Source organism: Rhipicephalus microplus, chromosome 3, assembly GCF_043290135.1.
Source record: "Rhipicephalus microplus isolate Deutch F79 chromosome 3, USDA_Rmic, whole genome shotgun sequence".
Taxonomy (NCBI): Eukaryota; Metazoa; Arthropoda; class Arachnida; order Ixodida; family Ixodidae; genus Rhipicephalus; species Rhipicephalus microplus.
In genome coordinates this window covers 66,973,318-67,045,406 of record NC_134702.1, presented here as the reverse complement: position 1 = coordinate 67,045,406, position 72,089 = coordinate 66,973,318, and the positions used below count along the sequence as shown (strand labels likewise).

Below are 72,089 nucleotides of genomic sequence, written 5' to 3'. Positions count from 1 at the left end.
TTATGTTATTTTTATTTATATTCTAGAGATGCCTCTTTTCTTTATGTATGTGCGCGTCGTGTGCTTTATCGACCCCAAAAGCCTCAGTTGGCTTTTTTTTAATTAGTGACGTGAGTGTGTTAAAAGTCCGTTACAAGAACCAACTGCATCCATCAAAACATCTCTAATCCTAGTTTGTGCGCATAATTCACTAAAAAAATCAGAAATAGTCCTATTTATCATTTGTGTGAAGCGCAAACAGCGCGATTCTCACCGTTTCTCTTTATGATCCGTACATTGGGGCTGTGCTCCTGCCTAAAATATTGATGAAAAAGATGCCTAGACTGCTAACGTGCCACACTTCATTTTGTACAATCGGCGAAATCTTGAGCTATTGTGCATGAGTGGCAGTTTTTTTTTTTCTTTATTTGTCGTTGCCATATGATTGAATCAAGTTTCAAAAAAGGTGACGACATGTGTATGCACACAAAGCACATGTCCACGAAGCAATTATTTGTTACTTCGTTCTAATATATATATATATATATATATATATATATATATATATATATATATATATATATATAGAGAGAGAGAGAGAGAGAGAGAGAGAGAGTGGGAGTAGTAATTCAATGGGCCAGTTAGTATTCGCGAAGTTCGCGAAGGTATATATATATATATATATTATTTATATACAAACAATGGCCACTGCGCACAATAGTTAAATTTGTTGAAGATTTCATAGTGTTGTAGATTTTATAAGAAAGGCACAGATTAATTTTCAGAGTTTATTTATATGACATCAACACAGGTACCACAACAAGCGTGTCATTTTAGCCGTACCTCGGCTTATCAACGGTTTCGTTGACCAGCGTCACACACGACTCAAAAAACTCATCAAACGCAAGAAAACTTTACAAAATCTCAAAATAGCTTCTCAAGGTACCCTTCTACAGAGAGATCAAATTAACTTGCCTCGATGCGATAAACTGCTTTTCCAACAGCGTGAATGACTACAGAACGTTTGATCATGCACGACGATGATGAAGTCTGCACGTTTATTCAAATTACAACAGCTACCATATGTCTCCTTGGCCTATCCCCCAGAGAGGGTATGTGCCTCGGTTACCAGGCTACAAATCATTACCTCATTTATATAAACAAACAGTGTCGTTTGCCTCACCTTTTTTCTGAGGTCAACAATATTGTCTACTTACCAAATAAACTTGTCAAATGCCGATGGTTTATCTAGCAATTAATAAGATAGCAGCCGCAGCCGTAATTTCTTGGTGGGCAGGGTTCACTCTTGAACAATAACTTCAACTCCATCAATTCTTATAACCCTCTTGTATTTCATCAGCTTTATCGGGTCAGCATTAAAAATCGCAACCACTGGGTCACTGCAGCAGCCGGATATATGAGTTAGTGTCAGAAATTACTGAATATTCATGCTTACATAACCACAATGCGGCATTTTTTATGAGAATATTATTTATGGACGTCTGATATATCTTCTCATGCTAAACGCATAGCTAAAGTTGACGGACGGAAATGCTCTCGATCTGCACTTTTCACTTGGATATGTTTTTGCGAAAAAAAAAACGCGCTCAGTTTCACCGTAAAAGTAATCTGCTTTCTTTTATCACGAATGCTTGCGTTTTTTTAGAGTTCTTTGTAACCTAACTAAAAGACGATTTCTGCAACCAAAAAGAGTGATCATTAAGGACGTATTTTCTCCGATATCTGCTCAAACCTAGTTTCATTTGAATAGAGGTTTCCTTTTAAGCTGCCCTATTTTGTAGAGTAGTTCTAACCATACTCATAAACCAACTAAATGGGGAACAAGCTCTATAGTTTCAACGGTTGTTTTGTTCCGAAATCGTGCCGTTATTGCATATTTATCTCTAGAGGATTTTTGCGAACAGGGCTGCATCAAGCGTGAGGCTCACGGAATGGCTTTGAGCTCTCCCATAGTGAAGTACCAAGTACTCCCAATAGTAGGTCACTTTTTATAAACACAATGTAGCAGTTCAGGGGTGTCCTTCACTGCTTCGTGGACGATAACGCTTGTGTCTGGGCCTATATACGGTTTCAATACTGCAAACGATGTACCCAAAAAACTTCCGGTCGCCTAATTTACTAGTTCCTAACATCGAACTAAAAGTGCGTTTTCAGGTTTCATTCAAAGATATCAGAAGTCTGTCTTCAGTTTTTCAGATAAAAAAAAACGTGCGTAGTGTTGCAAGGACTCTCTTATAATTTTTATGTAGCTCAAAGTAACATTTACGTTAATATATTTTGCCAAATAAGGAAAAAAAGTGTAGAAAGTCGGCAGGCTATTTAATAAAGCTCTTCTTGTCCACCGATGCTATCATGGCACATCAGCAGACGAAACTGGATGTAATCAAGTGTTTGTGTTTGTAAACAATACCCCACGCCTTGAACTCGTTCACGGCGCTATTTTAGTCAACCAGACCCCATTAAGTAAGCGGCCCATGGGAAGGCTCCACGCTCTTTCATAGAAGAGCACTCATAGTACTTTAAACCGTTGCCCTCTTTTTCTAAACGATCACCGAACTCAAGTGCTGGCAAAACTATACTCCTTTAGAGCATTTATGCTGACCGTTGGGACAGCTCACCGCCCTCCCAGGATAAAGTACATCGCACTCCAAATCATCGAAAATTTCTCCTAAACACACTATAGTGAACCATTAGTACCAACTTCCATTACCTCTAGTGTCGAGAACAAAGCACGAGGTTATGCATTTCTCGCCGACGTGCGAACGCCACGGCGTAAGCGTTCTTAACCGGCCTCATAAAGTGTAGTCGAGTACCACGCACTCTAAGTTGTTCCACACTTTTTTATAAAAGCACAATATTTAATTTGCTCTACTGTGAATTCAAGATGACTAGGGGGTGAAACTTTGTGTTATTCTTAACAAAAATATGTGATTTTGTTAGAGCTTAGTGATTTTTTTTGTGTTCCCGTTTCCCTTTGTTTCCTTCAGTAATCCGTGATCTGGGATAGTATCGCAAGGTTGTAAGTTACATCGCCTCTATGATCTCTTTTTTTGTACGTCCCAACGAAGTCATTTTCTTTTGAACTGTTTTTACCAGTATGCGTTTCTCTTTCAACACTGTGACGTGTGGCTGTTTCGGTATACAGCGACGACTTTCCACTCTCTCGTTGTCAGAGTACGCAGTGCTTTGAATAGTTCTTATTTATTCCAAGCACAGTGAATACCGACAAAAGCGAGGTTCTGTCTTGCGGAGCCTTCGACGATGATCTTCTAGGTGTAGCTGAATTCATGGACGCTGTCAGAGTTCTTCGACTGTTATTTGAAGAAACTGGCATTGAAATTGAACATGGGTGGTAGGAGGAGAAGAATAAGTGAGAGGGTTAACATGACTGGAATTCAAGCTATCACTCGCTGTCAAAGTGGGTGTGGCGAAGACGTGCGTGTGTGCGTATACGCTAACTACACCACGCACTGCATTGTTGCCACGCAGTTTCGAGCAGAAGAAAAGACTAAAAATAAGACCATTGCCTTTCAGCTTTTGCAGCGTATTGCTTAGAAAGCCCAGCATATTCAATAAACTTTCCGACGCTGAACACTTCAAATACATCATGCTTATATTCATTTGTGCACATACCTTCGTGTGGCTTCAATATACGGGCACGATATCAGCTGTTTTGGTCGGCGCAGATATGCTACCTCCTGCGTTCTTTTCATGGAACAAAGCTATAAAGCGTTGTTGGCTCAAGGAAGCTATTGATCCCGCGTTTTTCATTTTAGACGGCTCGCACAGAGCACTTCGCAAGGGTGTATTGCAATGGTGGGGCTCGGGAGATTGCCTATAGATTGCCAATGATGCGCGCAACAGTGGGTATACATCAGCTGGTGAGGGCAGAAATATTTTGATATTTCGGCACTAATCACATTCGCATATTAGAATACCTTCTGCAATTTTTATTTTCTAATAGTTATTCGTTGCTAACTCAGTATAAATGTTCCTAGTTCGGTGCGTTGAACACGGTGTTTGATTATCTTACGTAAAAATATTGATTTTCTTTCATAACCCCCAACGACGCCCATCGAGTTAGGATTGTATCATTGTCGTTTCCTACTCGCAACTATATACAAGAAGTCAGGTAGATCCTATACTGAAGTTTCTCTTATACTGAACAGCACTTTGAGGTTTTTCATTTCATTATTTCGCATAACCAGAAAACTAAGATGTACCTAGCGCTTGCAACGCATTAACTTGGCAGCCGGCGCGTATACTCGCTGCGTATTCTTCATCTGGTTTTGACTATTAATACAGGCTGTAAATAAAACTTGCTCTAGGCGGCATACAGTTGAGAAATTACGATACTTACTGTATGTTGTTCAGTGTTGCCTAGTAATCTGGCGGATAATAAAGTCTGTGACGAGCACACCCATTTAGGTTGACACGATGGGTGTTGAAGCTTTTTAATGCGTGCGCTTTCTGAAGAAAACAAAGGAGCAGCACAGGAACGCTAAATAATGAAGAGAAACAGTACTTAGCTTTGACTAATCCCCCAGAGTGAGCATGTGCCATATTCTATTAGGCTCAAACAAACGAAGAAAGGGCCCCGCCGCGGTGGTCAAGTGGCTAAGGTACTCGGCTGCTGACCCGCAGGTCGCGGGCTCAAATCACGGCTGTTGTAGGCCCGTGTGCTCAGATTTGGGCGCACGTTACAGAACCCCAGGTGGTCGAAATTTCCGGAGCCCTCCACTACGGCGTCTCTCATAATCATATGGTGGTTTTGGGACGTTAAACCCCACATATCAAACGAACAAAGGCACTGCAGCTAAGACCATGCCAATGGGACTTTTTCAGGATACTAGCCTGCGCATTCGAAGTGGCAGTGACGTCACGCACACCTTGTTCTTTGGGGGGGGGGGGGGGGGGGTCCCTGGGAAGAGGGGCGACATTTGCAGGTCATCACAAAAATACCTGGCCCCCGAGATTTTCACTAACAACTTCGGATGCCACTGACCCTAGTTTGGATTTTGGTGATCTCGGGAGATCGCTGCGTAATCTCCACGTAAATGACCTGTCTTACTATCCCAACGTTGTAAACCCCCTTGATCCCAACCCCTCTCTGTCCAGGAACAGCATACTAGCGCTTCCACTCTGCTCCGTAGTGGGGCAGAACACCTGCTTCGAATGGAACAGACGAAAATGTAATCAAATCGCGCTGGCGTTTGCCCGAGCTTCCCTTGTTGGTACTATGATTTCGGTACTCCAGGAAAAATAATTCTTAGCGTCGATCAGATATAGAAAATCGGCTATTTGTGCAGGTTTGATGAAGAGTTTTACTAAATAGACAAACTATCAGCACCACTTGGCTACTGAACAGCAGGTCACGGAGTCGAATCCCGGCTGCGGCGGCTGCATTTTCGATGGAGGTGAAAATACTGTGGGCCCGTGTGCTCAGATTTGGGTTCACGTTAAAGAACCACAGATGATCGAAAGTTCTGGGGCGCCCCACTGCGGCGTCTCATAATCATATGGTGGTTTTGAGATGTTAAATCTCAGATATCAATCAGTTATTCAATCAATCAATCAATCAGGCTATCAGTACCTCAGATAACCTTGGAAACCACAGTGGAGTCATTATAGAAAGTTGGTAGTTAATTTGACCAAGTTTTGATACCGTGTCGCCCAATTAAACTTTATTTACACCGTGCTGGTCTGGCGACGTCTCCACTGTGCGCATTATGCGAAAAAAAAACATACACCATCGAGAATTATATCATGTCGGAACTATTCATTATTTAGGAAAAGACTTCTGGGTATTGCGTTTTCTATGGTAGGTTTATGTCCAAGTTTCAGCCTAAGTTTATGGTGTAAGTTTTGGTGCCTCTGTCGCCAGACTTTGCCAGAAAAATGTATTTGATGCAGTATGTAATCTTATTGAAGAATAATAACGAATGCTAATATAACGTCTGCTTCATTATATACTCGACAAACACTAGCGATATAATTGGTAAAGTAAATAAATTAGGACATACATTCAATGTTGATCGGCTGAGGTTAGCTCATAATTACTGTCTTTCGATATAGCACTACCTCTCGTTTTCATTGATTGATTTATTTTTACTTTGTTATTATTTTATATAATTCTGAAAGATAATTTGCCATTTCTTTTTTTTTTCTTTTTTTGCACAATTTAGCCAAGGAGGATTAAAAAATTGCTGGAGGGACAGCTCTCACAATGCCTTGCCAACAGAAGTGAAGCCAGCTTTTGCCCCTGCCAGGATGGCGGAAACAGTATTTCTGGTAGTGCCCACTTAAAGATTAAGTGGATTTCATATTTTGATGTAAATGCTACGCTAGTTCTAATATAAAAGATAGTTATTCCCGAAGAAATAACACACAGAAACGAGTATGGGCGACTGAATCCCCAAAGAACTTTGCCTGCAGTCTGAGGCTTACTAAGGAGTATTAGTAACACTAAACATCACTTAGAGCACCATGTTACTCGAAAAAGCTTTCATATTCAACCCATCTGACGTGCGAGGCAAACGCTCCGTAAAGGGCAGGTATCAGACGTGAGTTGCTTGGGCAGGCTGCCTGGCCATTGACTTCTGCTCCTTGCGGGACGGCTTTACGCTCTCCCATAGTAGAGTGTCTAGTACTCTAAATCGTTACCCACGTTTTCTCAACACACATTCCTTCAAAGCATCGCTCTTCTGGTGTGAGGTCAACGGGACGGCTTGTTGCTCTCCCATGGCAGAGTACGTAGTACTCTAAATTGTTAACCACTTTTTTCTGAAGACATTCTGCTCCTCACGGGATGGCTTTGCGCTCTCCCATAGTAGAGTACCTAGCACTCTGAATCGTTACACCCAATTTTTCTAAACACAGGTAATGTAAATCTGTTCAAAGGTACCTCGTTGGCTTTAGCGGGACGGCTCAGTGCTTTCCCATAGAAGAGTACAAAGTACTCGAAATCGTTAAACATTTTTCCAAACAGTTAGTGCCCTTTGTGTTTCCTTTTCTCTTCATTTTCTTGAGTAATTTGTCTTCTGTGAGAATACTGAAGTCTTGTGTGTTACATCGTGTCTATGTTCTCTTGTTTGTACACGCCACTGAAGTGATTTTGTGACACCAGACAGTTGTACTGAACTGAAATGTTGTTACCAGTTTGCAATAAACTTCCCTCTCTTAATAGCTGAACGGTGATACTTTATTATGCCTCTAGTAAGATGGCCACCGCAGCCGCCATCTTGCCAGAGGCTCGGATTCGCTCCTGGGCAATCATTTCCACTCCAGCAATTTTTATTTCTCCTTGTTTTAGTAATAGGCTGACAATCATTGAATAGTGTTCACATTCAGGCTGCTACAAGCTCTTTTGGCCAATCCCCTCGACTGGCTAGTGGGGCAGTATTCACAGGCAACAAACAAACAAACAAGCTGACATGAGAACGAAGCAGAAGAAGTTAGAGCGTGCTTGCGTTTGAGCCTCGCTCGCCGTACAGCTCCTCAAAAATTCGTAAATTACCACTTCCACTGCAAGTAGAAGCCTCGTTAGCTTGCCTTGTGCACCGAACAACGGTCATCGGGAATGAGGCACTCCGAAAAACCGCTCGACGACGACGGTTCGAAGAGCAGTTTGGTGACTGAGAGCTCGGAGTTGCTGACTGAGGAGACGACACTGAAAGATGACGGAGGGAAGGCTTCTCCGAAAAGCACTTCTCGTGAGTTGGCGGCTGTTCAGGATGTCGCCCCTCCAGCCAGCACTCGTAATTCTGGCAAGCGATTGTCACGCCGCTTCAAGGTGGGTAGACGCGCTTTGGCAGGGTCACTTCGGGGGTACGAAAAAGCTAATGAAGTGGAATGTTACTGAAGGACAACTACCGAAGATATGCGTACCATTGTAAAGGGGTGATGCGTCCACGAAACTGTTATGCGTGCTGATTGTTGCTATCTATAGTTGGATAGCCAGCTGCACTGTGCAAAAAGAATGGCACAACAGCTGATGAGGGAACAGAGACCAGGGTTAAGAACAGCACTTAAAGCGAGAAAACTGTGTAGACAAAATAGATAGATAGATAGGTAGATAGATAGATAGATAGATAGATAGATAGATTAGATAGATAGATAGATAGATAGATAGATAGATAGATAGATAGATAGATAGATAGATAGATAGATAGATAGATAGATAGATAGATAGATAGATAGATAGATAGATAGATAGATAGATAGATAGATAGATAGATAGATAGATAGATAGATAGATAGATAGATAGATAGATAGATAGATAGATAGATAGATAGATAGATAGATAGATAGATAGATAGATAGATAGATAGATAGATAGATAGATAGATAGATAGATAGATAGATAGATAGATAGATAGATATTATTGTAGTCATGTGCTTATCGCCAGAAAATGCATACAGTGCTCTTAGCGGGCAGTTAGCGTCAAGCTAGAAATCCACTTGATCGACATGTTTCGGTTGTCTTTTTTGAGTGTTGCATACTTCTTTAAGCACTGCACGAAGCTCGAAACTTTTTCATCCTTCATGAAACGCTGCTCGGCTGCTTTTCTGTCATGTACTCTTGAAATTTCAGTAACTACATATGTACATTACAAGACTTCACTATAGACTCAAGCTGCGATGAACGCCTGTTCTGCAGGGTATGGCACTGCAGGAATACCACGGACAAGCGTGGCCGAGCAGTGTCATGGACCGATCGAGCAAGGCTCGTCGGCAACAGGAGCAACCACGACAAGACTACGAGAGCAAACACAGCGGTCGCGCTCAGGCATCCGCAGCACTCGTGGAACGCGACACTGAACAACGTGTACAGGTGAGGGCTACTGTTCCCCCTACGAATACAGGCTTGAGCGAGTTTCTATGCGTCCATCTTGGTTTATACAGCTCGCACGACACGTTGACGAAAAATGGGGTACACAGGACAAACGCTCGCTTGCAACTAACATGCATTGCGAAAAAACAAGCATACAAAGTGCTGTACAACATAACGAATCGACAAAAACATAGCACAAAAAAAACTTACTGACGTCGTTCGTAGACTGACATTAATTAGGTTTGAGAGTTTTATTGAGTAGCAATGTGAGAATGTGCCAAAGGGTGAGGGTGGAAAGATATAAACGCTGAGAAAACCATCTTATGCATCGTTTATACTTTACTGGCATAATCCTAATTTCATAATGGAGTGTTATTTGGTTACAATGTTTCGCTCAAGGAGCGCATGGCCTCCAACGACGCCGAAGAGTGGAAGACGGGGCGGAGCCGGGGCGCGCTATCGACGTCCTGCACAACGCTGGTACCGAGGGGCGCGTCCACACCCACGGAGGTTCCTGAGCGGCAACATTCATCTGCAACGGTGTCCGAGGCAAACACCGAATACAACGTGGGAGACAATCCGGATTCGCTGGGCATGCAGGACCGTCGCAAACCGAACATCTTGCTGTTCGACTCTTTGGTCAACCACGACAAAAGCTCAAGGAGCAACACACCAGTTCCGTGGAAATTTAGAGACATTGGCACTAGCCCCTTCTTACCCCACTCCAGAGGCTACATGGAATTCAGCAGAAGACCGAGTAGGTACCTCGTAAATCAGTATGTTTGTAAGCAAGAGAACTAATACATTTTTATCTGTTTACTCGTTAAGAGGATACTAAAAAAAACAGCGACTTTGTTTTGATCAACAAATTGCACTCTGAAAACTAGCGTTATATTTTTCCCTGCGATATCCAAATTAGTGAAAGAAATTTAGGTCGGAGTTTAATTTTTAAATTTCATACTCAAATGCACATGCGGAACGTCTAAAATATCTAAATGTTCTTTCAGTATTTTGCCTACATGGGCTCTACCAAATTTTTCGAAACTTAGTATTTCGTTTTTGTTGATTAGATACCACTTAGGGCCCAGTGGATGCCTTCGAAATCTATAACGTTTCAATGTTTGTTGCGAGAATCTCAAGGTCGCGTATCCACTCGTATTTTCTTTTCGTGTGTTTTCTCGCTTAGCAAGCGTCGTATTGTAGTAAGCATGATGTTTCCGGGATTGGGAAATTGTGCCTTGCTCTTAAGCAATAAGTTGTTTCGCTCTTTAGTGTCCCATGAAGACAGCCTTTCATGCCTCAGCAGATGAATAAATGGTTGATCCCTTCACCATAGGAACAGTGGACATTCTTTACACTCTTCGAAGGGTCAAAATTTCTGCTGAAGAAATGGAGATGCCACACATTGCGTGAGAGTTTTGTCGCGATTAAGTCTCTTCTGGTAAAGGTTGCAACAAAAACGAACAGGGCAATTTTATTGTTTGATAAAATTTCGCCAACCACATCGCGAATAGAATAAGTGAGTTTCGCCAGATTTGTCAATTCCTCATCTCTCTCAGCAGATCGAATGCGTGCACCTTAATATGGTCGAAAAGCTCATTTGTTCATCATGCCAGGAAACGGTGCAAAAGAACGGGGCATGAAGCTAAAATATTACACTGCACCAAGTACTGACTGAATTTTTGTCCTCTTTGCCTGAGCGGTTTCCTAATATGAAGTCGTGGCAAGAAGCTGAAGTTTGCGATGTTTTAAACTTATTGGTCGTGCTTTAAAGAGCCATCATTGCTTTTCAGCTGTTAGCTATCCGGAAAGTCTGATGGACGTCGCTTCTTCACCGAGATCCACAGAACTTGATGCCTCCATCATCATTTGCGTGATCATCGCCGTCCTGCTGGTGACGCTCCTTGCAATAGCACTCTTCGCTTGGAATAAGTTACGTTACGACGACTACTCGGCCGTAACAGACTCGGTAAATGAAGATACCTGCTTCAACGCGGCCTGCGAAATGGTCGTCACCCTTCTCGGCAAATCTCAAGATCCCAGTGTTCCACCATGTAAGGACTTTTACCGACACACCTGCGGCCGATGGTATGCCAAAAGTTCTCGTAGGGCTAGTTATGCTATAGAGAATCGCAACGATTTCCATGCCCGCGTCCACCACAACCTGGAACGCCTGGCCAGTGCCACCGCATTCTCAAACTCGTCTACCTATCAAATGGCATTATTTTACTCAAGCTGTCACCGATTTAAACACGAGCAGCGAATAACCCCGGTAGAAGACGTTCTCAATGTCTTGAGAATTGACGTTCATCAATGGCTCACTGCGACTTCTTTCCCTGAACTATTGGCCACAATCGTGACCGAGTGTCTGCGCACCGGTCTTGTGTCTGTCATTAGCGTCAAGCGGGGTGAAGGGCAGCGAATTTACGTAGACAAGGGCGAGGATCTAGTGAGCATCCTGACAGGTTACAGTGAGCGAGTGGCATATTTCGTGAAAGATGCGCTCACTGCCCTAAGCTTGAATCGCAACTACACCTTGGCAACAGCGATCGTGGCTCTGGACTCCACAATACAGTCGTTCAACTCTACGGCACCGTCAGAGTACCACAGCGTGGTATTCCACGATCTACCTCCCCAGGGATTTGTCCGGGCCTGGGTGCTCGGCCTGAATCGTGGATTGCACAATCGCACCAAGGTGGATGGCCCCAAGCCTCTCTTCGCCCGGCGACTTCCCGAAATAACGAATGTGATGTGGACTCTCAGCTCAGTCGATCTGAACTTGGCTTCTGTCTACAGTTTGCTGTTGCCCTTAGCGCAGATTATGAGCTACGCTGCCCCTCTCGGTGCCCAAAAGGTGGTTGGGGAGAGTGATGAGATTGATGTCTGCCTTCGAGAGACCGCGGAACGCTTCCGTATGGACTTCCCCACCTGGGTTGCGCAGTCTATAGAGACTCCCGAGATCCATGGTTACGTTGGCGTCATGGTGAATGCTCTTGAAAGCGTGGCCACTGAGCATCCAGATATTCAGGAGGACCTTGTTCTTAACGCCACGGACTTTGCCGAAATGCAGATAAATACTACATGTAAGATTTTATCTTTACCTAAATAACACATATGGCTGAGCTAAAAGAACAATGAAAAACCCTTCTATCGACATAATCGGGAATGTGCTTTATAGATTAGCCTTTGAGCTCAAAATTGGCACCGCTTAGTTTAGTTTTTTTTTCAGGTAGACTAATGAATGGTGTACTCGTCTTGCGGACAAGTTTGTATGTGTCAACATATTGTTCCATTAACTTACTACAAAGTGCCATAAATTTGCTATCTCATGTAAAATAATTAAAAGCAGTAAGACTGTGTGACATGTAACTCTCACAAATAAGTGTGAGCAGAGAATGGCTGGACAATTTATTCGACAGAGGCATCCGCCGGGCTGTTATCATTGGAGAACATTCAACTTTAAGACATACATTAAGTCATGGAGCAACTCTACTTTGCTTTAGCGCTAAATTTTCGTTACTAATCATTATCGACAAGGCGGAATGCTTATCTTGCCCCAGTGCTGATGCAAGGGGGCACTACATTTCTATACTTATGTCACAAAGCATCTGTAGTCTCCACGAAATGTCGTTGTATCAAAACGTCAGCTCTCAGGACGTCCCATGTGTAATGATATTTCATCCATACTTATGGTGCAGATATATACGCCAGGAGAATGCCGCGAGCTGTGCCTCAAATGGACTCTGAGAACTTCTTGGGCAACGTTGTCACGCTGATTAGTGAAGATGTCATCGACAGCGACGAGACGTGGTACCATCTAACGTCTCAGCAGCTGAACGGTCACCTCAGTTATGACGGCAAGGTGTTAGTCGTGCCGACAATGTTCATCGTCACCGACATGCTTCACGCCGAAGCCTCCGATCCCATACTCGATTACTCCACAGTCGGCGTCAGGGTCCTGGCCGCGTGGGCAAGCATCTTAGTGAAGCGGGTGAGTGACGCATTCACGCTGGCAGTTAAGAGAGGCTGCTGTGAGAGAGGAACAGGAGACGCAGGAGTCGCACTTCAGAATAGATGTCTACAACTACATATGCAACCTGTCCGTCGCAATAGTGTGATAATTAGCGCCGTCATATCTACTATGAGAAAGTTGGTACATAAGTGCATTGAAACGTTGAAAGCAGTGGTTGTTAAATGAAGGTCCGCTAAGCTACTTCAGGGGTCCAAAACACCACGCTCGGGAGGAAATAAAGCTTGTTTTTTTTTTAAACTGCACTACAGGGACATTACAAAAGCTATTCAATTCTTTTGTTTTTTATTGCTTAACCACATGGGATAGCATTTTTTCAGTGTGGCATAACTGAATTCTGTTTGTCCTTCTTGTTATGATGGCTGTAAAGCTTTTGTTAGATATTTCTACGACAGATGCATAGCGCGTTTCTTCAAGGTGAGAGTGTTTCTTGGGAAACTTGAGCTCAGAATTTTCGTTCTGTATTTTTGTATGTCTGTCACACAATTCAGCCGCCTGGCCCAAGTTTAGGTGCTTGCTGAACGCCCAGCCATATTGAACTGGTGGCTGCATTCGTACTTGTGAACATTGCCTATAAAAAAGCAAATATTATGCATATTTGAGGCACTAAATCAATACTTAAATATCAGGTGGTGTGTTACATCACGAAAAAATACATACATGGGTAATTGTAAAGACCCTAGTGTTTTTGGGTTGCCCTAAAATGCCACGCTATGCACGAAAAAGCCGGTGTTTTTTACGATACGTTGAAAATGAGACGCTATGCACAAAAACGTGCTCTGCCGACGATATGGTGCTGCCACCTGGCAGAGGCCTTGGATGCACAAGCTTATGTTTTCCGGCGTCACTGACAGATGGCGTCCGTATTTCACCCAGTGTCTCCTCTTTTTACGATACCAGCAAGGTGGGGCTGATTCAAAATAGAGCAGGTGCTGCCTGAGGTAGCAAAACATAAATGGCCGCCTGGCCACCTGGCAAATCACTATCATCTTTCGATGACATTTGCAGGAAAGCGCGCATATTAGCGGCCATTTTTTCTACGCTTTTATACTTGAAAAACAGACGCAGCTACTGAAAAAGGTTGAATGTGACTGCACACCATGAAACAAATCGACAAACTTGTGAGATATAATGTCGTACTACCTCAGTTTGACCATTCTTTGCCGGGTAAGAATAAAAAGCACCTATTTCACGCTGCTTGTTAGTTCATTTATGACTCCCATTTTATCTCACTGCAAGAGGTTCCGCAATCACTTCTATTGATGCACAGCTAGGGCGTCTCAGAAACATCATTGGCAGAGAACCACTGGTTTAAAAGGACACTACAAGGATTTGGTTTAGATTAAGTAACTGCACTCTGAAAACACTCTTGATGTTTTACTACCGCATGTTTAATATTAGCGGAGGAAATAAAGGGTAAAGTTAGATTTTTTTATTTTGCACCATAATGTCCGTGCATGACGTAATAAAAGTTCAAAACGTATCTTTCTTACTTTCCTGACATTGGCTCGTAGAGATTTTTTCACGCTTCGTATTCGAGGAAAATGGCACCCACAGCTCAAAATTTAATTCATTTTCATCTGTTAGAAGTTATGTCTGACCCAGCAGACGCCTTCAAAATGGCTTACATGACGGTGTTTGGAGCGGGGATCTCAAAACTGCGTCTCCTACCACATTTTTTTTTCGCGCGTTTTCTTGCTTACCAAGCGTCGTGTGGCGGGGAGCGTGGTGTTTTCAAGATTATAAAATCGCACTTCACTGTTGAGCGAAAAATTGTTTTGCCATTGAGTGTCTTTTAGGCTCTTAACCCTCTGATCATCCACAGGTTCTCTGGTTTAGTAGCGTAGCAGAATTTAAATCGGTGACCGATTAACATTGAATTGATGCTTTCTGACCAACGTGTTGCGTTTGCACTACGATCAGCTTCGTATCACAACTGCTATGACTCATGGATACTGTTATTGTAGAGTCTATACTCTACAGAGAAGCTTCTAGGGCTGCCGTCAAGCTAATATCATGCCATGAAAAGTAAACTTCGCCGAACTTGAAAGGACATTGTCTCTATTTTCTCCAGCACCAAGTACATGCGCCTGACAACTTGGAATTCAATACGTGCTTTTGGCCTTTATCATTTTTTTTTGCCAAGATTTGCGAGATTATACTATGTTTTGTCAAATTTCGTTACGCTATTGTAGGGTTCGCTAAGTACAGCAACGTACTCTAGGTGTTGATGGGAATTGCTAAGTTTGTGCTTAGTCTTTTTCACCGTCGCTATGCCTCGCTGTGTGTGGCGAGGTTATGCTGTGTTGCAGTAATGTTTGTCAAGCTGCCAAGTATTTCAAGGCGATGCCGAAACGTGCCAGGACCCTTTCTGTCACCATAAGCCAGCAATAATTCTCGGCACCTGACTACTAAGCAGAAAAGATTTGAGTCTTGCCGGGTGGTGTCCAGTCGTTGCGTTTTTAGCAAAGCGCCACTAGTGAAGGCCACGCCCAGTTTTTAAATGCGAATCATTTCTTATCCAACCTTGGGGATTTTGACCGTATATATATATATATATATATATATATATATATATATATATATATATATATATATATATATATATATATATATGTATATATATATATATATATGTATATTTATATATATATATATATATATATATATATATATATATATATATATATATATATATATATATATATATATATATATATAGGCAGGCATGGTGGTTGAGTGAGTGTAGCGTTGCATATAGTCAAGTAGATCCTCCGTGAGCGGTCACAACGTGTTTTATTTCGACGTTTCGGCCTATAGTCTGGCCTACATCAGGATTGAAGGTAGAGTTTGTTGATGCTCACCTTTATACAATTTCAAATCAGAGGGGGGAGACAGAAAGAGAAAAAAACACAGAAAAAAGAAGAAAAGAAAGAAAAAAAAGGAGAAGAATATAAGCTGGACTTCCCCCGGGCGCTCCACTTCCACTCTTCCTTCCACTTCCGCCTCCATCTCTTTCCCTTTTTTCCTTTTCACCTTTCTGATGTCTGAGTTCTGTGTATGCTTCCTTTCACTAAAGCATTCTTCCCGACCAGACGGCGCCTCCTGGCTCTGGCGGTTCGGTGTGGGGCAAAAAGAGCCTTTTTAAGAAGTTTAAGCCTTTAACTACTCAGCGCCCCGTCGACATTTCATCGTAGAAAGAGGGGTGCCGCGTATTTCGGCAGAGGCTGGTAAGCGGGCGCAATGCGAATTCCTTGCCCGCTTCTGGATTACGCGTGCAGTAGGGGCCTCCCGACTGTGCACATGGTTGCTGTTGGGCATGTCATGCTTGGCACAATTGATTGGGTAATAAAGTAAAAACAGGCTCATTAAGCAGTAAAACAGATCTCAATAATATTGTGTCAAAACACGGAAAAGCGAGCCCTTAGGTATACACTTCTTTCCCTTATATATATTTGTATATATATATATAAACAAGCAACCAACGCCTTTCAGCTCTCCCGGACGTTTCGATAATGGGTAGTTACCAAAATTGGTATGACATAAGGTTGACTGTATAATGAGCATAAATTGGTAGAATGTCATGAATGTCATGATTTACATGTTATGACCTTGCTGCTCTTATGGTGGTTTCGTTCATATATAGTATATGGCAAAACTGGCTTGATATGATATGACTGCATGGTGAACCAAGTGGCAGGACCTAACGTGAAAATCATTACATTACATGTAAGTCATGAATTCACACCACGCTCATGGTGCGCTTGCGGTCGTTTCACCAACTTCACATATAACAAATTTGGTATTACATGACGGGAATGGACCGCGAAATAAATCCCACGTCCAAACACAATAATCATCATATGCGTGTCATGTAAAACATGACTACATGCTACGGTCATAGAGCACTAGCGGCCATTTCGCAAGCCTCACATGTACCAACTTCAGTATTGCATAACATGAATGAATGACGAAAGCAATTGCTCGGCTCAAACGTGATAAAAATGACATGAAGTCATGTACGGCATAATTTACATGTCATGCTCATGGCGCGATTGCGGCCGGTTCACTGTAGCATGATATTCAACTTATTGGCCAACAACTGCTGGTGCTGGTATTGCAAATGCTAGTGCTGCCATCGTTATGCGACTATAAACGACATACTTGCATCTTGTCTAGATACACGAGTGCGCATAACATTTATACTGGTGTTTGCTGTGTACTAATTGCGTTCGTCACGTAACATTTTTCTATTTTAAAGTGACATATCAACCTTCCTCATTCGTGCTTCGCATATCGTCAATTCGCACTGTACGTGAGATCTACCAATATGTTTTTAGCCTAGTAGCTGGCACTGGTACGCAATGCCAATATAGCGGCATATGAAGATGGCGAAGCGTGCGGGAATATATAAACGGCTGTGCTAGAGTATGCAAACTGATAGGTGACATCCTCGCAGTGAGAGATACTTCATCCTCTTTGTGTGATGCTCCATTTAAGAACCTCTGCTCTTGAATAATTCGATAGCAGTATTTGACGTGTAGGTGCCCGCGTGATGACAGATATTCTACAATAAGATGAACGCGCGTTGATTACGTGAATAAGATGGCGCGCCTTTTTTCAGAGCCCGACCCTCAGTTCTAAACTGGCAAAGGTGAAACGATGTGCGAAGGGCCGGATGAATGCTACCGAGAAATGGCCGGGTGGTAAAGGTGTTCCTGAGGGCACCCTGCGCTGGATGCTTCTCCTGCCTTGGGCGCTCGACGTGGCTCTTATCGCCGCCCGTCGGCGCCATCCCGGACACACGAACAAGGTCGTGGACACCATGTCCAGGGACCAGCTCTTCTTCCGCCGTTTTTGCCAGACAACGTGCGGAGATGCCCGAGGAGCGGCGCTGTGCGACTACGGCACGCGACATTCGGTGCTATTCGCCAACGCATTCGGATGCCAAGAGGTGTTGCCGCTCGCCTGCTAGTAAGCATCCACGTCTGCTTGGAGGAGTCCAGCGTATGGGGGTGGCACTGTACCGTGGCGGTGCAAGCAAGACATTTACTATTACGGCACATATGGTTCTGGTACTATTGTTTTCTGCATTGTCGGCGCGGCTCTTCCGGTGCATTTGATACATTTCATTTTTTTTATCTTCCTTCGCATCGAGTCACCTGCTAAGCCTCTACCATAGCGCTATGTTACATATGCTACTATGTCTTTCAAAACATACAAGTGCGTGTGTTCGCTTTGCTTCTACCGTTTTACTATGTTCACATAGTTGCTGCTCTCGCTTAAGTAAAATGTTGCATGTTTGCCACTACAAACTGACATTGCACCCAGGACTTGCGAGTAAATCCAAAACATTCCATTTCTTTATTGGTTGTTTTATTGAACGTTCAATTATTTGTGTATGATTTATTAATAATATTTTTACTCGAAATTCTGTGGGTTCATGTGGGCGTAGGTAAGAGGAGTAAACTAGTAAAACAACCAACAGTAAAACATTCATCGACGATACGAGCTAATTACTGTTTAGTAACGGTATATAGTGAAGCAAATATTAGCTTTGTTTAACTGAAAATTTTTGTTTAAGCTTAATTTTCAGGCTGTTTTACAAGCCCGTGATTATTGCAAGCATGTTTGAATTTCATGCATTGGTTTCTTGTTTAAGATTTGCTATACATGACACCTTTCCTTAGCCAACGTTTTACATAGTGATAGTCCATATTTATTTGTTTTTACAGCCCTGTCTACAGCTGATATTTTAATTATTCAAATTTGAGCCATTGATTCTCAATTGTGAATTTTTAGAGGCATGTGCAGCATCAAGAAAGCCTTGTCGAAAAACTTCACCAGATCCCGCGTACCTTGGCAATCCAGGTTATGGGAAGCATGCGGATCGGAGGTGACTGTGTTGCAAAATATTGTTAGTGCACGAAACCTGGCGAAGTGGCGCAAAAAATATGCCAAATGCACGCACAGACATACGTTAAACTACCAAATATGTTTTATATCACCAGTTGTTTACAAAAGCGTAGCGATGCCAACAGCAATATGGACATTAGCAACATCAGAAGCGGTAAGCTTATGCGAAGCTCTGGTACTAGCGAGAATGGTAGCCATGGACACTGCTACATGGAACACAACCAGTGGATGGCGCTTAACTACAATTGACGTTAACACATCGTGACGGGCGTATAATATAAGTATATATGTAATGTTTCTAAAATTGCTTATCTAGCACTGCAACCGCAATTAACGTGTCACGAACATTAGGGTCTATTTGAAAAGTAGTTCCGAGACCAAGGGTGGCTATATAGAAGAATACTTTAGTGCTATGGAGAATGCTAGGGTTTTAATTCTGCTGGGACCCTGACATTTATTCTTGCTGATTCATCGGGTCGACGCAGCTGATGTCAGCTTCTTTCTCAACGCTCATGCGTTAAAATAACGCATGTCTTTTGGCACCATTACTTGGTAGGCATAAACTATCAATCACCTGTGCCACATATCCGCATACCCGTGGCACATACCCCCATACCCGCAGCATATACCTGCCTGCGGGCAGGTGCTGCACGTCTGCTAGAAAGGGTTTCATGATGTACGTGACGAGATTGTATCATTTCTTGCCTCATGACCAGACAGTCATATTCGTCAAACCATCGTCAAACCAGATAGATAGATAGATAGATAGATAGATAGATAGATAGATAGATAGATAGATAGATAGATAGATAGATAGATAGATAGATAGATAGATAGATAGATAGATAGATAGATAGATAGATAGATAGATAGATAGATAAATAGATAGATAGATAGATAGATAGATAGATAGATAGATAGATAGATAGATAGATAGATAGATAGATAGATAGATAGATAGATAGATAGATAGATAGATAGATAGATAGATAGATAGATAGATAGATAGATAGATAGATAGATAGATAGATAGATAGATAGATAGATAGATAGATAGATAGATAGATAGAATGATTGACTTTGTATTTACTCTTGATAATTTCTATATTTCGCTCACTTTGATTTTCTTTCGCATGCAAGGCTATTAACCTGTGTTGCGGACATAAGCAGATGCATTTATAAATAGTACTAGCATATTTACCCTCGAACGCAAACGATTACATGAATATTTTGTATTATTTTGCATAAATACTTTTTTATATCAATTTGGAAATACTTCTGCAATATTTCATTGGTTGAAACTTGTATTCCTCCTCATTGCTCAATCTTTTTCTGTGACACTGTTTTCAATCTTCTAGTAGTTTAACAACGCATCTGCCAATGTTTACCCCTTTTTTAATCGCTTTATGTGTGTCTTTGAAAGGAACGTATCGTGTATCAACTACCGCATTCATTGTTGACTGCACTGTCAGTTTTCTGTCATGTAGTTGCTCATGTAGGGCCTCAGATGCACAGAAGCTGCACTTTTTAGCTATTGGTCCCTGGCTTTTTTAGGCACTTTCGTGATACGGGAAAAATCAGGCAGTTTTTCATTTCAATGAAACGCAATGTGGCACATGAAGGAAAAGGAGCATCACATGTAAGAATGATCAAAACCCCCAAATAAAGAGAGAGAGAGAGAGAGAGAGAGAGAGAGAAATTAGGAAGGAAATATTGACTTTTTTCCAACTTGATCTGACCTTTACATTGTAAGATCACATGGACTTTCACGTAGTTCGATTTATGTGATAGCAGCACATTTGCTTGATGATTATGAGAAAAACTGGAAGAACGATGAACCCTAACTCAACTCGCAGCAAATTGGCGCATTGGCAAGACTATAAATACATCTAATTGTTATCTCCCACTGTATGCCTTCTACTCACATAAATATGATTCAAAACAATCATTCGTGAATTTGAGATGTAGTGCACTTCACACGCGCAATAAATACGGTGGGCGGAAGAAAGTCTCGAGTCATGGGATGGCAGCGCCATCCTGCCAGCATCAAATCAGGCACTTTTGTTGCTTTCCTCCGGCTGCTTGAAGAGGGCGGCGCTGCATAACCAGCATTGACTTTCGGGTAGCTGGAAGCAGTAAGAGCTGTTCTATTGGGACGAAGTTGGACAGAGTATGTGCGGGTAATAAACAAATGTCCTCGGAGATCAAAACATGTGTGTTTCATTCAGACATAAAAATAGAAGAGAATCAATAGAAAGAACGGCTCTGCTCTATAGGTATACAAAGAATGCGAAAAAAGCAAGAGTGCTATACGCTGTCAGTGATAAAGTTTATGAGAAGTCCACTGTACAGGACATTTTCTACCTTTATTGAACCCTGTTTTATGTTCACATCTTCAGTAGGCATTTCTTGTGGTTAAGAATATGTATTATTGAATAAGAGCTATTTTAGCTACCTTGGGCTAGCTTGGCAATGGGTTGATGCTGTGATATGTTTTTAGGGTATAACGTATTATGGCATCGTGTTTGTGGAACAGTGAAACAGCAGTACCACTAAACTCGGGAAATAGACCAGTAGCTGCACACAATGCCATCAACTTAATGACCAAATGTACATGCCTCGCTGCTACACAAGTGTTACAACATCGTGTGCGATATTTTGTGCGCGGAATTTATGACACTTCCGCTACGACGACAGTGTTTTCTATCTAAGTTCCTGAAGCTTTTTATGTTTAACCCTTGGAGTGATAGTTATAGTGCCATCACTCACTGAATTTGTTTGCACTCCAATCAACTGCTTTAAAATGCGAAACATTTCTTAGCAGACACTTTGACAGCATCTATATCTATCTATCTGTCTGTTATAGTGCCATCACTCACTGAATTTGTTTGCACTCCAATCAACTGCTTTAAAATGCGAAACATTTCTTAGAAAACACTTTGACAGCATCTATCTATCTATCTATCTATCTATCTATCTATCTATCTATCTATCTATCTATCTATCTATCTATCTATCTATCTATCTATCTATCTATCTATGCCTGGGTGCTACACACACACACACACACACACAACACACACACACACACACACACACGCGCGCGCGCGCACACACACACACACACACACACACACACACACAAACTGCATTTTGTGGGAAAACCTCGGTGAACGTGTGATACATACCTGTCTACCACATCTTCATCAATATGGGTAAGATCCACAGGTTATTGACAGTTTGTATCAAACCGGCATCGATAGTAATAGGCTTTCATAGTTCTATATGCCAGACGTTATAAAGCTTGTATTGCATGCACGCAAGCGTTGGCAGCATTGACAACGACTTGATATCACGGCAACGTTAAATGTGGTTGCACTGTTCTCTATCGACTTTTGTTACATTGTTATATTATGTAATAACTCCTATGATTTAACCCTTGCCGAACCCGGTATACTATGTAAAGCATTTCTTAATACACTCACGTCATCGCAGGCAGAAGCGTGCTCGTTTAAAACTGACATCTGTGCCCTACCATGAATACCGACGATACGTCGTACAATAGGGATATACCCTTCGTGGTCACTCAAGTCAAGGTGCCTGGTAAAAAAAACGGTCAATACTGTAGCTAGAAGGATGGAGAGGGAGGGGTACTGTAGGCCGCATTCCCATCTATATTGTCGCTTCCTGAAAAAGAGCCATATTAAACCGTTGAAGTATACCGCAAGTGGTTCTTCCTAATTAGAAAAACGTTCCTCGCTACACTGCTCACGACACACACAACTCTACTCGAAATCTACAAAGAAGTCTGTCCAACTGGCAATGTTGGACTCAAAGAGCGAAAACTAGGCCACTATTTGCCTGCTCCCCATGACATCGACTCCCGCAAAGAATGTGATCTGCCGAATCTTTTTCTTATTTTGTTTCATTTTACTTCCAAACCTCTACTCAATGTTAGCATTAAAGCAACCCTACCTTTTCAGTAAAGGTTTGGTAAGATGAAACTAACTAAATATTGAATTTTTCCTTTTGACAGCAAGACGGAGAGGGAATTATTTGAGAGAAAGGCAGCGAGCTCAACCATTATTGTAGCATCCGGTTTGCCATTTTGATCTATGGGGAGAGGGAAGAAAATGACAAGGAAAACGCAGAGAACTGCAGGCGCGCTCTGAAGCACTAACATGCGGAAGCCCGCCGTCGAGGAACCGCTCTATAAACGGTGTAAATATTGCGCCAAAGTGCAGCCTGCGCCCTCTAAGGTAATCAGTACGCGCACATGAAACTTCATTTTTATCAAATTGCGTTTTTAAATAAAATTTTCAACTTCAATGTAACTTCTCTCAGAAAGTACTGAATTGATTCTGATGAAACATTGTATGCTTGACCTTCAACTATTTGAAAAAAAAAAGCTGTTTTCGTGAAACGATAAGCTGTTAAATATTACACTGCAATACGCACCCTCTGTGGTTTTGTGAACGCAGGTATTTTAAATTTTTAACATGTTTGTTTTATACCGGGGTGCACCACGGCACAACTAACGTACTTCCGTCACAGAAGTAACGTTTAAAAGTATACCAAGAGATTGCGAAAAAAAATTGGCCCCAAATCTGCATGTTACACTGCAAATGTCGTCGAAAGACGATAGTCTTGCCACTGAGAGTGAACAGAACTTTTATTTGATGATAGTTAAAGCGCGAGAACAAAACGACGACACAGAGACAAGAAAGACACGAAAGACGCGCTCGTGTCTTTCGTGTTCTTCTTGTCTCTGTGTCGTCGTTTTGTTCTCGCGCTATAACTATCGTCATGCCATACCAACTAGCCCAAGCTGCCACACTTTATTTGATGTTCCGCGCAAGAAAATTGGTAAATGCTATTCTGGAGGCGCTGCGTTAGGGTTCCTCGAGCGTGTAGCGGAGGCGAACGAGCGCATCGAGGCACGTTAGCATGAGCGCCATTTGACAGTTTCTTCGAAAACGAAGGCGTGCGCGCCCGTGAAGAAAGATGCTTGCCTGTCTCGGAGGTGATAAGGTGTAGAACGCAAAGCGACGGGCAGGTGTGCACCGTGCCGTTTTAGCAAAGCGTTGGAAACACTTACCTTTTCGAGCATCGCGTTGCACTGTCAGAGTAGCGCGATAAATGCTGCAGTCCTTTAAGTTACTTGCGTGTGCCTCTTCTAGTAGAAAGACACACATACAGCATATCGACGTGTTGTTATGACGGCTAAGATATGCGCATTTATTGCTTTTTAATTGACAATTGCACAACTTTGAACGCTGAATCTTGAGCAATTTTGGTGGGTGTTGTGGATAGGGTCGGCCATTTGGTGCCGTTTGAGGGCGGACAAACAGACAAATGTACAGACAGACCATATTTTTTTTCTTGTCGGAGATCCCCAAGAAAGACTGTCGTCTTTAAAAGCAAGAAGGCAAGCATATGGTCGCGCGGAAGTGAACCAGAAATATCTTGAATGTCAGCGCGTGGTGGGAGAGGTCCCTCAGGAGCTCACTTCTCGCTGACCAGCAATGGGCCGTCCAGCAGGCCCTTGAAGCGGCCGCCAGGTACTCCCTGTCGGTCCCTACGTGGGAGACGCCCGCTACGCGCTAAGCGCGTCCTGCAGGACTGAAATAAAGTTTTTTCATTCCATTCCATTCAGCGCGTGGTGCTAACCTCTACGCCACGGAGCAAGCCTTCTCCGGACTGCGGACTGCAAGTGATTTATACACCATACACCGTTCGATAGTCCTCTGAGCATCAAAATTTAAGCGTGTTTTCGTTATCAGTGGCGAAATGGCATGACGAGTTCGCGTAGGGCGCGCTCTAACGGTCGTTGCCTCCGCGAAGCGCCGCCTTCAGGTAGGGTGGTCTTTTCGGTGCGCACTTATCAGACTCGCAATCCGGAAAAGACTGAAGGTCACTTCGCCCCTCGAAAGGCCGTGCGCTGCTCACACACGACGCAGGAAGAATTGCGTAAGTGGCTTGCACTTTACCTGTGTATACTTGTGCGCTCGTTTCATGCATCTTGCTTTCTGTTTGAGCAGTGCGCTTCTAGTGTCGAGCTGCGACAGCTGTCAGTTCGCACTCGTCCTGTGTATGCCAATTTTGTACATGCTTTCTGCTTGAGGTGTGCCCTGCAAGTTTCGAGCTGCTTGTCGCTCTCAACGCGACTTTGCACTTCGTTGCTGTTCCTTCGACGATGCACAATAAACGCTCAACTACCTCTGTAAAGACAAGTCTCACGTTCGTGTAACACCGATTTCTATACAAGGACATCAGCCATGTTTTTTTTATTGCGATAGCATTTATATGGACACTCACGGCTGGATTTTGCCGCCAGCGTCGGCGTCGGCGTCATGTACCATATATGTATACGTATATATATATATATATATATATATATATATATATATATATATATATATATATATATATATATATATATATATATATATATAAACGCCAGAAAGAAAAAAATCCAGAAAAATCTTGGCCCTATATCTGCATTTATTCTGCAAATGTCATCGAAAGACGATAGTCCTGCGTGTGGAGAGAGTGAACAAAACATTTATTTGATGTTCTGCTCAAGAAAATCGGTGAATGGTATTTTGAAGGCGCTGCGTTAGATTGCCTCGAGCTTGCAGTGGAGGCGAACGAGCGCATCAAGTCACGTCACACGTGAGACATGACCGCCATTTGGCAGTTTTTCTTTTTCCAAGAACAGATCGCGTGGCTCTGAGACGGGTGTGCGCGCCCGCCTCAGAGGTGATAAGGTGTAGAATGAAAGGCAGCGGGTAGGTGTCACCACCGTCGCATTTTAGCAAAGCGTTGGAAACATTCGCCTTTCCGTGCAAGCGTTGGATAGTCAGCGCAGCATGCTTAGCGCTACGGTCCTTGAAGCTACTTATGTATGCCTTTTCTAGTAAAAGGCGCACATGAAAATTATATACTTGTTATGGTGCCCCACACACGCGTAATAATTGCTTTTTAATCGACATTTCCACAAGCATGAACGCTGAATATTGAGCAACATAGGTGGGCGCTGCGAATGGGGTCGGTCATTTCAAATACCCGATGCTGTTAAGAGTGGATAAACAGATAAATGTACAGACACACAAACCAAACTTTTTGCGTCGGTGGTTCCCAAGGAAGACTATTGTCTTTAAACGAACACTCCAGCGCGAATAATCGAACGTGGGACCTCTGCGTCGTGAAAGTGAGGCATTACTTACAGAGCCACTCCGGAACACGTCCTTCCCCGTTAAGACGGCAAGCTACCTATATCTACCGCTTACCGCTGTTCACGAGCATCTCGAGGGAAGGGGGCATTGTGTTTTCAGCATTACCAGCAAGATGGCGCCATGAGCGCACGTCGCCACATCGCGGGGTGGCGCCCGCTTTTATCTTCTACGAGTACTTTGCCCGGCGTAGAGAAGGGGAGTGATGCTCCCTCACGCACCCTTATCTCGCGGTGGTGAGGAGGGTAGGATCATACGCCTTGGCTTTCCTCGGGCTTTACGTGGAACAATTCTGCTGTAGTTACCGGGTGCACAAAGGTCACTGCAATAATTGCAGTCTCTGTTTGCGAAAAGCGCGCGCTTTTCAGGCACAGCAAAGTGACAAATGAGACGCTTATTCGCGTGCATCCGTACCTGTGAGTACGTTTTGTGCGTCATTTGTGCCTGAGGTGAGCGGGGCACGTTTCGATCTGCTTTTAATTCTGCGCGTGACCTTTCAATTTGCTGGTATCGCGTTCAATGCTTCGCCTTCCCGGCAAAGCTGTGACTTTTTTACAGTACCTTGCCCTAGAATGTGACATTTTATACTTAAATATAACGTATACGTGCATGTACGATAATATAGCTCAATATCATTAAATTCATATCAGTGGTTGCAGAAAAAAAGGTAAATTGAATTGCTACATACACTTTAGATTTGATAATAGGCCATAAAGCGGGTAGGCAACGTAGGCATAAAAAATGGTATTACGTGATACCCAGTGGCAGTCGTCGTAAGCGTGTGAAATTTTATGTGAATACTTGCAGCCGTATCTAAAATATTACGTTAAAGCTGATATATACCAATTGCTCTTCCGTACACTTCTTATTCGCCGTTGGGATAAAGCTGGTACGATGCACTACTGCCCAAAGGATTATAGCGGGTTCGATCTCCATCACAGCGCTCACATTGCGGCGGAAGCCAAGTGTTAGATGTCCGTGTACTGGATTTGACGTACTCATTTTAGAGCCCTTGGTGGTCGAACTTTGCAGAGGCATTACACATTCCTTGGTTTTCTTAATTGGCTGCCCTATTATTCGTGACAAACGGAAATGAAGTTCCTCGGTGGTTTCTCTTGTCGTCTATAAAATCTGAAATTGCGGTTTCGTCAACTTTGATATCTTGATGTAGCGTACGCTTGTGCATCGGCACGATAACCTCTGCCAGTATTCACGTGCTGAGTGATTCCTCCATCCGGAAATGATCGTGGGGGGAGGGGGGTCACAGGCTAGTATTACATTGTCAGTTTTGGTAAACGTAAATATACTCCACAGGACCGGAGAAACAGCACCGGGGTAGGGCAGTGATATTGAAAAATAAGAAATGCGCAAATTGCAAGAACGTCATCTACGTTATGTGTAACAGTCGATTCAAGTCTCGCCACAGAAGAACAGCTTTGTCTTCGGTTCTTATTTCTCTTGGAGCTATAACTGCGGCAATTAAGTTAAATGGGTCAAGCAGTTTTGTTTTTAGCTGTCAGTTTGTTTCATGTTACAGTAACCTAATTTAAGCCATTGGTTTCTTTTCTTCTCTATCACTACATCAGAATAACATTTACAGTAAAGATTGTCTTATCAATGTCGCAATGCTTTATCTTTCTCTAAAATAACTTGAGAACCTTTCAGTGAATCGTCGGAAGGAGTACAATTATGAGAGTGGATGAAAAACGTTTTGTTTTTAATACAAAAGATAAGTATAGCTATTGTATAAGTATACCCTCGTCATTATCTTAAGTCAGCCAATATCCACGTGTAAAGTTTTCTGAACGCCATGTCCATGATCTTGTACCTTACGTTGTTTAAGCCGTCAGTCTTGTAGCGCGCTTTCCAGTCTTTCAGGATACCAAATCTGCAATCGGAGGAAAATAACTGTGACAAAGTTTGACCAAAAAATATTTTACTTATGCCTGAAAGAAAACATGGGCTTTTATCGTGGCAAAAAGATCAACAAAAGAAAAGTACCGAGTACGACCTAAGTTTGAGCACTGCTGGCCTTGGTATCGCTTTTAGTGAGTGCTTTACTGTAAGAGTGATCACGTCACCTCAGAAAGATGCACGAATGACAAGGTGGTCCCCAGAAATATTTCGCTGTTATCAACTCGCTTGCCCTTGAAGCTCATACCTGGCTGGATTTTTCTCGCCATGCTTGTGCTTCAAAGACTTGTACCTCGCAATGTTTCCAGGACGGCGAAGTATAGTTTGGTTGATGTGCGTTAGCCTGTATATAGTTAAAAGAAAAGTTGAAAGAAAATCTCGAGTCTACACTGCTTAAACAATAAATAAATAATGGCTACCCTATTGTTAATAATAAACAATAATTACGTTAAAGTGTAATGAACGTGCAGCATTCCCTTCAAGCTTCAGATATCGGTATCTTCTAACTTTTATTTCTGTTTGAGCTTTTGCGTACTTGCTAAACAGTCCTTCAGAATCGCTACTAACATGGCTCATTTGGGACGAACGCTCAAAGTTAGGGTTGTAACTTTAGGTGTAACTGAAAAGGCAAGATAAAAAAGTTAAATTACAAAGAATGGTTTTACATTAATTATAAAACGCTAGAATAGTAGTAATTTGTGTTATCCTGTTTTTTCCCTTCTGTCTGAAGTTGCACACCCCGTCTTTTACCGTGGACGGGATCACGTTAGCAGCACTTTCTTAAACAGAGTTTAGCAATTTAGATGTGTATCAGCCACTCGAATGAAGGAACTCAGTGCGCAGGGCCGTACTGCAGACATTTTTTTTCAGCTTATGTGTTTTGCTTCATGCCTTGGGAAATATACCCACACATACCTGAATGACATGTCGTCGTCCTCACCTCCCCAGCCCCAATAAATATTGGAGTAGCCATTGACACGTAGCATGATCTCCTTGCTCAACGCGCTAACTCCGCCGAACATCAAACCATACGGGACACTGCGAAAAAAAGACTTGTTTGTGTCTTGCCCATGCTTTCAAATGTTGGTCGGTAAAATGTAGGTTTCTAATCACTTGTATATCTGGTTGTAAGAATAATCTTCATTGGAACTACTACTGCTTCTGTTATTTTCATGAATAATAATAATAATAATAATAATAATAATAATAATAATAATAATAAATCGTATCTTCACTGAAACAGGAACAACCGTAAGGTCTTTGTGCAGACGCACAAAAAAATAAAAGAACAAACGCGTCGACAAAAGTTTTCCGAACAAAAGGTGGAAAATAAAAGACTACACGAGAAGTACTCAAATGTTGTGAAAAACTATATATATATACGAGTACGTAGAAGGCTTCCCGAAAGACACCGAGGTGAAAATTTTCTACATTGGCCAAAATTACGTCAAAACAATGCAAAGTTCGGGTGAACACAAGGATTCTGAACTACGGAAAACCCCAATATCGAGATAATTAACACTCTCAATGCTTCATATTTTGTGAACTTATAGAGTATTGGAAGAAGCAGGCGGGGGATTAAATGGTCTGCCCTCCCTGAATACCTAAAGCGGAATTTGAAAACTAGGATACTTGAGATAGGATACCCACCATGAAGTGGCTCGTAAGTAAAGAACAAATCCGAGCAACTTTATTTTTACTGAAGGGTTGAAAATGAAAATAGTTAAACAGTATTCAAGAGACGCATAGACGTTTCTAGCGAAGCGATGGTTATATTAGTTTCGAAAATTTTACAAGTGCGAATAATGGTATATCGGCTATATTTAGCAAACCCATTCCAGATAACAGGTGCATACTCAAGTCACTAAACCACGTCGTTGAAATCACATCATGATTACGAACGTGTCTTGTCGTAGCCGTGTGAATACATGACTGTGAAGACTTAACCACTTTGTGCCGGCAGTGGTTATCACGTTAGGCATGTTCGTAATGTAGTACGTACAGGAACAATGCATAATGTCGCGATGACTTGCGTTCTGTCCGTGGTGTGTGAGCTAACCATGTGTGTGGTTAAACAAGGTAATCACGAAAGTATTTTTTGAAAGCAGGCATTTAGATTACTTGCAGCGAAAAATATGTCCGTGACTTGAGTATTCGCTTCTGGATAACCTTGTCTTAGGTGAGTCTATGTTTACTAAAAATATTTCCGTGGCATAAGGTTCAAAAAGAAAAAGAAACACATTGAGCAGAGGTTACTTTGTTTTATTTCTCTTTTCAACACGTCGTCTGGAATATGGAAAGTATTTTTGATATCTATAGACCTTTTTAAGAACGCCTCCCTGGGCTGCCAAGGCCCTCTTTGGGCTGCGAAAATTGGCGTGACCCCCACCTCCCCCCCAAAAAAAAGCACTGACAAGGCTGCGCCCTTAGCCTTTGTACTCCCACGCGCAGCCCATCATGGCGATGTTTTTTTCCCTCCTGTGAAAAGGTGTATATAGAGGTGCAATTTATCGAACCTGTGAGTCTACCGTTTCAAGCCAATACGTGATTTATTTACTCATAAAGACCAATTTTTCATTCACAAAAGATGCCCGGACAACAATATTCACTTTACTGCCAAAAAATAAACGTAATAATCTAGTACTACCTACATATTAACAATTGCAATATCGCCTACATCCAGCATATAGTGTATCATTCGCAGTAGTAAAAATTGTCTCACCCCGAATGAGAGTCGATCGTCACAGACATGTGACGAGGCCTTTGGGGACACGTGTACACATTGCGGTCGTCGACTGGCACGAGGTCGATATCATGGAACACGAAGCACTGGTAGTCGTAGAGTGCCGTTGATTCCAGATATCCAATGTTTAGGAGCTTAGCACGATTAAAAGCTTTACTATCACCCTAGAAAATAAAATGGTTCGTACATGATATCCAGCCAGCATCTCCGTTACCGCATGATGCATTCTCTGTAGCGGCTACAAGCAGATAGTTTTTGTTCTGCAAGTCCTTGGAGCAAACCGTATCATGCTTACTTATTCGATCTATTTCCTGGGTCGCCTTTCGAAAAAAAATAATAATCCTGTGCTGTGCGTTACAGTACAACCGTGTATACTTCAGCATTTTTTTTCACTAAAAACATTTCAGGAATTCACAGTTCGTGTGAGATGAGCCAAAGTCTCAAGTAAGAAGATCCTCAGATAAAGTGCAAACCCACATGTTGGTATGTCGCTTTATTGTATAGCTACTGCTTCTGAACAAGACAAGTTACAAGTCACATTCATGCAAATAAGGATATCGATTGGAGAGGACACACAACGTCAATATAAATAGGTCGCGAAAGTCGGAACGAAAAGTGGTCAGAAACCTATTGCGACAGACATCAACAACCACGTGACGATTGAAGCGCGATTAGGTGAGGGGGGCGGGACAAACAGCGAAAACAAAAAAAATAATGAAACATTTATTTTTGTTGGTTTTGTTTTATTTCTTACAAAACAATAGTAGAAAACTTTATTTAATAAAACTTTGGTCATTGGTGAAATAAAACTTTGGTCAAACGAGCAGCCGTTTTTTTTCGTTTGGTTTCAGAAACAGCGGGCACATGCAGGCCATCTTGTAACGTAGGAAAATGAATTTTGGGTGTATCCAGGCAAGATGCTCTCAGAGCTTCTGTTTAGTTTTGCGTGTTCTTTGGTTCGGCGCATTGCGAGGCTAGCGTGGCATCGTTCACTTTTCTGTGATGGTGTCATGCGTACTTTCAGAAGATTATGTTTTATGTGCATTTCATAGGTCAAATAGCTCACAGAATGTGTATATAGCCGCTCCTGTGCCTGCCGACTGCTTTCGCTGGCGCACGGCCGGTGTGCCCTCGCCTTTGGTGACTGTGAACGCCACAGGCAAAGCAACAAGACGCTGTAGTATACTGCTGCCAAAGGTATATTTTCAAAGCTGCTGTCTCGCTTCGATAGTTTTCAATGATTGGGCAACGTGAGTTTTCAAACTATTGTAGGTGTTCTCCGCTATTATGCTATTGTGTTCGTGAACAGTTGTCTCACAATTGCGTCTGCGAAGTTTCTTGTGCATATTGTAAGTACGTCATTCGGCTAACGAAACAACTTTGCATCGGCAATCTTTGTTATTTCTGTTTATTTTCTCTCTCACATGCAATTAGCGAGACACAACTAAGGGGCAATAAAATCGCGTAATAATACAAGCACGTAGCTGGTCAGCAATAAGGAAAAAATTCAATTTTCCGCCATGTAGGGCAAATGCTTGACGTTGCTACCGCTGTTGGTTGTGACGTCATATTTTATTCTTTTTGTTGTTAGTTGTCCCCTTCTCATGTAGATGGCGACGGTGGCAACAAGCCACCGACTACTGGATCCATGGGCTTTTATGCAAGTTACGCTACCTGTTTACGTATACCTTGGGACAAATGCTTATTAAGGCGGAAGCCTTAGATGGCTCCAACGGTAAATGTTACCGTCGGCGTCAAGCAAGAAATCATCATCTGATGACGTCCACGTGTAACGCTCCAAGACAACAAAGTTTTTGACGCTCTTATGGCGTAAATATGATTTCGCATGATTATGTAATCACGGGCGGCCATCCTTTGGCGAAATGTGGGCTGATGCCAAAGGCACTACGAGACCTCGCGAAGTGAAGACACGTTGCAGTGTCGATGATCTTAGGTGATGCCGTGACCATTCGGCCCGTGAGCCTGCCCATACATTTTTATTCACAGAAGAGAGATAAGTTTGTGTCACCGATGCATCGCTTCTATTGTAACAATCAAAGCAAGTCTTTCACATGCACGCAGATAAATTTACAGTTTCTATAGTATAAGTGCCAATTTGTTTCTGAATGAAATACTGTCGCGAGTAATCATCATTACTCGTTCTCTTCTAGTCCATCTTTCTTTTGAGCAGCACCTTCTTTTATTCATTTGCGACTGAACTCGCCAAGCAATATGCGTTATTGTTAAACTCAGCTTACCTGCTCGATGACAAAAACACCATAGTCAATTTGCTGCCTCGCCAGCACCCTGTGAATGTTGTATATGAATATATTGAGATGTTGGGCCCGGTTTCTGTATGGTATGAGGATAGCCACCCTGTGCCGGGATGTACATTCTTTGGGGCGGAAGTGTCCTCCAGGCATTACGTCCGGAAATTCGTCTTCTACATCGTCCAATGATCGTACATCCATATTTGTTGGTATGTAACCCACTGAAATAGTCGATATAAAGCACATGAGATGTAATGTCGAGGTTCATAATGGGGAAAAATAAAAACGGTTTGCTGACGTCTCTCGCAACGACCGCTAAGGTACAAGCTGGGCGAGTGGAGGGAAGAGATACATTGAGCAATTCTAAAGGGGCTTTGTATATTGCTTCATATGGCTTAGACTTAAGCATTGATTTATACAATAACATGACATTTACTCGGAAGAATTAAACACGCCCACGTTCTTAAATTATATGACAATTTGTTCTTTCACCCTCTAATTCAGTGGCTCCTGGATTGATCGTAGCGCCATAGAAATTCACTAGCGCTTCATGGCAGTACAAAAGCCTAGCTCTATATTGCAGTGCTTGATTTGAAACAAATATTTTAGGGATGGCCCCTTAAACTAAGGTTGTTATGAAATTGAAACCAATAAAATTGAACAAAAGATTGGCGTTTGTAAGTGTATGTGTTGGGTAGCGATCTGAGAGCTCGGTAATATATTCGCATTACGCCTACATCAAACAGGGCCGCATATTAAAAACCTTAGAGTTAAGTTAGGCCAGTGTGGAGCTTTGGAAAATCTCCTAGGAAGTTTCTAGAAGGGCTGTCTTTTACAAATTTTCATAGCAGTTGTGTTTCACTCCTCTGCATGTTAACTCTAATATACTTTCTCTTGAAAGGCGGTTGAGTGTTAAGGGTGTTTTTTTTTAGGCGTCAGGATAACAAGTTACAAGTTTGTTCAATGTCACCGCTTCTTCTGAGTTGTTTCAAATGTTTGTGCCGCGAGCCACTGAAGGAGAATGAGTAGTATACACACAAAAATTTCATACTAACGCTCCTTGCTAGAATTTCCAAGAGCAGTTTTCGAACTTATCAGATCGTTAGTTGACTGTGCATACAGTGATACACAATCACGATAACTGTATGCGACCATAGAGTCACATTGGTGCTATGACGCCACCAAGAAAACATTGATTAGTGATTAGGTTGTGAGTAAGTTAGGAAAGAGAGGGTACTACAAACAACCACATGATATCAATGCAGCTTGCGATGCACCGTACAGAGTGAACGTATTTTTACAAACCCCCTACCACTGATGCACGCTCTCGTCACGTATTCGAGTCTGGTAGTCCTGTTTCAACACTTACTCTGTATACAAGGAGCCATTGTTTCAAAAGAACTTTTTTGCTAGTAGTGCCCAGGGTTTCGTTCTTGTAACACACTGTTTTCACAGCACTGTAGCATCTCGAATGTGTATCAGCACGTTCAACTGGCAGTCACTCTGCTTGCTAAACGATATTTCCAATTGTATGTTTACAAGTCATTCCAACGTACTGAGGCTTACCAAGGTTTGGTGGTATTACGGGGCATAGCTTTTGCTCAGGCACGTGGCTTATATTGCTGTCGCTGACAACATCCTCCGGAACGCCTGCAACGCCAGGTGTTTCATTATTTGTCGGTGCATCATTATAGTACTTTGCTGCTGCCTCGGATATATTGTGGACCACGGATAACCTTCCAAGCGAAGTCTGTGGGAAACGGGCATACATGTATGTCGATTTATAGCTAACGCCTACTACAGTACGACTGTTGTCACAAACCGAAATGTCCAACTTACGTTCATATCTGGTCCATAGAGTCCACTGACATTCAAGCAAACTTTCATCATAAGGTATACCAGCACGCAGCTTACGGCGAGTTTCAAGTAGGAGCGGCGGACCACCGCTACTAATGCGGCTAAAATCTCGGAGCCCTGAGCAGTATTGTTTATGGTAGAAACGACCGGTACTTTCATCGGCCCTTCTGTCGTCACCCCCTCTGGCAGGGTAGTCGTCTTGGTGCCCCAAAGCGAACAACAGTATATATTTTTTATGTTCACATGCCTTCACAATACTCACTAAATCTGCAAAGACAAAAAAAGTGCGATAAAGGTCGAGTATATTCTTTGAATGTGCAGTAAGTTTGTGAATATCTCTGGCCAAACAGCTGGTGGAACTTGTTTGCAATATTTGAGAAATTAATAACTGAGAGATCGTCAAAGTCTATTTAAGCAATGTTCGAAGCACCAGGACTACCCTTACGTACAGTGTCAATTTTTCTGAAAGAAAACACATGAATGCTTCACCCACGCGCTGCGGCAGCTGCTCGTAGCGCGTTCAAATGGGAGCGATAGCAACCACGTTCCTGTGTATCCGTCATCTAGTGGCGAGCGAAACAGCCGGTCATTGTTGATATGAAACCCACGCCAGATAGCAACCACCTCACCTTCAAGGCGATTACTCCCGTCTGCTTACGTAATCGCCTTAAAGGGGAGGCGGTTGCTATCTGTTCACCGGCTCCATATCATCAATGGCAGGTTGTTTTGCTCGCTACTAGATGACGGGTACACAGGAACGTGGTTGCTATCGCTCCCGCTTGAACGCGCTACAAGTAGCCGCCGGAGCGCGTGGGCCACGCGTTCGCGTGTTCCCTTTCATAAAAACTGACACTGCACATCGGAACGCAATGCGGCCGCTCGACGCCGCCACTGACTGGAGGCTGCAACGAGTGTTGCGCTGGCACAGCGAGTGCCACGCATGGTGCTCTTTCGCCGCGTTTACGGTACATTTTGCGACGATTCGAGGCGCGGTAACTGGAGATAATGGACGACGCAAACAGCTACACTCACAGCCCGCACTGCGCCTGCACAAAACTCGTTTGCTACCACCACTCGGCGGCGCCGAGCCACTGCCACGCGTTCTGACGTTCCGTTATCAGTAAACCATTTTGTACAGTCATCAGACAGCTTAACACATACGCTCCGACGAAGGACCCGGACTACATTGACTGATGCCAGCCGCCAAGCGCTGTTGCTGTGATAGCTCGGTGTGATTGGACAGAATGTGGGCATTCATTTGAACCATTTCGGTAAAGGTACATAAAGTCACGTGGTGGTAGCGCCAACCAAACTATTTCAGAACACACTGCGCAGCTTGATTGATTGATATGTGGGTTTAACATCCCAAAACCACCATGTGATTATGAGAGACGCCGTAGTGGAGGGCTCCGGAAATTTCGACCACCTTGGTTCTTTAACGTGCACCCAAATCTGAACACACGGGTCTACAACATTTCCGCCTCCATCGGAAATGCAGCCGCCGCAGCAGGGATTTGATCCCGCAACCTGCGGGTCTGCAGCCGAGTACCTTAGCCACTAGACCACTGCGGTGAGGCGACGCTGCGCAGCGTTCGTGTTATGCTTGCTGATGACAGCACGAAGAATCAGTACAAAAAAAGATGACCATTTCTTCCACGCACTTTTTACGCTTTCGAACCTGTAACTACTATATCGCCATGCCAGGAGGTGCACTATAATATTGTGAGGAACCGGTTTATTCAGCCAGGCTCGAGCTAAATCACGCTGGTGATGATATTTACAGAAGAAGATGTACAGGTGATGATGATATCGAAGAGAATAAAGAGTCATTCGCTTGTCGCGCTCACACTAATTCCCCCGTGTGGTGAAAGCGGCCGCCTGGTCGCTTGACAGTATTATAAAATGCGTCGCACATAAGGCTTTAAACGAGATACGTGCACTCTCTCTCTTCCTCGGCAACGATGATCAGGATTAGCGCTAAGAGGAGAAACGCTGTAATTCACAGGAGATGTCTGTTTGACCACCGTTTAGGGCCCAATAAAGCGACTGATGAATTTGTCGCATAGGCCGGGGACGCGTAGTGGAGTCCATAGAAGACCTCCGTCACCAAGGGAAAAACTCACCACATGGCGAGACGAGTCGTAGCGAGATTTTCGAGTGTCTTGAGAGAGGCCGGTGTTAACACGGGCCTGGTAACGGCAGTGTGCGAAACGAGATAGAAATTCTTCAGAGAAAGGAGCCATCAATGGTGCAGGGGCCGAAAGGAAAGAGACATCCAGAGCGAGACTCGGCAAGCGACCATGGACGAGCAAAAATGGAAAAAACGCCGGTACTTTGTTGAGCAGCCGTATAATAGGCGAATGTCACGAAGGGTAGAATTGCATCCCAGTTCGTGTGGTTGGGGTGAATGTACATGGCGATCATGTCCGATAGGGTGCGATGAAACCGTTCAGTCAGTCCGTTGGTCTGCGGGTGGTAACTAGAAGTAGTCTTGTGAACACTGTTCGAGGCACGCAAAACTTGCTCGACAATGGAAGAGAGAAAGACTTTGCCACAATCACTCAGGAGAATGCGTGGAGCTTGATGACGCAAAAAGATGTGGCGAAGAAAAAAATCGGCAATCTCAGTGGCAGTCCCAGATGGTACAGAAGCTGTTACTGCGTAGCGGGTAAGGTGGTCGACGGCCGTGACAATCCAGCGATTCCCATTGGATGATACAGGAAGAGGGCCATACAAGTCGATTCCAATGACTTGAAAAGGCGAGGCGGGACAAGGAAGATGTTGCATTAAGCCAGCCGGAGCAGTTATCGGTCGTTTTCGCCGTTGGCAATGGGCACAGGAGGCGACGTACTTAGCGACGGTTGAAGAGAAGCCAGGCTTAAAACACCGACTGTGTATATTGTCGTCTTGTGATAGCCTTGATGAACGGCGGTTGAATCATCATGAAAGGCTTCCAGAACTTCACGTTGCCGAGAACGTGGGATGACGGGTACCCACTTGTTGCCATCGATGTGGTAAATGTAGTGACATAAAGCATCACCGACAAGCTTAAATTGTTTAAGTTGTCGACGGAGTCTGGCGTTTGGAGGAGTAGTAGAGCCAGTCAAGCGGTCAACAATGGTGCGGCAGTATGGGCCCACACGTTGCTGTGAAAGAAGGATGGATAGGGTGGCAGGTGATGAACTTAGCGCTGCGATTGGAGAAGTGCTGTCGTTTTGGAGTATAGATGGTGAGTGGCTTCCACTGGGCAAAGGACAGCGCGATAGAGCATCAGCATCTTGATGCTTTTTCCCAGATCTGTACGCGACATCGAAATCCTACTCCTGCAAGCGAAGCGCCCAGGGGCCGAAGCGACCCGATAAGTTTTTCAGCGATGAAAGCCAGCATAGCGCGTCATGGTCGGTCACGACGGTAAAATGACGGCCGTGAAGATATGGTCGGAATACTTGCACTGCCCAAACAACAGCAAGGCACTCCTGCTTGGTGATAGTGTAGTTCTTTTCTGGAGTGGTAAGAGCACGACTTGCGTAAGCAATGACGTGTTCGCGTGAGTTTTTGTCACGCTGCAAGAGTACCGCACCAAGACCATGACTACTGCGTCGGTGTTAAGGATGGTGGGTGCGGTAGAATCGAAGTGGCACAGTACCAGATCCGACGTGCGGACTTGCTTTAATGCCGTGAAAGCACTTTCGCAGTCTTTGGACCAAATGAAGGGGACGTTCCTTGCGAGGAGTTGATGGAGTGGAGACGCAAGTTTCGCGAAGCCACGTATGAAGCGCCGGAAGTAAGAAGATAACCCTAGAAATCTGCGCAGGTCCTTTTGACGTAGTGGACGAGGAAAATCGAGGACGGCAGCAACCTTCTCGGGGTCGGGCCAAAATCCTTCTTTGCAGGCAATGTGGCCGAGAACATTGATTGTCTTGCTAGCAAAGGTACATTTCTTGGTGTTAAGCTGTAGACCGGGTTTTGCAAGGCATATGAGGACTTCGTTAAGACGTTGTAGATGCTGCGAGAACGTGAATGAAAACACTACTATGTCATCGAGATAGCACAGACACGTTTTCCATTTCAAACTACGCAATACGCTGTCTATCATGCGTTCGAAGGTGGCGGGTGCATTACAGAGTCCAAAAGGAATCACTTTAAACTCGTACAACCCATCTGGCGTTGAAAAGGCGGTCTTCTCTTTATCATACTTCGACATTGGTATCTGCCAGTAGCCTGACCTAAGGTCGAGGCTAGAAAAATACTCTGCGCCCTGTAATGAATCCAGTGCATCGTCGATCCGAGGGAGGGGATAAACATCCTTGCACGTTATTTTGTTTAGCGCACGGTAATCGACGCAGAAACGCACTGTCCCATCTTTCTTTTGAACGAGAACAACTGGGGATGACCAGGGACTCGAGAAAGGACGTATGATGTTGCGTCGTAGCATGTCTGAGACGTTTTCCTCGATGATCTTGCGTTCTGCCTGAGACACGCGATATGGACGCCGATGTACAATACGAGAGCCGTCAGTCTGGATGCTGTGAGTAGCGGTGGTAGTCATGCTGAGGGCGGGCGAGTTCCCGTTAAATAGAGAACGGTGTCTATTTAACAGGGCAAGCAAATCTTCAGTTTGATCAGATTTTAATTCAGTGCTTATGGTTGCCGACACAGGTGTGTAAGATGCTTTGAATGGCAGTGATTGTGACTTTGGAACATCGTTGTGGTTGTTGTTCGGAAGAGTAACAATCTTAACAGGCTCACTGTCGACCGCGCAAGATACTGTTGAACCACAGGGGAGCAGTACACACTGGGGCCTTTGATTTATGGCGGTTAGGTACGTAGACCCATCGAAGAAGCGAATAAGCCCTGGTGTGATCACAATGCCCCTACGTAGGGTATGGCCGTAAGGGAGAATTAGTACGTCACCATCCACATTGTCGGGGCAATTAACACTTATAATTTCTTCGATGTATGGCCGAAGTACATAATCTGACGTGGTGACAAGGCGGACGCGTTCATCGTGTTCAAGCGGAGAAGAGTCAGTGGCATTTAGATGCAGGAAGCGCTGATGAAATGATATGAAAGTGGACGCAGAAGACAAGAAATCCCACCCCGGAATGAGAGCGTGGGTGCACCCATGAAATACCGCGAGAACAATGTGATGACGAATGCCTTCTATGCAGACACGAATGGTACACTGTGCAAGTGGACGAATGAGAGCGTTGGTTGCCGCACGTAGAGGTGGGCCGCCATAAGGCGTGGTGACTTTTCGAAGGCGGGAACAAAAATGAGCACGAATAATCGACACGGCAGCGCCAGTGTCTACAAGAGCCTCAACGCGTACACCTTCTACAAACTCTACTATCGAATTCGATGGCCGCTCTGGAGGAATTGTTAGCAGTCCGGTGGATGCAGTTTCCCCTCTTAAAACTGCATTGGGGAGTTTTCCGCGTGGGCATTCGTGGAATGGGAGGCGGGCCGCAGAGGTGACACTGAACGGCGACCTGGCGAAGGCGACCTGCGGCGAGACGTAAGGGAATTCCCAGGCATGTCAGTATGGTAGGTAGGAGACGGTGAACGGTAATAGGACGAGTGGGAGGGTGGTCGTAGGTAGTTGATGGTCGGACGGAAGCTTCGATGTTCTTCAGGAGCGTAGCCGCGTTGCTCGTCTTGTTGGTGCCTTCCACAAAACCGAGCGATATGTCGTCGATAGCTGCAGTAGTAACAGATTGTTTGAGGTGGGCGCTGAGGTGCGCAGTAAGGTGGTGCACGCACTGGCAGTGATAACGAAGTCACAGGCGTATGGTCTGCTGTTGTAGGCACAGAAACGGTGGGTGCGGCAGAGAGCGCGGCAACTTCGGCGTACGTGCGCGTCTGGCGCACGCAGGGACCGTTGGAACACGTCGAACGCGATACGCAGGCGATATCTTGTTTAATCAGGTCTCGCAAGCTATCTTTTCCAGACGGGAAAGTAACATCCGCAGCACGGGAAGAGCAGCGCCCATGAAGCTCTTCACGAATGATGTCGCGAATAAGCGCACGCAAGTCGAGGGGTGCAGGCAAATGAATGTCGGTGGCATCGTAGCAAAGGCGAAGAGGCTGAAGCTCGTCAAGTCGCTGACAGATGGTTATCACGTCCTGGGTGGTGGCAGGATTTTGCGTGGCGAGGGCGGTAAAGGCGACGGTGTTAATGCCTTTAATATTGTGGCGTATTTGGTCGTTCTGAGACATGCCGGTGTTAACGCGCTTGCACAGTGCAAGGACATCCTCAATATAAGAGGCGTAAGATTCATCCGGCATCTGCGTGCGTTCAGCGAGCTTCTTCTTTGCTGCCTCAATGCGAACTGCAGGGGCACCAAATATCTGACGAATTTGCTGCTAGAAAGTGTCCCAGTCGGGAATATCCGGGTGGTGGTTCCAGAAACAAGCTTCCGCAACATCGGACACGTAAAATGGGACGCTGCGCAACTTTTGTGGATTGTCCTACCTCTTCAAATCGCTGACGAGGTCGTAGTTCTTGATCCAGTCTTCGACATCATCGCCTCTGAGACCGGAAAACACCGGTGGATAACGCAGGCGAATGTTGTTGGGCGGAGCGAGTGGCGGTGGCTGCAGTAGGAAGGTGACGTTGGATGGGCCAGGGTTTTCTTGGGCCGCCATGGCAGGGGGTTGTATGCGACTACTCGAGCGGAGCTCCAGTGAGAACGGGCGAGAGGACTTGAGGGAACGAAAAGCACCGTCCACCACTTGTGCGGAACTGCTTTATTCATCTAGGCTCGAGCTAAATCACGCTGGTGATGATATTTACAGATGAAGAAGATGTACTGGTGATGATGTTATCAAAGAGAATAAAAAGTCATTCGCTTGTTGCGCTCACAATATTCATTTCATGCCCCGCCTCGGTGGTCTAGTGGCTAAGGCACTCGGCTGCTGACCCGCAGGTCGCGCGTTCGATTCCCGACTGCGGCGGCTGCATTTCCTATGGAGGCGGAAATGTTGTAGGGCCGTGTGCTCAGATTTGGGTGCACGTTAAAGAACCTCAGGTGGTCGAAATTTCCGGAGCCCTCCACTACGGCGTCTCTCATAATCATATGGTGGTTTTGGGACGTTAAACGCCACAACTCAATCAATATTCATTTCATCTACGTTTCATTGTCTTCTCTCGTTTCACTCTTCGATGCATAATATTCATTCGGACCTTTACCAGAATGTTACCTTCATATTTAAGGATGGGAGGTTGGACGTTTGTAGTTTTTTTGCCATTGAAACTTTTAAATACTTCCGTAGTTTTCTCCAAGGACCATAAAGTACAATAAAAGAATGTTTTTCTCGTCTATACGTTTAATGGTAACCTCTGTAGTTGACCAAATGTGCGCAGAATACGCATAATGTTGAATCCTCAAGAAAAATGTAGCCACTGCAAAACATTTGCGTGGTAATAACAGGCCCCCACAAAATAGCGGTGACGGCAGGCGGCTCGCGAGCTCTTCTTATAGCACTTCTCTTGCATGCAGTGCCCCCTTGCGTGCCGCACCCGAAAGGAAGCCTACACAATAATACAGATAACACTAGTGAGTGTCAAGCCCCAAATGCACTTCCTAAATGTGGTGCGTGTGTTGCTCAGGTTGGGTATCTCTGGCACGGGCATCACTGAAGGCACGGGCATCGCTGATGTTCATGAAGTTTTACGCGGTCAGTGCAAGGAGCAGCTGTGCGACTGCTAGCAGTACGTAGTTGTTTGTCCCATAGACAAGGCCTATAACCACACTTCACTCGACTACTGTGACCATAGCCATGCGGTCATCGATCTCGGTAAGCCATGTTTCTTTGTGCTGTAGTATGTTTCCCAGATTATATGCCACGGCAGCTCATATTGCCCCTCCTGCGTGCAAATAAGATCTTATAAAAGTTTATTACAAGATTAAAAGTTGTTTTGTGTTAGTATTAGCGTTGGGGGTACCTGTGCTTTTCCACGTTCAAGTGTTGCGCGTTTTGCTTTCATGTGGGCGCGTTCCCTCTGTCAAGGTATACATATGTATACTGGTAGCGTAACTCGATGCCCATGTTATGAGCTGTTGGCGGCTCGTTGCCATCATCACCATCTACGTATGCAGAAAACAACTAACAGCTAGCAAAAAATAAATAAAATATGACCTCACAACCAGAAGTGGTAGTGGCGTCGCGCATTGGCTCTATACAGGGCGGGAAACTAAATATTTTTTAAATGGCGGAACTTTTACGGGCAATTATAAACACGCCATTTTATTGCACCTTATGACTCACTAATTACGTGCCAGAGAGAAAAGGAAGACAAGCAAAACGGATTGAGGAAGCAAAGTAGTTTTATTAACCAGATGGTGTGTGTCCCATATATACCAATACATTCAACGATGAAATTATGACACAACTTTCCACGAGCACATTAGCATGCTAGTTCGAAACCTCACGTTGCCAAATCGTCAAAAACCGCTGCAGCGAGACAGAAGCTTTGAGAAGATAACTTCGGCAAGTGTAGAGCGTACAGCGTCTTGTTGCTCAGCGTGTCGCATTCACAGCCACCAAAGGCAAGGTTACGCCGGCCGTGCGCCAGCGAAGGTATTCGGGAGTCACAAGAGCAGCTATCTAGACAATCTGTGAGCTAGTTCAGCTATGAAATATCATGCGAGTGACCAGCATATAAGCAAATAAATGAGCTAAAGAAAGTACGCATGAAACGACCACTTCTAAGAGAGCGATGCCTCGTCTTCCAGGCGATGCGCCGAACTAAACACAAGCTCTGATAGCAGATTGGCTAAATACGCCCTCCCTCCCCCCCTTATCTATGACACTTGACCGAAGAATGAAGCAAGCAACCATTTAGCTAGGTCTCAAACTGTGAACCAAGTTAATAGTTAACTATGAAATATATATAATGATTACTACTATTTCAAAAAGAAATTGTGTTGAGTTTTTAGTTATGGTCATTTTCCCCTACTCCGCTAGTTGAGCTTCAATCGTCAACAGTCGTTGATGGCTGTGGCAATGAGTTTTCGCAACTTTTCGTTTCAACTTCTGCGACCTATGGACCATGCCATCTGTCGCTAAAGATTGGAAACGTTGGCTGTGGGGTACGGAGTTTCGCGCCAGACGCTCTGATTGGTGTGGGGATTTTAGTGTTGTATTTGTCAAAAAGTAATGACTGCCGACCAAACAGTCACTGAAACCACAGTGAGACGCCTGCGCATGATAAGGACGGGAGCTCTCTTTTTTTTTTCTCTGCACAGTTCATTTGTATCACCTCCCGCGCTTGCCACGCCTGCCTTGCTCATATCGTGTTGGCACGAATGTAGTCTTCAAAGATGCTGAAATGAACAGATAAGTGTCTACTAATGTGCGCTTTCATCTAACAACGTAGTCCGTGGCTGCAAAACAACCGTTTTGCTTCCGATATGGTTCACCAAAGTATAGAGTAGTGCTCAAAAACGGCGCGCAAGTTTGTTGCTTCCTACCGCCATAAAAATAGAATAAAAATGAAAGCAAGCTCGCGTTAAGAGCCTGCGTAATGCGGACAACAGACGATTTTACGTAAGATGCAAGGGCTCTGTCACTTTGTACTGGTAATGTTTGTTTTGTTCGTATAGAAAAACCCAACCATTTTTATGCGTATATGTCTACCATAGCCACATGTTCATTCCGGTGTTAACGATACAAAAATGGACCCCACCCAAGAAATATTACGTAGCCGTGAACCCGGAGTGTTGGGTTCTAAAACCACTCCGGGTTTTCTGTTTGCACCTATCTGCAAGTACGTGCTTGGGTAGTGGCATTGCATATAGGCCGAGCGTGAATCAATGACTTTGTAGAGGATCTTCGATGAATTGCTCCGCTGCATTGTTACCTTTCGCTCGAATTTGTTTCTGGCTTACACGTATCCGACGCACTTCACCACACGCAACTCCTGTAATGAGGTTTCTAATTTTTCTTTTGCATCTTACTATAACATGTCATGGGGCAGTGGAGTAATACTTCATCATATGTAAATGAACCCAGGCATACTGCGTGGCAATCAAATACTTTAGCACCGAGCCACACCAGGTGTCGATACTGATTTAGAGGAACACAATATTCAGGTGTAATGTTGGGGAAACGTCAGGGTCAAGTGCAGCGCTGACTTTATTTGATAAACATTACCTATTATCAGAATTCGTTATGCACTTCTTGTGATCTGTACACTATCATAATCATCATCCACCTGGCCCTCCGTTTTCATTTTTACTGGGTGTCATCACGATCGTGTGTGTGTGTGGTCTGCTTCAGGCTGCCTGTTCACTGCTGAGTCTTCGGAGTAAGTAGACGCAGTTGAAACCCAGACGTCATAGTATGTGCTTTCTTGACGCGGCCGTCACGACGGGTTAAAGTAAATTGAAGTTAAGCAATAGGATGGAAAAGTGGGCTAATTGCTAATTCATATTGTTCAGCGAACTGGGAGTGCGGGAGGAACAAACACACGAAGCAAAGAGGAGGCACACAGCACGAGCGCTCACTAACAACTGGTTTATTCTCACATTAGAAGGAAATATTGGTACACGAGGGCGCGCATGTCATCAGGAATGAGACGATAGCGTGAGCACCAAGCATGGCGTTCATTCGAAACACTTGCCTAAGAATTATCTATATAGTTAAACTCACAGTCAAGTAGTGATAATGGTGGATGGCTGATACATTGATCCTTATTTCTGGAAATGTGATATACCTCACGAATATCACGCGTGGTTTCAAGCGGATGCCGGAAAAGAACACTTGTTTTTTTTTTCAAATAATGGTGGGAATTTGCAGGAATTGCAATGTGAACCTAAAATGGAAAAGGAATACCTTTCAAGAAACTCAAATGCTCTCTGAGGCGTACATTCAAACATCGGCCAGTTTGGCCGATGTACTTGCGACCGCATGATAGCAGTATGCTATACACCAATCCTAAAATACACTTAACAAACTGTTTCACGTGTTTCTGTAAACATCCTCAGCCTTTAAACGCACCCTGCGCCCTCCTATGCACCATGGCACAAATACATTTAAGCGCCTTACACTGAGGTTCATTTATGTAGCAGCGTCCAGGGCCACAATTCTCGCGTCACGTGTCTGAGCCACAGGTCGCGGGGTCGGTCGAACGCCGGCTGCGGCGGCTGCATTTTCGATGAAGGAGAAAATGCCGTGGGCCCGTGTGGCCAGATTTGGGTGCGCGTTAATGAACCCCAGGTGGTCGAAATTTCCGGAGCCGTCCACTGCGATGTCTCTCATAATCATATGGGGGTTTGTAACCCATATAACCCAAGACATCGTCATCAGTCACGTGTTTTACTTCAATACCCGTTTTTTGGGCATTTCAGAAATGAAATCTAACCTTGACCTACCCAATTTAACTGTCCGGAGGAAACTGGCGCGACTGCATTTTTTTCATAAGATATTTTTTCACAATCCATCAATGAAGCGAGACCTCATTTCACAACCGTCATACCACTCATCGCGCATTGATCATCAGCATAAGGTTGCCATTCCGTTTTGCCGCACCAAATTCTTTTCAGCAGCCTTCTTACCGAAAACATCCGCCGATTGGAACCACCTTCCCTCTTCCGTTGTATCAATAACAGACCCTTTGTTATTCAAGACTGCAATTTCTCAGCAATGCTTGTAACTATACGCAGTTTCCATTATCTATCTTTGTCTTGTATGTGCTTGAATTCTTATACATTTTTAGTTGACTTATGTTGCCTTCCTGATTTGCGCATCTGATACTTGTTTCTTTATTTTGTCTTTTTTTCTTGTGTGTTATATATGCTGTACCCACCCCCTCTGTAATGCCCTACGGGCCCTGAGGGTATTCTAATAAATAAATAAATAAATAAATAAATACTCATATGCGGTCTCACTCTTCCTGGAAACGCGAAGCTTTTCCACCGTGACCAGAGAACAGGTTTTGCACGTCGAACTTTACAAGGCGTGAAGTGGTAGACGTTCATGTGCCGTGGGATGTATGTGCAGTTTGCAGAAGACCAGGGGGCTGAAATATCCGGAGCTCTCCACTACGGCGTCTTTCATACACATGTCGTAGTTCCGAGACGTAAATCCCGAATATCATTAATTGTTTTACAAGGTGCTCGTGAAGCCAGGGCTGCCCGACTTGTGCTAGGGTCTTCTGCAATCCCAGATAAATCGAGCCCGTTTTTTGGGCATTTGCCATCAAAAAAAACTAGTGCTGACGCTTCACTAGACGTGACTTCACCTGTTGTATTTTGAAAACCGGATTTTTCATAAAATTTATCAGCCATGCTTTTTTCCTTTCAGAGCTTCTTTTTGGGAGCTCATGCAAAGTTAAATTGAATACACCGCCTTCCACTAAAGGGAGCCATAGGTACCATGCAAAGCAGCGCTTGGGTCAATGAAGCGAGGGATTGAAAGGAAAATGATAGAAGTGACGTTAAAAGACAATAAGAAAGCAGAGTGGGTCAGGGAACAAATCTGATGTAATGATATCATACTTGAAATCAAGAAAAAGAGTGGACGTGGGCCGGGCACGGAGAGCGTAGGCAGGATGACCACTGCTCATGAAAGGACGCAGGTTAGCAAACATCGCCTACAACTATGGCCTTACTCTCCTGAACGACGGTAGCCCCACTTTTCTTTGAGGAGTGACATACGGCACCTGTCTCCACCTTACGTTTGTCTCTAACTCCCTAGGGAAATACGTCAAGTGGTTTCCAGATGTTGAGTCACAATGAAGTGATCACATTCCAATCTACCTTAACATCAAAGGCTTGTACAGTTGTGGTCCATGGACAACCATTCAAGCAGTTGAATTGACCAACTTCAAGTTTGACATGGAAAATGCTTGCAGTGATGACCTACGATCTGGGATAGAGCAAACAACTAAGAGCACAATGCGAAGCGCCACTCGGACGGTGACAATATCTTCCGCACGGAACGACTCTGAGATAGAGTTGGGGTAACTACAGGCAATTCGATGCCGGGCGGAGCATCGATATCGGCGCACGAAATCAATTCACGATCTTAGGGCAACCAGGAGGATGCAAAAGAAGATTCAGTGTCGCATGAATAGATTAGCGTCGAAACGATGGACAACGTTTCGCCAGTCACTGGACCCTCACAAGCCACTCTCACACATTTGGAAAACGGTGCAAGGTCTGCGTCACCCTACGGAGCAGCGTTTTCCATTCAAAGAACTCGCACTCTTTCAAGGGCGGCAAGACATCGATGTCGCAGAAGATTTCTGTGCGCGGATCGACAACCAAGCCACTCATACAAATTTTCCAGTGAGAGGTGACGTCCCCCGTTCCCTTGACTACCACATGGACCTCCCTTTTACAATGGAGGAGCACGAGGCGGCATTAGCTCTCTGCAGGCGTTCAACTTCTCCGGGTCCAGATGGTATTTCGTACCAAACATTGTGCAACCTTGGCAAAGTGCAAGAAGAGAACTGTTGAGCCTCTACAAAATCTCGTGGCAGGATGGCAATGTTCCTGACGACTGTAAAGTAAACCGCTTGGCACCCATCTTTAAGCAGGGCAAATCCCCACACAAACTCGCCTCATACCGCCCATTAGCAGTGGCCAGCTGCGTAGGAAAGATAATGAAAATGCTGATACTTGGCCACCAAGAGTAATATCTTGACTACAAGATTTATCTGAATTCCATGGCTGGTTTTCGACGCTACCGCTCTTCCATTGACAATATCGTCGATCTAGTTTTGCACGTTAAGCACGAAAGATCCCGTAGGGACTAGCTATAGCTTTGTTTCTAGATGTGTAAGGCGCGTATGATAACGCACTACATGAGGCCATTTCGGGTGCTCTTGCAGTGGTTGGCCTTGGTGGTTGAGTCTTTCCGTGGATTTCGTGTTACCTGTCTGCAAGGTCATTCTTTGTGTTAACAGGAGACGGCGCAACTACGCGATGCTACACTTCCAAGGGTGTTCCTCTAGGTGAAGTTCTTAGCCCGACGCTATTCAATCTTGCCCCTATTTTTCTTGCTGAATACTCGCCAACAACCATTCAGATCTCAATATATGCAGACTACATCTGTGTCTGGACTTCGGCAGTCACACATCCTCAGATACGTGCCCGACTTCAAAGAACAGCCACTATGACTGCGAACTACTTGTTAAAACAAGGTCTCAGCATATCACCAGAAAAACGTGCGCTGGTGGCCTTCACTCGCAAAGCAATGACCCCTCAAGTCATCTCAATCAGCAGGCGGCTCATCTCTTACACCAGAACCCACTGGTTTCTGTGCATCATGATTGATAGGAACCTCTGTTGGGATCCGCATAAGGCTTATATGAAGAAGCGCCTGCCCACTATTTTCCAATTGTTCAAGTTCTGGCAGGGAAGAAGTGGTGAATGTCAGTAGACGCAATAATGGAACTATAAAGAGCCCTGTTTCTTGATTTCATGAGATATAGCTTGCCCGTGCTTGGCAATACCTGCAAGACAAATGTTCGTGTTCCACAGGCAGTACAAGCCCAAGCACTGAGAGTGTGCCTTGTACTGCCCAGATGTACGTCAACAGAGGCAACAATTGCAATTGCTGGTGACTATCCAATACAAACTCACATTGGTGAGAAGTCCTGAGAACGCACATCAGACGCTTTGCATGTGCTCCCTGTCTTCACCTTGCACTGTTGCCTTCTGAGAGACGCGAAGCATCGTTCGATCAAATGATTGTGAAACACAACAACAAACTTCCCTCGGGCTTCACTCCTGCATCTAAACCATCGATACCCCCTCGGTGTCTTATCAGACACACAGTGAATCTTAGTGTACCCGAGATCCGGAGGAAATCTGAGCTTTCGTCGCCAGTGCTGAAACTACTGTCTCTGCTTCTCTTGCCCCAGAAATATTCAGGCAGTGTACATATATATACGGATGGCTCCGGTGTAGTAGTTGTCCCAGCAACAGGTTTTACCATCCACTTTAGGACTGACCCCTCCACGGCGTCTACAGCAGCGGAACTAGCTGCTTCGAGCGCTGCACTTTGTGTGGTCAATCGGGAAACACCGCAAAAATGGTCGATTTTCAGCGACTCAAAGGCTTCCCTACAATCTGTGCTTTCAGCACTGCGTCGCGGCTCGTACGAACAGCTTGTTTTTGAAATTCGATGCCTTCTCCGCACTTCACACGAGAAAGGCCACCACGTGATTTTTCAGTGGCTGCTAAGACAATGCGGCGTCATAAGGAACAAACATACCGATACTGCCACACGGGCAGCACTTGAAGGTAGAAGAGAAGAAGCCATACCACTTTCGCGGACCGATGCTGCCAGTAATCTTCAACGGCTTGCGCGGGAAATCACGCTTTCACTATGGTGTCCACCAAGCAACCAGACCACTCACACGAATCATCAACACCACCTGTCCTCTTTGATGGCTCTCCGCATGCACACTGGGCTCGACCGAAGAGAAACCGCCCTTCTTCATCGCTTATCGCTAAGGGTGGCATTTACAAATTCTTATTCATTTATCATAGGAATGGCCGACAATGCTCTCCGTGATGCCTATCGTTTCGAAGAGACGCTACACCACATTCTGTGCGACTGTCCATTGTATGATATCCAGAGACAGTCACTGGGATCCGTTTCTGTTCACGTTGACAGCAGCCAAATGTCTGTGGACACTATTCTTTCAAGTGCCCGAGTGAAGATATTGCAACAGAAGGCGGCAAAAGCACTGTTGAAATTTCTACGCGACACGGACTTGAACAAGTGGCTGTAACAGCAATGTCACACTCCACGAAAGACAAGACTGGATTATGAGTAAGTGTGCGCGCGTGTGCTGCTTATTGTGCTGTGTTTATTTCTATTCTCTCTCTTCTCTCTATCTTTCATCTGCCTCTTCCGCTTTACATAAGCAGGTTAACAAAGCGGCTGCCTATAGACTGGTTAACCTCCCTGTGGTTCTTTTCGTCCTGTTTTCCTTCCTTCCTAGAGAAGGCAAAAGCGCGAGGGGAAAACAGACAGATAGGTAGGCTGATGATACTTAAAGGTTTGCAGGTATAACGTGGAAGCAGAAAGCGTAAGACCAGCTTGATTGGTGGATCTTGGAACACGCTTTTGCCCTGCAGTAGGCTCAGTCAGGCTGATTATGATGATGATGATGCTCTATTCTCATCACAGCTATAGATTGCCTGACCGGACACCCGCACTTTAAAAACCACGCGATCGCATTTCGAAGGCTATTTCATAAAACATGACCTTTGTGCTCTAATTTGCTTTGCTTGAGCAGAAAAAAAAACGGTTCAAGGCGTTTTTTCACCACGCTCGACGGCACGAAGACCCTCCTATTGCATTATCGAGTCAAATAATAGTGAGTATTTCGGGGGTAAATTTTCTTCGTAAGCCCTATGTGCCGTGGTGGAGTAGTGGTTATAGTGCTCCGCTGCTGACTCGCAGGTCGCGGGTGTGGTACAGGCTGCGACGGCCGCATTTGTATGGAAGTGAAATGCAAGAGACCCGTGTAGTGTACGATATCATTGCACGCTAAAGAAAACCAGATGATCGAAACTTCTGGACTGCTTGACTACGGTGTTTCTTATATATATTGTGAGCGCAGTCACCGACTCTTCTTTATCAATTGGACGTGTTATCATCAGTTGTACAATTTCCTCATCTGTAAATGTCACCATAAGTGTGTGCCAGCTCGCGCTCGTCTCGAATAAACCTCTTCCTCAACAGTAGTGGACGGTGCTTCTCGATCCCCAAGTCCTCTCGCATGTTACCACTGGAGCTCCGCAAAGGTCGTCGTCTACTACCACCTGCCATGGCAGTGCAAGACAATCCTGGTCCATCCAACACCACTAGCCTAGTGCAGCCTCCGCCGTCGACCCTGGGCATCCACAGCCACCAGCGTGTTCCGCCAGTATTCTCCGGTCTCAAAGAGGATGACGTTGAAGAATAGCTACACACCTACAACCTCGTCAGCGAGTTGAACAGGTGGAATACTCTACACAAGTTACGTACGGTCCCTTTCTACCTAACTGATGTTGCCAAAACCTGGTTTCCGAACCACCTCCAAGATCTTCCCGACTGGGACACGTTCGCACGGCAGCTCCATCAGATTTTCAGTTCCCCCAGTTTTCGCGCTGAAGCAGCAACGAAGAAGCTTGCTGAAGGCATTCAGCTGGCGGGTGAATCATAGACCTCGTACATTGAGAATGTTCTGGCTTTGTGCAAGCGTGTAAATTCAACTATGCCTCAAAGCGACCAAATACGCCATATTATCAAAGGCATAAATACCGTCGCATTGAACACCCTTGCGTCGCAAAATTCAATCACGACTCAAGATGCCATCACCATTCGCCAGAGACTAGAAGAACTTCAGTATCTTCGCCTTTGCCATGATGCCTCGGACATTCGTATTCCTGCGGCCCTCAACGTCCGTGCCCTGGTCCGCGACATCGTTCGTGAGGAGCTTCATGAGCGCTGCTCTTCCTGTGCCCTACCATCTACTTTAGCCTCAGCTCCAACCAACTTGCGGGACATCATTAGGCAAAAGATTGCATCTGCATCACATCCACCTTGTTCTGCTGAATCCAGACCTCGTCAGGTACCAACGTACGCAGAAGTCGCGGCGCTCTCAGCTCACACCACTGTCCCAATGACTACATAAGGTAGCCATGTACCCGTGGCGTGTGTCACCACCGATGCGCCCACAGCCGTATTACGCCATGCCGCGTCCCCAACGCCCAATCTGTTATTATTGTGGCTATAGGGGTTATATATCACGCTTTTGCTGAAGGCGCCAACAGGAGGAACAACGTGGCTACGCTCCAGAGGAACGCAAACGCTTCAGTCCACTCATGAACTACCAGCGCACGCCTTACCGGTCTTCTTTTCAGCGTTCGCCCTCTCCACCTTACAGTAGTGGTCTGCCTGTGAACTCCCGTGAGTCTCGCCGCCACTCACCATCTCCCAATCGCCGTTCTGTGTCGCCTCTGCGAGCCGCCTCCAATGTTCTGAATGCCCACTCGGAAAACTCCCCAATGCAGTTTTAGGAGGGGAAACTGCATCCACCGGACAGCCAGCAATTCCTCCAGACAAACCATCGAACTTGTCAACAGTGTTAGTGGAAGGTATACGCATCGAAGTTCTAGTGAATACTGGAGCTGCTATTTCCATTATTAGCTCTGACCTTTGCTCTCGTCTCCGCAAAGTAACAACACCCTACTCGGGCCTATCTCTCCGTGCTGCGACAAACGCCATTTGTTGCCCACTTGCTTAGTGTACAGTTCGTGTTTTCATAGACGGTATTCGTCATCATATTTCTGTTGCAGTTCTCAGTGAGTGCACCCACGAACTCCTTTTGAGGTGGGGTTTTCTGTCGTCTGCACGCGCTTTTATATCTTGTTGTCAGCGCCTTATCTATTCCAATCCCACCGACAAGATCTTCTGTATCGGAACCTGAAGAGCGCATTCGTCTCGTCACCACTTCAGAATATGTTCTTCCGCCATCCCGAGAATAAGTAATTAGCGTTGATTGCATGAACATTGTGGATGGGGACGGGCTTCTACTACCTTATGGCCACACGGTACATCGAGGCATTCTGATCATTCCAGGCCTCGTTCGTTTTTCTGAAGGGTCTGCTTTTATCACTGCGTTAAATCAGACCCCTGAACCCTTAATGTTGCCCTGTGGATCAATAGTCACATGCGCTATTGACCCGCCTCTCGTTGCAATTGTTGCCCTTTCAAGTCAAGAAGACCTACCAGAGCCAAGCACGCCACCACTCAACTCTCCCACTGCTCTATCGGTGACGATAAGTCCTGATTTGACAGCAGCCCAGAGTCAAGAATTGCTGAATTTATTGAACAGACATCTGTCTTTGTTTGACGTTCATTGTTCTGCCCTTGGTATGACAACTTCTGCGACTCACCGAATTCAGACTGACGGCTTCAGAAGAATTCACTGGCGCCCATACCACGCGTCTCTTGCAGAAAGGAAGATAATTGTGGAAAACGTCTCAGACCTGCTTCGACGGAATATTCTACGTCCTTCCTCGAGTCCATGGTCTTCGCCAGTTGTTTTGGTTCAAAAGAAAGACGGAACATTACGCTTTTGCGTTGATTACCGGGCGCTGAACAAAATAACGCGCGAAGATGTTTACCCTCTCCCACGAATCGATGACGCACTAGATTCGTTGCATGGTGCAGAGTATTTTTCCAGCCTTGACCTGTGAACGGGCTACTGGCAAATACCAGTGTCCGAATCTAACAAAGAGAAGACTGCTTTTACCACCCCAGATGGGCTATATGAATTTAACGTAATGCCTTTCGGACTTTGTAATGCACCTGCTACCTTCGAACGTATGATCGATAGCGTACTGCGTGGCCTGAAGTGAAAAACCTGCTTGTGCTACCTCGACGACATCATAGTGTTTTCGTCTACCTTTTTGCAACATCTGCAACGTCTCGAAGAAGTCCTAGGTTGCCTTGCAAAACCTGGTTTACAGCTGAATGCGAAAAAAATGCACCTTCGCAAGCAAGACGATCAATGTTCTAGGGCACTTAGTCCGCAAATACCGTATTCGACTGGATTCTGAAAAGCTTGCCGCCGTCCTCAAGTTTCCCCATCCGTTGCGTCAAAAAGACCTGCGCAGTTTTTTCGGCTTGGCATCCCACTTTCAGCGCTTCATACACGATTTCACGAGGCTTGCCTCTCCACTGGATCAACTGCTCGCAAGTAACACGGCATTCGTATGGTCCGAAGACTGTGAAAAGGCTTTCCTGGCGCTGAAGCAAGCCTTGACATCCGAGCCGGTACTATGTCACTTCGATCCAGGTGCACCCACCAATATTCACACTGAAACCAGTACTCATGGTCTCGGTGCCGTTCTAATGCAGCGTGATAACACCGCACGTGAGCGTGTCGTCGCTTACGCAAGTTGTGCTTTGACTGCTGCCGAGAAAAATACACAATAACCGAACAAAAATGCCTTGCTGATGTATGGACAGTACAAAAATTTCGTCCATACCTCCACGGCCGCCACTTCATAGTCGTCACCGACCACAACGCATTGTGCTGGCTTTCGTCGCTAAAGAACTTATCGGGCCGTCTTGGCCGCTGGGTGCTTCGTTTACAAGAGCACAACTTCGATGTTGTCTACAGGTCTGGTAAAAGTCACCAAGATGCTGATTCTCTCTCTCGCTGCTCTCTACCCAACCGTAATAGCCCACCCTCGCCAAGTTCCACCGCAGCATTACCCATCGCAGGTCTCAGTTGGCTAACATCCAGCCGCCCTTCTACCCTTGTGTCGCATGAACGCGTTGACCCTTACTGCCGCTCCATAATAGCACGCTTAGAAGGCACATCCACTCCTCCGAACGCCCGACTTCGCCGACAACTGAAACAATTCAAGCTTTACGATGGTGTTTTATATCGCTCTATCTACCACGTTGAAGGGAACAAGGGGTCCCCGTTATACCACGTTGTCTACAACGTCAGGTTCTTGAGACATTCCACGATGATCCTGCTGCTGGGCATCCCGGCTATCACAAAAATGTACGGCAAAATACGCAAGCGGTTCACCGGGCCTGGCCTCTCATCCGCCATTGCCAAATATGTTTCTTCGTGTGTCTTATGTCAACGCGGAAACGACCCACTACTGCTCATTCTGGCTTTCTCCAACCTCTTCCTTGTCCAGCTTTGCCATTCGAAGTCGTCGGGATAGACTTGTACGGCCCCCTTCCCGAGACCTCCAATGGAAATTGTTGTACTGTAACGGCTGTTGACCACCTCACTCCTTAAGCGGAAACAGCCTCACTGCACGCTGGTATAGCCACTAAAGTAGCACATTTTTTTCTGCGTAACATATTTTCACGCCATGGAGTTCCACGTGTTCTGCTCAGCAACCACGGCAAGGTCTTTCTTTCCTCTATTGTTGCTGAGGTTCTACGTGCCGCCAACACCTTCCACAAGACAACATCTACTTATCATCCACAAACAAATGGCTTGACGGAACGCTTTCATCGTACCCTCTCGGACATGATTGCCATGTACGTTAACACTGACCACACGAACTGGGACGCCATTTTGCCATTCGTAACGTTCGCCTAAAATACGGCTACGCAACGCACAACCAGCTTTTCTCCCTATTTTCTGGTCCATGGCCGCTCTCCAAGTTTGACTCTGTACGTCTCCTTCCTTTCGGCTCATTCTACCTCAGCAGGCCCGTTATCCACACAATTTTTGTCTCGCCTCGAGCACTGCCGTCATCTGGCCCGAATCAACACCGCCATCTCTCAGGAAGCTCGCAAGTCTCGCTACGGCTCAACTCACCACGCTGTCACCTTTTTCGCAGGAGACGAAGTTCTGTGGACTCCCGTGCGTGTGCCCGGCTTATGTGAAAAATTCCTCAGTCGTTTTATAGGACCTTATACGGTGATTGAACAAGCGTCCCCCGTTAATTACCATATCTCACCACTTAACGCTCCCTCCGACCACCATTGCCGTGGGACAGAAATTGTTCACGTTTCTCGACTGAAACTGTATACCCGACGCAATTCTTAATATTGTCTCTAGCGCGGCCACGAGCTAGCTCTTCCTCATAATATTCATAAAGATGCTTTGAGAATAATATTATTCTTCACAAGACCTGCAATGGATCAAAATAGAATCGAAATCTCACCTTTCTTGATATTTCTATATTGCTATTCTGTTTTTCTCAAGTTTTATTATTACTCCATTACACGTTTTAGTAGTGCCCTGCGCAAACTGCGCCGATAAACGAACAAGCACAGATATAATCAGAAGTCGCATATGTAAAATCACACAAATTGCATGTTTTATATGCAACTTCTCTCCGACGGATACAAAAAGAAGGGCTAGAAGGCGCTCCCAAATGCCCAGTTTCTTGCTTGAAGGTGTTCCGACGCGTACTATGCTGGTGCTGCGCAACGCTCCAAAATTAGAAGTGGTGCTGCTCTGAAAGTTGCTCAAGTTTAAAAGTCACCGGTAGCATTTCAGATTTCACTCTTCTAAATCTGTTTCGTTGAATTCCAGAAGGGGGCGAAAGGATTAAGAAAACGAACATTTTATTACTACCCGTTGATAGTACAAAGGCGCGAAAATCAGCCATCCGGATTTCTCAGAAGAAAGCTCATTGGTTGAAGAAATGATCGTGCTGTTTTGGGTATCAACCCGAGGACGACGTTAGTTTTATTACAAAAGCTTTCTGTATAATATAGGTATTTCTGTACCAGGTTGGTGAAAAGTTGCGGTCATTCTCTGAGCACATGGAGCCCTTATTAGGAGAACTCCGGCGATTTCTCGGCATTCACAGATAGCGTTGAAATTTTCAACGTAGGTTTTCTCTGGTACCCCAATATGGGAAAAGCTATGCGAGTGAGAACTATTTCTGAAGTTGAATATAAGTAATGATAGCCGATAGCTACATGGTAAATACTGATGACCTTGTCTTTGCGACGTAGTTACGCACCTTACCTGGATATCTGAGCCGTCTCGCCGCGTTACCAACCAGCGACGAACTACGGAGCAGGCTCTTTTTACAACGGGACGACTGTGGCGACTGTTTACTAACCCACACTGCGTGGGGTAAAACGCGATGGTGGAGGCTGGTGTATACGTATAGAACTGAAGGCTTTGGCGACAGAGTAATGACTACCAGACCTGTTTGTAGTCAATCGTTTTCTTCGAAGAACACTCTACGATAGATGGGTCTTTGTGCTGTTGGGTACGTCAACTCGCACCCCGGAAGCAGAGCTTTTCACATTTTTTTCCGCTGTGACGGGGTTATCCTATGACGTCCGTATATACGTTGCACACTTCAGCTGCCACTCTTGTCTTCAACACATTTTTGTTTCTTTATTATTGATGAATCTGTAAGCAAATTAGAATAACTCATAGCAGTCATTCGACTGTCCATACATTTTTAAAACAGCTGGTAGTAGTCCCTTAATCCCTCTACCCAAGCGTAGAATAAGAATCTAGGCGCGTGCCTGGTGGACTTTCTTGCCTTTTTTTCTTCTTTTCTACCTCCCGTTCCTTCTCACTGCCTCTTTTCTTCTACCTCCTCCTCCTTCTCTATTGAATTCAGCAGCGAAGCCAAAGAACTGAAAAACAATGAAGACCACTGAAATTAGAGAGTGGTCCAAAATCACAAGATCACCGAGTTCAGGGGCCCGACCATGCGCACTAGGGCCCGACGTATTACATAGTTCATGACGTCGTAGTTTTTTTTATCACTCATACTGTAAACAGTTAGAAACTACGACAGGAATATTCGAAAGAACTCGGCATTGAACTGTGATTTTTGTACGATATCTACGATGCCCCGCCATGGTGGCCTAGTGGTTAAGGTACTCGGCTGCTAATCCGCAGGTTGCGGCATCGAAGGCCGGCGGCGGTGGCTGCATTGTCAATGAACGCGAAAATGTTGTAGGCCCGCGTGCTCAGATTTGGGTGCACGCTAAAGAACCCCAGGTGGTCGAAATTTCCGGAGCCCTCCACTACGGCGTCTCTCATATTCATATGGTGGTTTCAGGACGTTAAACCCCAGATATCAAATTAATCATCATCAACGATATCAATGACACGACTCATTTGCATATTGCAACTTGGCATACAGAAACATCACCTTGACTTTTTCATTAAACGAACGAGCCATAAAGTGAACATTGGTCGTATACCGAGTCATACGCCTGCCAAAGCTTACCGCAGTTGTCTCTTGCATCCATTATACGTTTCCATTCGGGTCGTGGTTTAGTGCGTGGAGTCTACAACCAAGCAATATACGGTTCAAAACAATGCTCCACTCTTCACTCCTTTGTCCAGAACGGACGCGGGGTTTCACTTCAGAACCGTGTCTTACAAATGATTTTGCAAATAAAATTTCCTTGGCAGCCAACAGCACTGACGACACCATCTGACACCGAGAAGAAACAATACAGGACGTTTCGTGACCGTCTTGCATTTGAAGACCTATCAGTTGTCAAGCCCTGCTACCTCCAGCCGGCAAAGCGAAAAATACTTTACTAAGAAGAAAGTTTCTTGGTAATAGATTGACGCATCTCTGCAGTCGAAAATAAAAGCAGTGTGATTATGCCCTTTTACTCTTCCATGTACAAGAAAACTGCGTCGGAGCAACGAAAGGGACTCGAACACAGCAGCATCATCCATGCATTTCAACTGTTCCCTTTTGCATTGCCAGCTTTTTGTTTTTCATCGAACTCTGGTAATTGTCGTTGTTGAAGTTCGGGTGTCTAAATTAATGTTCTCCGGGGAAATTAAAGCTAATATCCCGGGAGAGCTGGGGTAACCTATACTGTATGCACGTAAACAAGTACAGCGGTGTCTTATGATGTCTCCTACTAAAATTTCTACGTCATCAGCTAGGTCTAGGTATCGCACTAAGACCTACAAGATCACTCAGTGTTGTCTACAGACGTAAAAAGCATTACTATCACAGCTGCGTTGCAAAATCAGGTCCCATTGTGCGCAATATATCTTGGAAGAGAAATAAGCTGGCGTGTACACGAACACAGAAGAGGACAGATCAGACCGACTCAAAGGCCAATCTCTTCTCTTGTGTCCGCAATTGTGCGTCAACTTGTTGCATCACGAATCTGTACTATAAAGCGAATCTTTCTGTTCTGTTATTCTTTAAAGTACCGAACCCAAATACAGCGTCACCATTACACCCTGCTTGCTCTACTCAAAGGAATTTCACAGACGGTCCGTGGTGCTGTCTCAACGCCTATAGGCAGCAGATGAGCTACGGAGAAATTTCAGCTATGCTTATTTTATGTTGCAAATAAGAAAACGTGAAATATGCTGCTCTTCCCCCTTGCCTTCCCTTCATAAATGCTGAAAGTTTCGGTCACCGTCGACAATGTTTACAAAGCTACCTACGAAAATGCGCAACAGTCCTGTATGGCACGAGGACTAACCCTCTAGGACACTACGTGATCGCAATATAACAAACTCCGTTTAGACGCTGCCTTTGTTATTTAAAAACGGGTGATGCTCTGCGGCGCCTTCTGCCTTGCAATTCATCGGCTTTCTCGGTACATAATTCACAATGTGGAAAGGTGATGTTTTACGCACGCGGCGAAATTTAAACAAGTCGAGTCCCCCCCTGAGAGCGTGCCGTAGTAGAGAATATTGTCAAAAATTATGGGATCCTAAGGCTTCCCCTTTAGGAGTTTATGCAATATTGACATCCTGTTCCTGGTGCGTATTAATTGGCCTTCTGACTGTTCAGACATTCTTAGAAATTTATTAATCACCTTTACGACAGTCAGAAACAGCCTTTATTTCCACCCCGGAATCATTTTTTTTTTTTTTTGGTGCCAGATGGCCGTGATTTCACACCCCACAAATTATATTAGTGCAAAATTTACTGGAGCCTCTGAACGTACGTATATGCGACATCATGCCAAGTCGTGATAATTCATACCATGTGGGAATTCAATTTGACGACATTTTTTTCTAATAATGCCAAATTACTTCCCCATAATATTTTGGACTGTTTACTACAAGATCACCTGCGCAGTATTACAATGAAGGTTATTATTGCTACAGACGCATCGCAATATCACGAAAAATCAGGGGTTGGTATTTTCAGCCCGATTTTAGATTGGATTTATTCCCTTCGACTACCCAATTTCATACCCGTTTTTGTGGCTGAATTTCTGGCAGCAGTGCTAGCCTTACGCAGGTTAGATACAGCAATTACATCAGCTGTCATAATAACAGATTGCCTATCTCTCTGTGCGCTACTTTCTGTTGGTGCTGATAATCAAGTAACAAAGGCGTTCCGTGCACTAGTGCCTGCACATTTGAGAAAAGTACGATTAGTTTGGGTGCCTGGACATAAAGGTTTATTTATAAATGAAATAGCCGACTCCTTAGCTAAGTCGTCAATTAGCTAACTGATTCTACCACACTGTCCGTCATCCGCTTATGTGACTGTTGCTCGATTCCGCAGACGTACACTTATGGAAGTCTTTAGAGGTACAGCGCTAACAAACTCTACAGAATATCGCCATTTATTATATCCCTGGCGAAGAGACTTTTGCCGCACTCGTAAACAAGAAGTAGCAATCACAAGGCTGCATTGCCTGGTACCAAATATAAATTTCTATAAACACAGGTCTGCTCATGCACCTTCGCCACTGTGCGCGCTCTGGGATAAACTGGAAACAATCGATCATTTCTTTTTGACCTGCAGGCGGTTTAACAAATTACGAAAAACCCTTTTGGTAATGCCTTTACGTGGTATGGTATAGACGTATCTGTGCCTGTCATTTTGTCTTTCGGAGCTTCCATTTCTGAATGATTTAATGCGACAGTACGTGCGGCCGTCCGGGACTATATTGATGAAACTAATAGGTTCACTAATTAAACTATTTAATTATCCTAGTATGTCCACAAAATTATGTACGTATAAAAAGTAGAATATTGCTCTATTCTAATAATTTCGTTTATATAAATAATATTACGCAATACATTAAGCACCACACTTCCCTAGGCTATAGGTAATCTTTCTATTATACCTCCATTATTCCAAATATGATCAGTAATTTTTAAAACCACTCGATTCTTGGCCAATCCCCCATAGTGGTTATGCGCCACGATAAATAGATGAGCAACAGCAACTTCAAACAGTTGTTGCCTGAAACCTCTTAAAATTTGCTATGCGCTTACTATACGTGGCCTAAAGGGAATAGGCACAGTAGCATGAGGGCTTTTTGTAGTGGGGTACCTTATTTCAACCACGTCGCCATTATGATAACATAACCCGACGCCCGTTGGCAATGGATGCTTGTACCACGCATTATCGCTGCAATATTTCGTATTCACTGTTAATCATGTTTACAGGGCGCGTGTACTTGCGAAGCATGAAAGCTACTTTCACTGCATTTTCAAGCATAGGAACTTGTTTTCGCTGCATTCACAAGCAGGGGCGTGGCCGAGTGGTAGAACATCCGCTTGCCACGCAAACAACACGGGTGCGGTCCACACTGGGACCCAAATAACCCCTGGTTTGGTCCCCACTCTGCTCCAAGATCTTCTATCATTTGTTTGCCTTAATTGCATCCTTCTCAATTTTCTTCGGTCACGGATAAGATAATTATTTCGCTCACAATCAACGACGCTGACACCGACACCAGATTTTTTGCGATGCGAGCTCCTTTACGCTCTTGCGTTAATAGTTAGCATTTCTTCGGTGCAAGTGGGTGACGCCTTTTGTCACGCCTCGCTTGCTGTAAAATTAGATGATACCGCAAAATCGCTAACTACACGTACGCTATATCCACACCCACAACGTCCAACGCCCATACAAGAAGCGTTTGACGTACAGGGTGTTTTTCATTTCGGAAAGAGTATTTCGAAGAAAACGGCAATGAAGGTCGCGATCGTCAATGTATACAGCTTAAGACCAACAAGTATACAAGAATGTCTTCCTAATTCCTAGCATAAATGGTGCAGCCAACAGAGAATTTGAGCATTTGTTTTCTGCACTGGCATTTGCAAGGGTTGGTTATCACGATTCTGTGAAAAGATGAACTGAAAACCTTTGTCGAACGCAAATTACTGCATGGCCCCGCTTGGTATTTAGCTTATAAAATGCCAGCAAAGCTAAATCATTTGGTGTTTTGTTTTCCTTCGCGGAGAATGTACTTTATGATCTAAAACAGCAATATTTTTTTATCTAGCTATGGTTATTCTTCATTTTTCTGTTTTAAAACTTTGCTTTGGTGATATTTTATTATTTTCACAAGGTTACCAATTTCTGTGCTGTAACTGCCACTGCATTCCGCAGATATAATGTAACACGAGCACTTAGATTTGTTTCTCTCAAGCCAGTTTTTTACACTCATTAGTCTATTTCTTAGCTGCCGGCGGCATAAGTGGAACATATTTAGATTCTTTAGTATAACTCAGTTAACAATGTCGAGGACTTGAAAGACGCAAGTAATGCCATCGCGCCTATGAAATCAGTCACCACCCAACATTTATTATGACGGAAACTGCGACATTCAATGCTGCTAATAAGCATTCATTGCCTCATCTCATTCCATGACAATCGTGACTTGAGTGCCTTCGCGTGAGCTTATTTTGTATTTTCTTACGCACACTTACCAAAGTATATGTAGTATGGTTGATGAAAACATTGTTTAATCGACTTCAGCTTCTTGTCGCTATATTGTTTTTGCCTGACATGACTTGATCCCGAAGTATTCTAACTTGGTTGTAATATTTCAGTCTAAGCTTGCATAAGATCTCTTTTACGTTTTCTTTGTTTCGGCCCACTATTTTCATTCCTTTGGGAGTAAATAGAGATACTAATTAGTGAAGATTACCGTTAAGCACAATATGTTTAACGATAAACTTTTTGAAACCCATAATTACACTTTAATATATTTAATATCCCCTTCTGTTGAGCTCTAAAATACCGCTCATTCATGCATCACATGGCTCCAGAGGGATGCCTTGATACAATTCATTGTCGCAATAAAGAATATCTGTCCTGCTAAGACGCTCAGGTGGCCCATCTATTCTCTCACTGCATCGCGAGCATTCGCATCGAGTATAATGCACACCGCTGTCAAACGCAATTATGTGTATAGTAACTAAGTGCGCATCAAAAGTTTGACAGCTATCTTGGTCACAATGGCTGCTAAATATTTAACACCACTGTTGTCATAATTTTTTTCAATGAGACCCGCAGCTCGCGGGATCGAATCCCGGCTCCGGCGGATGCATTTCCGATGGAAGCGGAGATGCTGTACGCCCGTGTGCTCGGAGTTGGGTGCACGTTAAAGGACCCCAGGTGGCCGAAATTTCCGGAGCCCTCTACTTCGCCGTCTCTTATAGTAATATTGTGGTTTTGGGACGCTAAACTCCACATATCAATTAAATCAAATCAAATCATCATTTTCCGAAAGGAGCGCATTACATGGATGGCGCACTGGCGTAGAAGAACAGAACACATTCGCAGACACAAATAGCGTGTCCATGCGATTGTAAGATTCTGCCACGCATTATTGCATACATTGAGCAAGTGACTCTTCCTACTATATAAAATTCTTGCAGCGTGCTTTACGACGCAGTTTCACGTAAAGGCGTTGTTTATTTTGCAGAACACCTGCTTTTAACGCAAGAGCCCTGGCTTTGATTGTCAACTAGGCCTAGCATTTTTATTTATTTCTTGCATGTTCCTCAAAATATTGTTCACATGCGGCGACAATTCTCGGCTCACTTCCTTGACGCTGCTGACCACGACGCCACCGACGCTGACAGCAACGGGGTAGCAGAAAATTTTTTAAGCAGGGAGCTATTCAACAATATCGCCCTAATTTAAACGCTTGTGTGGTGCTCTTATTCAAATAAAACGTAAGCGGCAGTAGGCACAGACTCCTTAGTACTCACCAACGAATCCTAATTTGCATAAAAACACCATATTAGAGCATAATGTTAGACCATTTGTTTGCGCCTCATGTGACAAATGAGATGCTAACGATTAAAGAATTTTTTAGTTCATTGCGCGTGCATTGCGCGAGCAACTCAGTAGGGAACATTAACGTTCATTTTTTAAAAGGCAGACTGAATTGGATTTGAATAGTTTAAATACCATCTGTCCAGCTTCAATATTTGAATACGTTTTAAAGTGGCCACTCCAGCTTCATTTTGCTTCCAATCTCTGTTCCTGTCAAGTTATCGCGAGAGCATGTGCTGCGCATTATAATAATTAGCTCACGACATTATATTTCTCTTATAAATATCGTATGTGTGTCTTATGGTTTACAGCATGAAGAGCGAATAGAGGCCCCACACCATGTCATTTCCAACATGCATGCAACTTAGCCACTCCGTATTAGCAGGCACACCATGACAGTGGCTCGATGAGCACTTTTATTTCATCACGTAAGACGCATTTATTACCATCGTGTAATACTCTACTCCACTGCACTTCTCTTGTATGTGTACCATGCTGGAATGTCAAACACCAGCCGTTATCCGTTACACACGTTACGTAACCTGTACGACTTCATCTCTTCCTTGCAATTTTAACTAGAACATTGACAACCTTTGTTCAGCCTCTTATAGACACCACCGTGTTGAGTTTTAAATGCGAAACATTTTTTTAGCAAATGCAGCGACTTTGACCGCATCTATCTGTCTATCTCTCTAAATAACTGTAAAGAATTTATCTCTCCTGGCCGTTTTGATTATGGGATCTCTACCAATATTGGTATGACATAACATGACGGCATGATGAACATAAGTGACTGGCCGTAACACGAAAAACATGATATGTATATTACGAATTTCATGATTTATATGTCATGGTCTTGCTGCTCTTGCGGTGGTTTAGTTAACAATACATATTGCTAAACTCATTTGGTATATGACATGACTGCATGGCGAACATAAGTGACAGGTGCTAACATGCAAATTATGAACTGCTTGTCATGCAAGCCATGCCTACGCGCCACGCTCATGCTGCGTTGGTGGTCGTTTCGCTAGCTTCACATACACCAAATTCGGTATGACATGACGTAAATGCCTGACGAAGGTATACGACTGGTGGAAACAAGATAGTCATGTCACGTGTGTCATGTAAGAACACGACTACATACCACATACATGCATGGTGCGCTCACAGCCGTTTCGCTGGCTTCACATTTACCAAGCTTGGTATTACGTGGCGTGAATGGATGACGAAGGTGAATGACACGTCCAAACATGATATTCATGATATGCGTGTTATGTAGAACATGACTCCATGCTACGCTCGCGGTCGTTCCGTTAGCTACACTTATACCAAATGTGGTAGTACGGGACGTGAATGAATGATGAAGGCAGATGACTGTCACTCAGGCTACACAAGTGCTTTTTATCTCCCTAAGCCGCAATCTGACAATGGTTTGCACTCGAAACGGAAAATCCTGCCGACGACCATGGCCAAGCATTTATCTTCCTCACTGAACACTAATATTTCTATAGCAGCATTCGTGTCTAATCACATGGGCTGTACGTAGTACAATTCAACACAGAATGTACTTCCTACCACATTTCTCGTGACCAACAGGCAACATGGCAACACTAACAAAGAAACGCGGTGAGAATTACAACAGCCAATGTCAACCACGCTTGATCTACACGGAATTTGCGAAGCATCGGCGTTGAATGCGTAGTGTTGGCTTCTCCGCAGTGAAGATGAACCACCTAATACCACGTGATCGTGCTCGACGAATAGAGGTGGTGAACTTCAGCAGGTGGAGCGAGCAGCGCCCGAAAAAGTGTGGCACAACTCTGCTACCTAAAGGTAGCATATGCAGTAATTCTACATGTTGTGCAATGACAGCGTCCATCGCGTTGTTTACTTCAGTCACACTTGCGTAGGTGAGTTGTTCTCTAGTCATTTAAATGTCGTGTGCCACAATTGCTACATCTACGAAGACAACGCGGTCCTACGATGAGACACAGGTGCAAAAATAACAAATGTACATTGTGCTACAAATTCGTCTATTGCCACTACTATCATTTTCAAATTATACTTCTCAGCAGTGCCCCTGAAGTGCGCATTGCGTAGTCACGAGCTGATATGAATGCCCTGCTTCACTGCGTGATGCGCAGCTGCACGCTTCAGCACTGGACCGAACCGGAATGGCGACACCAGCGACTTCCCAAATGGAACCCAGAAATGAGGTTCCGCATGTCCCCTAAATTGAAACGAAAACTCGCAAGTACGATCCACCGCATTCGTCTTGGTGTGGCGTACACCGGACGTTACGCACATGTCATCGGTCACAGTGACACTGATCCTAATTGTGAACACTGTGATGTGCCAGAAACACTTGCGCACATATCTTGTGAGTGCCCAGCATACGTATGTGAATGGCACACTGATTTCTTCTACTGAACAATATCGCAGTAGGTCTTTAACTATTGAGAACGTGCTGTACCCTTGTCAAGACACCAACAGTGCAACTGTGTTCATGAGTAGTTATAACCTTTTTGGAAGTAACTTGACTCTATGCGCGGCTATAAAAATTTTCTCAGCTAGAAAGAATTCTATATACTCGGCTCTCTATCTCACCAACGTCATCCATTAGTCTTTCTTCTCCCTTTTTTTCTTCCCCAGTGTAGAGCAGCAGGCTAGAACAAGCTATTGCTCAGGCCGACTTCTGTGCCTTTCTGTAAATAAACCTGTCTCTCTCTCTCTCTCTTTCAAGCTTCTAATAGCGCAAGTCACCTATTCTCACTGTAGCTGCCCTTTCTTTGAGAAAAGATCTAACGTAGTTATACACTTTTTCTCCGCAGTTATAAGCCCCTTTCGCGTCTAGTGCGAAGATGACTCTCTGGGTGTGCGTGGTGAGTTTGTCCGACATTTTTTTTTATCTCCTGCAGGATGTCTTGCGTGGACAGGGGAGCTCTGAAGCCGAACATGGTTTTCGGGAAATGTCCACTGTCTTCGAGATATTCCACTATGCGGTTGTGCACCATGTGCTCGTACAGTTTTCCAGCACAGGAGGTCGGGGATATAAGTCTTAAGCTCTGAATATTAACAGGCTTGTTCAGTTTAGGAATCTTGATCACCTCAGCATGTTTCCATTCCGGTGGTACATTACCGCTATCCCAGCATTTGTGGACATATTTCAAGAGAACGTCTAGAGATGGTTCATCTAGATTCCGAATGGTCTTGTGATTTATTCTGACGTTGCCTAGTACAGTGTTGTGGGTGAGCTCATGAATACCATAGTACTCATAAAAGCGTGAATATACAGTAATGTTCTGCTCCGTACCAGCGAACTTCTCTTTAACTTCTTTAACGATGTCTTTCGCTTTTCCTTGGTGACTGTGTATAAGCCTGTGTGCTTACTGTTTTGCTTCACCTTTTGTCTCTATCTTGGCTAGTATCTTTTTAGTATAGCCCACGTACGCTTGGTGCTTAGAGTCCCTTGATGACTGTTACAAGTGTCATGTAAGTTCTTTCTTTCCAGTTCAGAATACTCTTGTGCCTCCTTGACCAACTTGAAGATTGAAATCTTTAGTTTGCGGTAGCAATTGTGACGTCGCAAGCGCTCCTTCGCGCCTCCCACAGGTGCAGTTAGTGAGAATCAACAACGGGGTGTCGTGTGACCATTAGATCACCCGTGTGTGCTTCTCCGCTCTTTCTACGATTCCTCGAGTCCACCTTTATATGTTGTCCATTGTAGTATCAACAACACTCTCGTCTTTGTGAAAGGCTTGCCAGTCCGTTATCGTTGGTTTTCTGTTTTTTTTTGTCGCCGATTTGTGATGTTGAATGGTCGTTTCTATTTTATAATGGTCGCTGGGCTAATTTTCTTCTAAGCAACTTCCCTCATAATGTTTAAGGCCTTCTACAAGCGTGAGATCCGGACTCGTGCTTTTTGATACACTGTTGGCAATGCGCGTGGGTGTCCGAGGGTCGTTTAACAGGGTGAGGTGGCGTGGCTGCGCCATGTTCTGCATGTCTTCTCCTTTTTGTTTCTTACGCCAGCATTCTGGCGTATAGGATTTTGCAGTTGTTCATAGCAAGTAGATCTCCTAACTGCTCAACCGGGGTGCCTTCGTCTACTTTGGGAATTATGTCGTGCACGGTGCCCGGAATTGGCTTGAGGTACGGTGCGAATTGCTCGTCCTAGTCGTATGTTTGTTGCTTATGCAAGTTTAAGTACACATTACTCCTCTTCGGTATTCACCAAAATCAGGTTCTGATGCCACTGCGTCTGTATGAAGACTTTAGCATAGAGTTCCTAGAGTATGACTCCGCATACTTGGGCTATCCTCTTATTATATCTTCGTATTTTAGTTTGATATCTTCATTCCTGTTTGAGGTCTGTACGCAATCTTGTAATGGTTTTCTGGGAGCATTGGGACGAAGAGAACCACTTGCTTGATTTGTTCTGACCCAAAAATGCTTGAGATGCTATTTGCTGCTTTGCGTCGTTTGTGCTCTGCTCATGGCTAGTGTGACACGGAGACTCCTCGTGCGTCTTCTCACTTACAGCAAATTCTTTCTTCTTCTGCTTGCTTTCTAAAAAGCATCATCTATGATCCGTTCTTGCATAATGTTTTTCAGCTATTGCCCTCGAAAATTGGTTCCACGTCGCCCATCTCTGCTTAATTATTTGTAAGTTGGTCAACAAGAACACAATAAAAAAATTTGAGAAGAAAAGTCTCGGGCACAACAGGCACTCAGGTGGCAGAAAATAAAGCGATGTGCATTAGAGATTACATGGAAAAGGATAGCACAATGCGCAGGTTGGCACTACCAGTTTAATTTTTTTTAATAACTACAAATCGCACTAAAACCTTTTTCGACTACATTCACTGTGGGCTATCTTAAAACTTTTTTTATCATAATAGGTATGAAAAGAAAATCCCTACGTAGTAAGGCTACCTACTTGTGCTGATAATTTTTGAAAGACGAATCACTTGCTAAGTGAGAAAGAAATTGCTTACAGACATAGTCCAAGTGCCCCAGCCTTTTCGGTGAACATTGCAACTATCTCACCTGGTGAACAGTGACGACGTCATCATCTTTTGAGCAGTGATGATTGCACTAGATCACTTACAGCGCCACGAGAACAAAGCAGTGCTACGACGTGGATGCTCGACGAGGATTTGCTAAAGCGTTTCGCCTAAAGCTTGCCGTAAGAGGGTATCCGTGTCCAGCCGTTGCTACTGAGATCTTGATCAATTTGACGAAGTCTGCGAATCAAGTGCTTTGTCAGACCAAACGACTACTGCCATAGTTGACGCGGCAAACACATGTCTCATACATCAGTCGGTATAACGCCCAGATGCGATGATATTTCTCTTTTCCAGCAATTACGAGCACGTTATATTTTTTCCCGAGTCTCGGGTACAATTTGAGGCCTTAAAATTCAGAAAGGTCATAGAAGATTGTTCTGGATTTAAATGTCAGCGCTGCGAGTAGAGCCGTTTTGAATGAGCAACGCACGCACCCACGATTCCGTCACCGTTTTTTATACATGCATATTGGCCGGCATAACGTCATACACAGAATGTAGTAAATTAATTGAATGAGAAATGCTGTACTTCATTCCACCATGAAGCTTGCAACAGCGAAAAAATGAATTCTCCTAATACAGAAAATAATATGCGAGGCATTTATGTTCAAGCACAAAAACGTCATAAAGAAACCACACGTGCAAAATACAATAAAAGTGAAATTTCTATTCCTTTCGGATTTCTATATCCATATGTGGCTGCAATTGCGCGCGTGTGTGTGCTTGTGTGTGTGCATGTGTGTGTGTGTGTGTGTGTGTGTGTGTGTGCGTTTCTCTCTCTATTTGATTCTCTCTAGGTGTGTGTGTGTGTTTGTAAGTGTGTGATTTTACTCTCTTGCATTTCCATCTATAAATCGGTTGCGTGCCATTTTTCACGTTTTTATTCTTATCTGATCGGAAAATTAGAGGGGCCCTGCTACACTTTTTGAGCATGGGCCGAAAACACTGCCAATTGGTAGTCGAGGCTTCTGAAAACACGCATGCCAAATATTAGAGCGCAGCCCTACGATTAATACGTGCGGCCTTGAATTTACTATGAATTCTCCAAGTCAGCACAAACTTCCTTGCCTTTTTCTCGACGAAACTAAAAAGCAGCAAGCTCAAAATCAATGCGTCACAAGCCAAGTATCAGCCATTGGCGGATTTGAGCCTGACAACCTCGCTCATTATTGAGACCGTCACCGGAGAACGCGACACGTCCACGCGTGCGCACGCCATTGCACTGAAAAGCATGCCTTCAAGAAAAAAAAAAGTATGCATTGTAACAAAGTGCGCGTAATGCATTTTCTTTCCCGGCACCATTTAAGGAGGTTCAGTTTTTTTTTTCTACTTCCTTGGTACCATTCCTCCCAGCTTAGCTTCCAGCACGTTCGTTGGAACGAGAAAAGAGAGAATGCAATTGTAGTGTGTGACAAATCTTCGCATCTGTGCTTGTACCAGATGGATTTCGACTTTTTTTTTTCGGCTTTGATTTAGTAAGCCAATAAGCTTCTTCAGTGAATTCATTTCATGGCTACACAGAAAACTTTGACAAGAGCTCGTTAAAAAGCACGACCTAATAATTGTTTTCAATAAAATATCCCTGCTTTGAATTACTGAGAAAAATTTTATTGCGCGTGTGCGACGTGTACTAGAGCTGATGGGATCACCACTATAGATAGTCGCACCGTCTAGAAGCGTCAATAAAATACTGAAAATAAAAAAAAATGTAATGCTTGAAAAAGCTTCACCACTTATGGGGTTACGTTGACAGTGATGACACGTGACGTTGTTACTCTAACAGCATGGTTTATTCTCAGTAGTTTAATCGGGCTTTGTTGATGTACCTAAAACAATCGCGTACTGCTTATATCGAAGAATAAAATGTCACTATATCCTTGTATAATATGGGGCGTTGCAGTGCCTAAAAGCAGAAGCACAAGTCAGTGCCACAAGATGGGTATTGTATATGAATTGCATGGAACATGCTGAGTTTTCCTGATATGGATTGATATGTCCCTTTAACGTCCGAAAACCACTATATGTTTATGAGAGACGCCGTAGTGGCGAGTTATTTTGAAAAATTGCTTCAGTTTATAACAAAAACTAAACACAAAAATGCTATCTTATAAAACCCAGAATTACTGCCAATAGCGATGTCTCAGAATAATCTCTGCGTTTTAGTGTCTTTGTTAGTTAAATAGTTAATTGGCACTGACGAGCCGATTTGTTTCGTGGCTTAGTTCCGGAGCTAGGCAATGTTGAAATGTACACTAACGCTTAAGATGGTGCAATACCATTTTTTTAGTAAATGAGGCATAAATGTTTTTTCCTTGCTCGGTAGAAGCAGACATATCTTCACTTTCGTCGAGGGCAAACGAAGCTTGAGCGCTCATGAAGTGTAATAACAGACTCGTACCTCCAATTCATCTGACCTGTCACGAAGTCAGCAGACTGCAGGTGGGCTGAAACACAGCATTTATTAAGTGCGTAACCATTTATTAATTCCTACTGTCTTGGCTATCTCTTTGCGTAGTATTTTTAAATAGCATATTGAGACCCTATCACGAACATCACGATGTAATGCTTCAATACCCTAGACGCGACAAGCTCACGAACACTGCCAAAGAACCATTCAAACGCTAATAAAAATGCATGGCTATATTTCTTCTAAAGAAGGAGACGTTTTCAAAAAATGTCGCGTTAAAAGTAAGGATGAACCTTTCACCAATGTGGGTTACCCGCAAT

General features: G+C 44.2%; 1 protein-coding gene across 5 annotated transcripts; it reads right to left on the bottom strand.

Annotated features, from left to right (window-relative positions):
• Positions 1–27,702: 27,702 nt before the first annotated feature.
• LOC119161320 (beta-1,4-N-acetylgalactosaminyltransferase bre-4-like) lies at positions 27,703–69,638 on the bottom strand. 5 transcript variants are annotated; one of them, XM_075889721.1, is made up of 9 exons: positions 69,344–69,638; positions 58,505–58,714; positions 34,782–35,066; positions 34,509–34,692; positions 32,931–33,163; positions 30,652–30,836; positions 28,845–28,967; positions 28,177–28,272; positions 27,703–27,903 (listed from the first exon to the last, which is right to left on the bottom strand). In XM_075889721.1, exons 3-9 carry the CDS (start codon positions 34,956–34,958, stop codon positions 27,780–27,782), a joined length of 1,122 nt encoding a protein of 373 aa, XP_075745836.1. In that variant the 5' UTR covers positions 34,959–35,066; positions 58,505–58,714; positions 69,344–69,638; the 3' UTR covers positions 27,703–27,779. The 5 variants fall into 5 exon arrangements, with proteins under 5 accessions (XP_075745836.1, XP_075745835.1, XP_075745834.1 ...); XM_075889720.1 differs by lacking the exon at positions 58,505–58,714; XM_075889719.1 differs by lacking the exons at positions 58,505–58,714; positions 69,344–69,638 and adding an exon at positions 57,274–57,615.
• Between the last annotated feature and the right edge of the window lie 2,451 nt (positions 69,639–72,089).

Coding starts and splice junctions, on each gene's coding strand:
- LOC119161320 (XM_075889721.1), bottom strand. CDS start 34,958: ATGAAAGTACCGGTCGTTTCTACCATAAACAATACTGCTCAGGGCTCC. Junction 28,968..30,651: donor ACGATCGACTCTCATTCGGG/GTGAGACAATTT, acceptor TTTTTTTCGCAG/TGTCCCGTATGGTTTGATGT. Junction 27,904..28,176: donor GGCGAGAAAAATCCAGCCAG/GTATGAGCTTCA, acceptor CTCCGATTGCAG/ATTTGGTATCCTGAAAGACT.